The sequence below is a fragment of the Rhipicephalus sanguineus genome, chromosome 2 (assembly GCF_013339695.2).
Source record: "Rhipicephalus sanguineus isolate Rsan-2018 chromosome 2, BIME_Rsan_1.4, whole genome shotgun sequence".
NCBI lineage: Eukaryota > Metazoa > Arthropoda > Arachnida > Ixodida > Ixodidae > Rhipicephalus > Rhipicephalus sanguineus.
In genome coordinates this window covers 91,388,870-91,449,817 of record NC_051177.1, presented here as the reverse complement: position 1 = coordinate 91,449,817, position 60,948 = coordinate 91,388,870, and the positions used below count along the sequence as shown (strand labels likewise).

The 60,948-nt window shown below is 46.1% G+C and overlaps 3 protein-coding genes across 4 annotated transcripts; all 3 read left to right on the top strand.

Annotated features, from left to right (window-relative positions):
- The first annotated feature begins 10,847 nt into the window (after window positions 1-10,847).
- On the top strand, window positions 10,848-12,961 carry LOC119383375 (ras association domain-containing protein 10). The gene has a single exon (XM_037651476.2). The coding sequence runs from the start codon at window positions 10,910-10,912 to the stop codon at window positions 12,191-12,193; it is 1,284 nt and encodes a 427-aa protein (XP_037507404.1). The 5' UTR covers window positions 10,848-10,909; the 3' UTR covers window positions 12,194-12,961.
- Window positions 12,962-14,607: 1,646 nt separating this feature from the next.
- On the top strand, window positions 14,608-19,612 carry LOC119383374 (uncharacterized). The gene is made up of 4 exons (XM_037651475.2): window positions 14,608-14,931; window positions 16,834-17,080; window positions 18,026-18,186; window positions 19,059-19,612. Exons 1-4 carry the CDS (start codon window positions 14,862-14,864, stop codon window positions 19,337-19,339), a joined length of 759 nt encoding a protein of 252 aa, XP_037507403.1. The 5' UTR covers window positions 14,608-14,861; the 3' UTR covers window positions 19,340-19,612.
- Window positions 19,613-21,895: 2,283 nt separating this feature from the next.
- On the top strand, window positions 21,896-54,115 carry LOC119383373 (MFS-type transporter SLC18B1-like). 2 transcript variants are annotated; one of them, XM_037651472.2, is made up of 15 exons: window positions 21,896-21,919; window positions 23,671-23,916; window positions 30,959-31,074; window positions 32,734-32,829; window positions 34,489-34,562; window positions 37,481-37,628; window positions 45,368-45,436; window positions 45,960-46,047; window positions 47,988-48,133; window positions 49,073-49,171; window positions 49,728-49,819; window positions 50,938-51,033; window positions 51,723-51,797; window positions 52,550-52,643; window positions 53,898-54,115. In XM_037651472.2, exons 2-15 carry the CDS (start codon window positions 23,676-23,678, stop codon window positions 53,976-53,978), a joined length of 1,515 nt encoding a protein of 504 aa, XP_037507400.1. In that variant the 5' UTR covers window positions 21,896-21,919; window positions 23,671-23,675; the 3' UTR covers window positions 53,979-54,115. The 2 variants fall into 2 exon arrangements, with proteins under 2 accessions (XP_037507400.1, XP_037507402.1); XM_037651474.2 differs by lacking the exon at window positions 21,896-21,919 and having other exon boundaries at window positions 23,685-23,941.
- Window positions 54,116-60,948: the final 6,833 nt, after the last annotated feature.

Here is a 60,948-nt window from a genome sequence, read left to right as displayed (position 1 = left end):
AAATTAGAAAGTTCATGTACACTGTTATAAAGTGGTTCGCTTGCAGAGGCTTGCTGACAAACTTGATACACCGATACAGAGTAGCATGTAGGCACCTTTATAAACGCCGGCAGGATTCTCTGCAATGGAATACGCCGGGTTTTTCCAACGCGCGCCTGTATTCGATTGACCCAAATTTGCAACTTCGTTTGCCATCAGGGCTCTCAAGACGCGATGCAACTTTACTGTGCCGCATGTGGTTGGGCGTGGCATTTACGAATGCGTATTCGTGTCTCATTGGAATGGCCAGCAGTGCGGCATGCAACATATTTGCGCCTGCGAGGAGACGCTTGAACACATTCTATGCCATCATACCAAGCTCAACGACGTAGTATGGAAGTCAAGCTCCGTCTCCTGGACTCAAGACCGCTGACAGAAAAGAAGATCTTGGGACCTTGGCCTACGGCCTCGCATACGCGCAAAGCCACGAAAGCCCTCTTGTGCTTCTTGAGGACCACCAGACTTCACGAGCGCCTGTGAACTAACAGCGCGAGTTCGTGTTGTGTAGTTCATCCATCCCTTTCTTACTCTTCTTCTTTCTCCTTTACCCTTTCTTTTCTATTATACCCCCTTCCCCCACCCCAAGTGTAGGGTAGCCAACCGAGCCAAAGCTTGGTTAACCTCCCTGCCTTTCCTCTTCGTATCTCTCTCTCTCTCTGTTCTTCATTAGTGAGCTTTCTCTCTCTCTCTTTTGATGCACCAATGGGGAAAAAAAAACTTTCCGATAGAGTCAACGCACGGGGAAAACACGACATTACATTTATGACTCCTTGCAGTAGCGGTCAGATATGCGCATGCGCGAAACAAAGCATGATATGGGTATGTACGCACGCGTCATATGTACAAAGACATCCAATGCGCATAGGAATCTAGGAGGAGCTTCGAGAGGATGAGCGATGGACACTGCCGGGCAAGAAAGAGATTTTACTGCGCGCTGTGCCTTCTTAGCGTCCTCACCTTAACCACATTATGTGGCAATGTGAAAGTCACTCCCCTCCCTCAAGCCTTCGTAAACAATTAAGTAGTGTCAGGAGCTGTGCGAGGCTGCCATGCGCAGCTACAACTCCGCACTGCAGGAGGGTATCCTGAGGTGGGCTGAGGTGGTAGAGGAGGCCTTACCGCGAGTAGGATCCCTCGCCTTCATCTCGCAGCCCCTTTCCCTTAAGATGGGATAAATAAAGTTATTTCTCTCTCTCTTATATACAAGAGCCGGTCAATGAAAAGCGCTTCGAAGCAAACACATGGTCAGAGGAGCGGCGTGCCTGCGCGCAAAGCAGGAATTGGATGGCGAATGAAATGCTCTAAAAAACTTGCGTGTTGAATAGATGCCATTGACGATAACAATCAGAGCCGTGAAAAACACATTAGTCTATTATAGTAAGTGTGGATATCTTGGCAGAGAGAGATAGTTTAGAGAGGTTGTATATTTTCAGCCAAGTAAACGATTACGATCGTGGTTAGCCTTGATTTTCTTTCTCTCCCTTTTTCTCTTTCTCTCCCTCTCTCTCTGTCTGGCTCGCTCTCGTGTGAGCTGAAGATTCTCACGAATCTGGAGAAAGGGGAAAAATGTATCACTTAGGCCAGTTAGACATATCCGACAATCTTGGAATTCTTCGAGTTCCAAGATTGCTGTTCCAATCTTGGAACTCGAAGATTGGAGTTTGGAGAAGATTGAATGAAGATTGGAGTTCCAATCTTGGAGGTCCAAGATTGGTCTTAGAAGACCAATCTTGGAACTGTAAAGTTGCTGAACGATCGATCATTGGCGAAGTGTTTGGAGCCGCACGTCTGCTTGCGCACGTGCGTGCGTGCGTTACTGCTTGTTCGTTTATTGTTTGCATTCATCCGCCTTTTTCGCCACTATTCTAATAAGCCCAGACGCACTAATAAGAAAAAGTTGGAGACTAATTTAAAGTGTTTACGGACGCATGAGTACGCAGTGACGTCCAAAGCACTTCTACAACTGTCTTTGCCTTTCGAACGACGTCAGAAGTGTGTTTGAATACCTCATCCATCCTCATCAACAACTCGGGAACTAGCAGCAATTGATGTTGCCCTTAAGTACGTGCAAGAAGTATGAAAAGCATCGGAGGCCATCATCCTTGCAGACTCCCTGCCCATAGCTGACTCTTGAGAAAAAATGCCGACAGCCCGATTCTATGCAGCATCATAGAATCTGCCGATAACATCTCTCGTGGGGTGCCCCTCATTGCTCAGTGGATACCTTCGCACGTGTATATTGGTGAAAACGAAGAGGCTGATTGTCTCGTTCAACTTGTACCACAACGAGTATACTGCCCGGAAGTTTCGTGTGCGCTGGACAACTGTCGTCGGCTCATCCGCCGAGACCTCTTAAAGCAGACCAGCGTGTCACAACCGCACTTACCCCCCCCCCCCTCTTCTTTTTTGTGGTCGTGGGTTGCTTCGTCGTGCCAGAGTACACTTATACAAGCTAAGGGCTGGCTCTATGTTGGTGCGCGAACGCTTATACCGTCAAGGACGTGTGGACAGTGGACAGTCAGGGGTGTGCATCTCTTTGCTCCAGTGAGGCACTTGAACACCTTGTATCAAAGTGTCCCGCATTCAGTCACGCAGAGGGCGTTGCTAATTAGGGAATATAGACTCCCTATTTCTCTCTATTTCCTCGGTATCCTTGTGCTTTTGTGTATGCGTATCAAATAATAATAATTCATCCGTGCAAGAACACGCCGATGGTGGTGAGGATTTGGTGAATCCGGCTCGAGAACAAATGACCGGGGCGGCCCACTTGATGGCTTAGTCAGGAAAACGAAATTTACGTTCTTCACGAAAGCAATAATATATTCCGAAATTATTGCGTGGTATCTTAGCTGCATAAGCTATAGTATGCATAGTGGGAACAGCTTCATGACGGACATGTTGATACACTGTATTGAGGTTCAATGCTTCGCGCCACAAAAATTACCCTACATGAAAGCAGTTCTCACCTAACAGAAAAAAAATATAGGTCTGACATGACTGACCTTGTTTCGCGGCTCGCAGCATTTGAAGTCACTCGCAACATCATTCTTCCCGTGAATACACTTATACTTGGTGGACAGAAAAAAAGAAATAAGCTACGCGCAACTCATGCTAAGTTGCTGCAGTGTAAGTTGTTGAAAGACGCTTGGCTGGTGTGAAGCATTTTACCTCAGTTATGTAGGACCACTTGCATACCGACAACTTGCGCGAAACTTTTGGTGTATGGCAGAACCTACCGATGGGTAGACTGCTGCTATAAAAGTGGCCATTCAGAGTTACGTACTGATGATTTTGAAATTTACGGTTAATTATCTTTATGGGGAAGTTTTCTGCATTAGCATTTACGCATTCCACAGCGGCAGCAAATCCAGCTCGCGACATTGCTCGTTGAAGTGGAACACGCCGGCAAGCATAACGGCAGCTATGAAATTGTGGTTGGCCATATTGTTAACTGGCCGACAGACCGTTCGTTCGTTTACGGCCGCCTTCGAGCCACTCACTTTCGCTTACCCATAACTTAGCCTCGTTGAAAATATTACGTCGCTACACTAGGCAGTCGCAAAAGTAAGAAATGAAAAATAAAGATAAAATAAAAAGCCAGGGACGGGAAACAGAGAACGAACAAATCCGGCCACGCGCTCGTTACGCCTTAGCCCGCCTTGAAACAAAGTATCAGAAATTCACATCACCCGCTCCCCGCTCTGGCTTATTTCAATAAAGACAAAAGGTGGACAGGCGCGCTATAGGTGGTTGCTATTGCGCATACATGCATATCTGCGACGCGGACAAAAAACCGCAGGGTCCCCCACGAGGAGGTCGCGTACATCACATGGCCAGTGTACGCAGATACCGGTCTAAGCACCAACCACGCAAGCAGGCTGGTACACAAGCAAGCAAGCAGGCACGTCGCGACCGCGTGCAACACTCATGAGACGGCGACACTTCCTCGTGCCGCCGACCCCGTTCATTGTGCGCGCCGCCACCCCAAAGTGTGCTTTGTTTCCAGGGCGTCTCTTGCGGCGCGAGCGGCTCTGCAGGGATGCTCGGGTCATTGGGGGTTTTCTTTAGAGATCTACCTCCTCATCCTCTTTCACCTTCTTGGTTTCGTTCTTATTCGGTCGCTATCATTGTCTCGGACTTCGTGCCTCCGCTGCATACACACACACACACCCAGTCTCATCGTAAGCAGCCTTCTGAAGTTCAGCGGTGGTGCACTGCCACGGCCATTCTGAAGGGAACACAGCCTGTATACCGCATACACCCTTGTAAGTGCCGCATCTATGTACTGGCCGCCCATAGGTTGAAAAACGAAAATTCAATGCAGTGGAAAGTTGAGCGAGTTGGTTTTGACTCATGACGTGAAAAGGCAGGAACAAGACAACGATACAGAATTGAAGATGGATGACACTAACAGCAACTGACGTAATTTATTCAAGAAAACACTTATTTATAGAGAGAGTAATCTCGATAACCCACAAGTATCGACTAAAAGGAAACAGATAAAACCAAACACACCGCGTGATCACGTGTCGTCCAACGGAGACTCGTGAAGCAATCCAGCGGAGAAGAAGGCGTGCCCACTCCACTTATGGTGCGCGCGCGCACCGGCGACTTTTCGCGCGCTGCGTACATCTTCGTTCCTTATTTCCAACGCCGTGTGAAGATGACACCGTCTCCACGAATGTTGCCGCTAGCCGAGTTTTCAGAAGGAGTAGCGGGAACTAGCGTAAAAGAATGACCAAGTGCACATGGTGCAAACATGTGCGAATAAAGCTGTCATACTAAGGAAGGATAACATTCACTTTTGTGTTAGTGGGTGGACATGAGGGATCAAGCGGGATTTCATATACCTCAAAGTTGGCAAAAAACATGGCCGAAAGGTTCGGTCCCATGTAAGTCCCCGTCGAAGTCGTGAAACTTGTGCGGCGATTACACAAATGTATACGGTACACTCTATAGCTCTCTTTCGAATACCACCGCCAGGCGGCGTACGCAGAGTCGTAAAAGTAGTCGCTATGGCACCATTGTTCTCGTGATCTTTTCTGAGTCGTCGGCGATCGTAACTTGGGTATGCGGTTGTAAGAAAGAGCGGTACAGATGAAACGTTCACGCATATTTGCCCGTGATGCTTGCTGGCCGTGACGTAATAGGTTATGAATTATAACGGCTCCGGTTACGACCATACGACGAAGCGAGCGTGAACTTGCACCGCTTTGTAGTTGCATTCTCCCTGCTATTGTTCGGAAGCGCGTAAAAGTACAAGAACTCATACATGAGATGGCAGAGATGCTTCTTTCTGCATGTGCCCGAGGCATACAGCTGCCACTGGAACTGTCACCGACCGCACCTCCGCATACAGTCTCTGCACAGAAACTGGGAATCAAGTTTTCCACGAAAATGAACAGGGGTTGCTTTGCAAACTTATTCCATGGAAAGCGCGTTTCTGTCGTTTATAACTAGCTCACTGAAACGCTAACATACTTTTCGCGAAATCAATCGTATGGGCCTGTCGATTTCAAATCTAAGGAAAGGTCCTTCATTGAAGCAGACTGTGCAAGTTCTGACAAAATCTATAGTAAGCAATAAACGTTCGCAGTCGAATTCGCATTTCGTGATTCCTTATCTTACGCGAGCTTCAAGTCCGAACGTGCGTGCAAATTATTGTAGCATCCAGTGGCGTACGACATTTCTGAACTTCCAAAGCTGCTTTGTGGGAATGATATAAGGCGCCAGGCAATCTACAATATAATCATAAGGAACATATGACTGTCACGCTTTCTATCGCGATGTAGTATTTCTCATTACTCAAATGTCAGTGTTGCTTCTTTCGTCCATGCGTAATATGAGCAACGAATACATTATATACTGTCCTCCCTTGAATACACTGTTGGTCGATGCACGAAGAATGGTGGGAGTGTCTGATCTACAAGAATTTGTGCACATCTCAGCCTTGTAGGAGTGTCTTCAGGTATCATGCTTGCTCTTGAGGTTGTATTTAGGGTCGGCAGTTCTCAGCTGATATAATTAGGACGTCCTTTTTTCCCTCGCTTAAGGGTTTTGAGGCGATTATCAGGGATATGTTATAGCCTAGGTGATTTGATTTCTCTTCCATCCCTGCTAATATACATGGGTGTCGAAGATTCTTGGCTGTTCTAAAGGGGTTTAGAGCAAAGATAGCGCCTGTTGCGCTGTATCACCAGGCATTTCACTGGGGTGAACTTGTAGCAACGTACAAACGTCTTCGCTGCTTCCGCCAAAAGAACCTTGGGTGGCTTCATGCTGAAGCGGCTGTGTAAACGGTGTGAAGAGGAGGGTAACTGCGAGGTTCCCGTTCATTCGTGATTCGTCTTGAGAGCTTTCGCGAGGGTGTCTTTAGGTACAATTTCAGAGTATTCCTCTTTATGAGCGCCCACAGCAACGTAGCACTGTAGTGGGAGCAAGAATCAATATTATACGGCGCTTGAGATTGATCAGCCGACGCCATCACCCGGAGTGACGCTCAACGCTAGTCACGTGCATTCGCGTAATCACTTTGATGATTGGCGAATGCCAGTTGCATAACCTCCGCTACCGAGCCTCACTATTGTGAAAACAAACTATAGAGGCTTCGCTCCTACAGGGTAGCCGTGTGCGGCGCTGGTCATTCTGATCAAACTGCCACTGTTGCGAGTTGCGAAAGGGTCCGATGCACGCATGCCAGAGAAAGAGTGGCTGCTAAACGGATGCGTGCGCTCAGCCTGCATTTCGCGATGAGCCAGGAAGACCGAAGAACAAAAGCCGAGAACAAAGGCGGCCTTGCTTCCGAAGCAATGCGCGGTGCTGCGCAGACGGGACAACAGAGATTAACAAACGGAGGAGCAGGCTGTGCACGACCACAGAGCGACAACCGAAGGGCTTGCGACAGTTGGGAAAACCATCGAGAAGCCCGGGCAACGTATGCGTGGTGACGAAAGTACTTGTATAGCGGATCACATGCCTGCAGACGCACTCATTTCGCAAAACGTTCGCTTAAAGAAGGAAGTCACGGAGCGTGGCTTTTGTCGTAGGTGAAAAGTGTGACACGATGTGACGCATAGCCACGCTTCGGTGAAGACTCGGTGCTAACCTGTGTTAGAGCGATCGCTTTTAGCGTTTATAGTGAATAAGGTCCAAGTTATGTTGTGGTCATTGATCTGTGCCGGATAAGTGTACGGAAAAGCCATAGCTCCATTGCACTTTCTGCCCTTTCAGAGCACTGCTGAGGCGGCTAATATGTTTTTGGAAGAACGCATATATGTGTATAACTTGGAGCTGCGTTCTTTGTGAATAAAATCTATCTATCTATTATCTATCTATCTAATCTATCTATCTATTCTATCTATCTATCTATCTACTATCTATCTATCTATCACTCTATCTATCTATCTATCCTATCTATTATCTATCTATTAGAATAGCTAGATTATCTATCTATAACATTCTAGATATCTATAGGTATATCTCTATAGATAGATATCTACGATATATATGGATGATGGATATCTTCATCATTTACTTAACTCGCATATTTTTACTGGTAACTTCGGACGTGGATTGCATTCGTCAGAATATATATATAAATTAAGATATAATATCATATATAATATATATTAGATATAATTAGATATATATTATATATATATATATATATATTATATCACTTTCTGACGAAGGCCGTGCCACGGCCGAAACGATGATAAAAGGGTCTGCCTGTCTGTCTTTTCACCGACAGCTACCGGTTTAACGTAACTACCTAGTGCTAAAAGAAGTTAAGGCAAGACATTGCTATAGTCAGTGAAACGGGGTATGTAATTCCAAGCCAAGCTGCATTAACACTATCAGCAATAGCGCAATAACACTATCATCCGCCCATTGTTGGCCGCAAGCGGGAGGAGGAACTCAAGCTAATCCGGACACGCATGACGCCGCCATCGAGAGTATGGCAGAAGTCGCGTTATTTTCAAGGCGAAAGCCTTAGGTGCCTCATCAAATGCGCAGTTCGACCGTCGGCGTCGGCGTCACTCGTCGGCGTCCAACGGCGTTGGGGACGATTACTCCAACGCGGCGTCGAATACGAGCGATGCCGAAAATCATCACGTGATGACGTCACCGTATGACGTCACAATGAGATCATCTATCACCAGAATTTGTAACGTCATCCTGACGTCACTTTGACGTCACGTGACGTAATGTCACATGATGCGTCATCCCATCATCACAGCTTGGTCAAAGGGAGTCCGATCACGGAGGCAACATTAGTAAAAATAATCAAGCCATCCACTTTAAATTCGTCTAAAAGTCGCAAACCGGCACTTTGCTTATCACAGTTGTTGAATGCCTGGGCTGCAACTTGCGATACGGTGGTATGCAGGGATTCCTTTGACTCGATTCTACTACCTCCTTGACCTCCAGCACTCACGTCACGGCTGACCAACCGAGGGGATAACCAAGGTGGTAGGCGCCGCCCTTGACAAAGTTCGAAAGAGAGAGAGAAAATAGCTAAAATAAAACTGTTACATTATCTGGGAATTAATTTTACTACTTGCATCCTTGACACGCCGGTAGATATTTTCGATACCCTCTTAACAGGTCATGTTGAATTAAAAAAAAAAAAGCTAGCTTTCGAGCGTTCTGTTTTGCATTCCGTGAGGCACCTCATGAATCGTGAATTTCTCACGTACTAATCTCCGTTTATAAAGGAAGAAAGTAGCGAGATAGATGGGACGGCACGTGTATGCCCTGACATTGCGAGCGGAAAGATTTACGGCCTTCTATAGTCTAACAATCTTACCTTCCGCGTTAAGCATTCTGCTGCATCCGTGTGGATTCAACTTCCCCGCACGTGTGCACGAGGGGCGCGAGATTTCAAACCAGTTTAGCTCGTGTCGTGACACTGCCGAGATGTTTCGAAGTCACATGCACAGACGCGTACTATAACGAGTGTTCACCAGGAATCGGGAAGCAAATGGCTTGTTTTCTCGGCTATACCATATTTAACGGGCTTGTTTATCTGCTACCGTTTAAGTTTAACGCTTCGCCGTGTTGGTATCGGAAATGGTGCTGAAGAAAAAACAAAAAAACAAACAAACAAAAAAGCTCTCTGTATCACATACGGAAGTGGCTGCTCGCATGGAGTGCCTATTTGCTAGATTACTGACTTTTGAACGAAAGAAAGAGAACGAATCGCGAGATCCGTTTCTTTTTTTTTTTCTTTCTTTGTTAGACGCAGCCACGCGAAGCTGTCATAAAATGAAGCCGAGGAAAGCGTAGGGGTCGGTATTTATTACTTTCAATTGAGGCGCAGCAATAATGATGTAAAGCGTAATTGAAGTTCATTGAAAAACAACTAGTTGAAGCTGGGGGGTACATGTGGGGACCACTCATTTCAAATGTTGTAACTTTCGGTCGTCACCGACGGAAAGTTGATTCCTCATCCACATTAATTTCCCTTCAGTTCATAATTACTACGCTTCAATTTAATGCTACAAATAACGCCCCGTATTCTCCACTTCGCTACATTTTCTCTTGCCTTCATATTGGTGACTTGTTCTTTTTTCCCTCTCTCTCTAACTCTCTTTTTGTCGACCCACGGAGTGGAAAAATGTCACATAATTGCTAACCCACAGTGAAAACCCTAGGGTCTACTCTGATCTCCCCGTATGAATGCAATCCAAACGCAAAAATAAACAGCTTCATTACACGAAAATGATGATGAACGCATTGTAAGTACATTTATTGCATTTAACAGAAAGGGTAGGGAAGTCTCGGTTGCTCTCGGCAGTGAATTGTTTTCGTTTGAACCATAAGAAGTTTACAAGAATCCCTGAAAATTCATAAATAACTCAGATGCGGCTCACTTGGTTGCCAATTCCGCAGGAATCGCACCAGAAAGAGACACCAAGATCTTTTATTTCATGTTTATTTGGCTTTAGTTCATAACTGCAAATTAATTAGGCGATCACAAAGGCGTAATTACAAACTTCACGCTATTTTCTGAAATTTTATAATGTTTCTAAATCTTTTTCAGAAGAAAACGTGCGGTCTATGTGAAATATATGTTTCGAATGGTTGATAAACTTTTCCTTCGTTTCTGAATTGTTAATGCAATACATAAATCAGATTTAATTTAAAAATGTCCAAAGAGAGAGAGAGAACTCTTTATTGGAAAGCAGAGAATTTAGCCGGCATATGCAAGTCGCTGACTTGCTACTCTGCGTGGGGAAGGTGATTGGGGACCTGAAAAACAGGAAATGAACGTACGTAGCTACTACGGTTCACTACCACCTCCCTCGGCAGGGACGTAGCCAGAAATTTTTTTCGGGGGGGGGGGGGGGGGGTGTTCAACCATGCTTTATGTACGTTCGTGCGTGCGTTTCTATGTGTGCGTGTATATATACGCAAGAAACATTGAAAATTTTCGTGGGAGGCGGGAGGCGTAAAGCCCCCACCCCCCTGGCTACACCCCTGTCCCTCGGTAATAGTCACAGCGCTATTTTTCCACTGTTCACGCAGCTGGCTATACAGTAATCATTGCTTTAGACGCTCTTATGCACAAACCTCACTCTCTAACATGGGACGTGCTCCTGGAACGCTAAAAGGGCCATAATTGTACTATCCTGTTGTAAACAACCTGCCAACTATGCGAAGGATGAGAACGCTTGCGGCATGAGCACGATATGAAACGCAAGCTTTTTTTTTTTTACTGTTACATGTAAACCGGTGCACAAACCGGCCACGTTGCCGCGGTGACACGTGAGGGGCATAAGCTCATTCGTTTCCTTAAATGCTCTTTCCAGGACCCGGTGGCTGCGCGACGAAGCCGGAGGCGCCGGGAGCCCTATGCGCCGCCATCATGGGAGCCGAGATCCCTGTCTGGGTGGGTGGTGTCCAGAAGTGGGTCACCGGCGTCGGTCGCAGAACCACGTGCGAGGAAGTGGTGCGCGCCCTGCTCGCGTCGAGCCGATCGTCCCGAAAGTTCGCGGGAGTCTACCACGGCGCTGACCCTCAGCAGTACGCGCTGGTCGAGGTCTGCCCGAGGGGCATAGAGCGTCGACTCGAGGGCGACTCGCGCATCCTCAAGCTGTGGAACAGTGAGGACGACGTCAGGCTGAGCCTACGACGCGTCCGCTGCTGGTCTTCGACCACGTCTTCGCCCACGTCGGACTCGTGCGTCGCCGAGCCGCCGCGGCACCATCACAGGCGCCGCCACCATCACCACCACAGCCACCATAGGAGAGCCCAGGCTTCAGGAGGCTCGAGTTCCACAACCACGACGTCGTCGAGTGCGTCGCCGCGTCTCCTACGCACGGTGCACCCGCGGAAGCTCTCCGCGAGCGTCGGGGCCCTCTCCTCTTCTCAGAACCAGCAGGAGCACGCCGTCCTGCAGAACGAAGAGCTCGCCGAGCTGGTGAAGAGGGTGATCTGCCAGGGCGAGACCCTGGAGCGCCAGGCGGCACTGCTGGCGCGTCGCGACGCCGAGATCGAGCACCACGAGGCCAAGAAGCACGCCATGAGAGTGCGACAGATGGGGCCCGACTACATGCTGGACGGGTACCGACCGGAGGCCTCCGAAGAGGAATCCCTGCAGACGTACCAGGCCACGCTCGAGGCTTACGACCGAGTCCTCCAGTTGTGCCGCCGCATCACCGCCGAGGAGGAGAAGGTGCAGCGGCTGAGTGCCGAGCTGCGGCAGTGCACCTGGCAGCAGGAAGAGGAGAGGAGGCGCTCCCAGGAGCAACTGAACGCGGCGAGAGAGGAGCAGGAGAGGATGGAGGAACTGTCGCGATCGCAGGAGGAAGCGCTCGAACGAAACGAGCGCGCGCTCAGGGACTTGGACCACGTGCTGGAAGACAAGAAGAGGATGGCGGTGCAGCTGGAAGAACAGCTGAGGCTAGTGGAGCTGGAGGAGGGAGATATGCTTGTCAGAAGATGCCGACCCGTCGAACTCCCGGCGCCACCTAGGCCGGCAGTCATGACACCGTTGAACGTGCCGGCGCCTGTCGTGGCCGCGGCGCCGTCATTGGTGACGTCCTCTGCTCGGTGCTGTATAGATGCCCAGGACTCGAGCTCAGACACGGGCGTCAGCTCCATGTATAGTTTCGAGGAGGTCAGCCACGTCTTGGACACGCTTGTGTGACGACAGTGTGCAAGAACTGTGCTTATTAAGCCTCTTTTTTTTCCTGCGTTGCGACGGAAACAAAATTTTCACGTTATTCTCTAGGGTCATTCGTTTGTCCTTAACAGCAAGCTTGCAACTATTGCAACTATAGTAAGCACTTTCAACTATAGTAAAACACTTCAAGTATCACAATTGCTGTTAGGCATCTTTACTTACTCTTTCAACCAGCAGTCATTGGTCTAAACAGAACACCAGCATAGTTCGTTCACTCCGAGGTATTTATGCGTGTCCTTCCTAATATATCTCTTTGTATAGTATGTTTCCGTTTCTTGGTTCCTAATGATTAGAAACAGCAGGAGATGGCACTGCTAACAGTGCGCACGTATATTTCTAAAAACTGTCGTCTTCTTAAAAAGAAGTGCATAGTCTGTTTTAATCATTGAACAAATCAATGCTCAATGTCTGTACCTGTTGAGTGACCCCATAGAATAGCATGAAATTTGTTGAGTTGTTCAAATGACCTCTGTTGTTAGAGTTACCACTCACAACTCTTAACGTATGTTTCTTACGACTACTGCGAAAGTGTTCGAGAGCACAAACCGACGGAATATTTTGTACAGTTGGACAAAAAGCGAGGACACAAGCGCATGCAACATGAACAGTTAAGGTTCACAAGAGACCGGTGTAATACTATGCAACTATGGAAAGTGTATTTATGTCTATGAGAGCAATAGTATACCGACTGTAACTCTAATCAACATTTGTTTGTATTAAAATAAAGCGATATGTTGACATATTTAATGAGATGCCCGAAGATCTTGCCCTGTTTTCTTCTATTTGTCATTTATCGAGCCTTCGGCCCGCTTCTGCTTGCAAGCCCCCCAAAGTGCCAGAAGTCTCAAGTAAGTCGGTTCTCGGCAACTACGAGGACCACAGCGTGTTGCCTTGGTGCATACGTCGTTTTGTCACCAAGTAGGAATCTATAAGCTAGCCTAATGTTGATTACTCAACCAGTCTTCTACGAGCATTAACTGGTGCGATTGGCTGCCATCACAGCACAATGTCGCGGCTTTGACTCGTAGTCATGGCAATATCATTTAAATAAACATAGAATGTAAAAGCATTCACGTGGTGAGATTTCATTATGAATAAACTGAAAATTATATTTACATAAGTGGTAGTCAGCTAAGTGGAATAAAAATTAACCTTACGATTCAAATCGAGACCGCTGTACCGCCGACAGCTGTGCATCACACTCATTGCATCACATTCAGCTGTGCATCCCACTTTAGTCGCCTCGGAAAAAGCGTGTCTAAATCCATGCTTCAGTAACGGCCTCCCTCTTAGCAACAGATATCAATTTCGAGTGCGACGTTCTTGCTGAATTAAAGCTCCGGAGGCCACTGCAGAGCCGGAAGCACGTCATTAGATGCCATAGTTGGATACCACATAAAGAACCGCCTCAATATTACAAAGAGCACTCAGCGTCAAAATAGAAAACTCACTTGAGGTGCCGACATCCAAGTGTACACTTTATTCGGCTTGCGTAGAATCCCAAAACTTTATAGGTTAGTCCACTTAGAAGAGCTGCGCAGGGCTCAATGCCGTCTGCCGGCGTCATAGTGACCAACTCTCGCCAAGAAGTGTGTCTCGTGGGCCCTCATACGACTAGCACCTCTCATCACCTCTCTCCTTCGCCGTTAGCTCGAAAAAAAAGATAATATGAATCAGAAAAGCGGCTGGGCTGGATTGACTCCTAAGCTCCTTCAGATAACGACGCTATTGGACGCTCTCCTCTTTCCTTACAGTGACGTCACTTGGCGGCACAGCCCAATGAGAGGACGCGCATCTCTCGTCGCAGACGTTACAGATGTTCTGAAAGAGAACGCTGCAGCAGCCGTCGAGTCCGCGAAAAAATAGAACAAGCGACAAAGATAAACGTTAGAGAGCAGTAACACCACCAGCGGCAGCGCCTCCCTCGCACACCGCGAGGGGGTGTAGTAGTGCGCAAGCAACAAAGCGGGCCCACAGTTGATCCACTTTGGCGATGATCGCTGGCCAGGTCCAGCTAATCCCTTCCCACACGCTGCGAGCGTCTTGGCAGCCGCCGTAGTCTCCCCGCCGATGGTGAAGCCGGCGACACAATATCAGGAATGAAGCATAGATCCCATCCACGGACTGGGGTCCCCGTACGTCGCGCCGCTCTCTCGCAACCAGAAAATTGATTTTCATTTGGCTCCACGGGCCATCCGCGCATCAAGGCCCGGCTGCGTGATCTGCAGAGGCGCTGAGGCCTAAATGGGATCACACAAGTTGCCCGTCGCTGCTGCAGCGGGGGCAGGGGGGTGGCCTAACGGTTCGGGAGCAGACCACTCCTCCGGTCTTGACCGGCGCGTATATATAAACACGATGGTCGCCGGGGCAGGGCCTCGTACGCTGTCCGTTGTCTCGACCCCGAGAACGATAGCACAACCAGAAACGTTGTGTCGTTCCCGCTCTACGGTCACGTCTTCATAACGCTGTGGGTATATAGGATACGAAAGCAGTCGGAGGTCGACGGCAGCAGGGAGGGCTGTGGACACACCCCAAAACGACTAAGCGGGGTATAGGGCGCTAGGAAGAGCACCGGTTCGAAGAGAAACCACTGCTGCGTCACGGACTGCGTCACTTAGTTCTTTAGCCAAAGATGAGGCTTACGATAATCTGGGCATCCTGCATCCAGCTTGTACTGGCCTATGTCACCTTCGCTGCAGCCGGTAAGCGCTTGGTCCGTCTCTTTCACTGTCCCGTGTGTCGCGCTGTTTCTCGTATCGGTAAGAGACCATGCTCTTCTTGACATCGCATTGATGGAAGCTTCTTTATGGACCGCTGTGTTGCTGTCAAACGAAGTCATTAGTGAGTTCTTACGTACACATGCTCCTAAGGTATTGACATTGGCATTGTGTGTACCGCGACTTACGAACGAATGTGCGTAATTGTTGTGGGACTTTATAAAAAACGGGGTGACAAGTTGAGATCGCGGAGGTTTGACGCCATGAAAAATCATAAAGAGAGGTGTATATGTTACTATAGGCCTCAAAAGGCAAAACATTTGTTCGGTTCAACGTTGTTGAAGGTTGTCTAAAATAATAAATGCAGGGAGGTTAATCAGCACTGACCCATCCTGTTGAGAGAAAAGCGGTTGTTTGCCATGTCTGTTGCAAACTCGGCGTATGTCTACTTAAATGTACCAAGGGAAAAACAACATCAGTGCTGAGCAGCAACCTAAGTTTATCTATAGATTACGTATTTAGTTACAATTCATGACTTGCATTTGTCCGCTTCTAGAGGTACATTTTCTACAATTACGGTGCACCAACTAGACTACAAATATGTCCTCGTTGAAGTCGAGAAAATAATATCTACTAGCTTTGACCAGTATAGCTATACCGTATTCTGGAGCGGCCAAACAACGAATTTGCGACTGCGGCCGCTTGTACATGCAACTAGATGCAGGATTTATATGCATATATATAGTATACGACGGGATAAGATATGCGTGGCGTCGATTGCTCATTTCGTGGAACTGTGTATCTCTGTAAGAGCTCACGTCAATGCTGCTACCGCAAACTTAATTAACCCAGCTAGCCCAAGTGATTAGTAATAACCTAAAGTATTGCAACCTTACATAACGCTGGCGCAGTGATTAGGTGAACTTTACACCTGGCTAGCCTCGCTAACGATGCTGTTATGGACCAAGATAGCCTTGAGGTCCCTGTATTTAATTGACGCCAATTTAATTCCTACCGTATACGTTGTTCTTTTTGTAACCACTAATGTTTGACATCTGTTGCATACTTCTTTAAAGGGAGGTGGCATGAAGGGATGAACTTCCTCATAAGAGGAAATCACAGGAAAAAATGAGAATGAAAATCAGAATATTTCTTATTAGAAATCCTCCTCCAGCATCCGGAACCCCGCAGATATAGAAAAGAGCTCCTTGACCGCATAGACGTATAGTGTTCCCTCAAAGGCACAAAGCGACCAGAAGAAAAGTTTCACATTTGTGCTTACTCCTCCTTGCTAGACACCGGTTTCGTGTGTTACATAAATCATTCTAAAGCAGCAAGTTGTGGCCTTGGGTTTCCGAAGCAGGCAAAATGGTCATTTGACTTTTTACATTTTCGTACATACTACCAGGCCCGGCGAGAAGCGTTATAGATAGCTAAAACCCTAAGGAAGGCCGGCCACATGAAATGTGTTTGGACATTTCTTCGTAGCTGCAGCTCTGTCGACCATTCCATTCGCGAAAGGTTTAGGTTTCTACACGTCGTCTAAGGCTTGCCGGTGAAAAATTGCTGCATAACGTGATGCAGGCATCCTGCGATTACCATTGCCTCATGCTGCGGGATTGCATACATGGATGTGAAGACAAACCACACGGGTTCAGCACAAGAGTAAAACACTTTCTGGACTAAGACTAAGGCAGAAAAGTAAAGCACTTTCAGGCGTTCCTGAAAAATGCAGTTATTAAGACGTTAGTAAGTCATTCAAGTCACATATGCGTGCCTCGTAGGCGTATGCACCGGTTGCGCCGAAGCGTGTATAGCAATTTTTATTCATAGAAGTCAACATCCTCGATGAACCACATTGCGGCTGTGCTTGGTCTTGGTCCTCAGGTCACGATTCTTTCTACGACGAAGACTCGTGGTCCCTGGCCGGTGGCCGCTGGGGTGAAATGCAGAAGCGGCAGGGTCTCATTCCCTTCCCGAGGGTCGGAAGGTCGGCAGCGGCCCGCGATCTCAGTTCGGATGATCTGATTACTTTGGACACAGACTCTGCGGCATCGGGCGGATGGGCCTTCCTTCTGCTGCCCTACAAGCGCCGCAGCAACACCTTCACTCCTCGCATCGGCCGTAAGCGCAGGTAATGGCAAATGCCTCGATTGAACCAGGTCGCCTCAATTATAAAGCCCGTTTGAGCCTTCTTACAAGCCACTGGACTAGATGCGCTGTTTTAAAAGGTACCGCAAGCTTGTGTATTACGCATCGCTTTAACTTCGTCAGTATCACTCATTATTTTACTGTTTAGGTATCAGCATTGTTCTAGCGGGACTGTCACATTGGTTTCAGGCACGTCCATGCAGATACAATTAGCGGCTCACTGAACGCTTTCATATCTGTCTAGTAAAAAGCTACCGCATAGACCGTTCTCATTATGAAAGTAACTGCTTAGAAAGAATTACCTTTATCTTGGATACTTAAAGGCTGGAATGGCAAGTGCCACTAAGTACATTACAAGTACACCTGCGTAAGAATACTATATAGTGCCTATTCCTAGAACCATAAGAGCACGGGGCTCTTGCAGCGGTGTGGGTACTCGCTTCTCTAGAACTTTACAAATCAACGGCTAATTATTCGAACGAAAGTGCTTACCGGTCAGTTAAGCATTTGGTGGTAGAGGGCTTAACTCATGCAGGCGGGGTAAGCCTAGCATTCCTCCTGAGCATCTAGTAAGTTCTAGAGGTATGTCACCAGGCTTTAAAAAGCGCTGTATCACGAAGGAAAGGAATCCGCAATCGTTGAACACCGCTCCTGATAGCCGTACGCTTCGGTGCTTCAGTGGCTATACCGCTTAGCTGCTGATTAGAAGGTTAGGAGTATGAGATTTGTGACTGTGGCCGCAGCATTTCGATAATTATGATGGTAGTGCGCATCCTACATGTAATTTTGTGACATGTGTGAGCGGTGTGACCGGCTAGGAAATGAGGATAGGTATGGCTTTAATGTTTAGGAGGCAAATAGTTCAAAAACACTGCCACGGAAGCCCTAACAAAACACGGGTCTGTAACGGGCTCGATTGTCCTCGCAGGTCGGTGGGCCGACCCGATGACGGTGTGCACAAGGAGGACGGTGGATCGTCGCGTTCTCGTCAGGCTGCCTGGGCAGACCTCGATTGGTCCTACTCGCCTTTATCCCGGCAGCTTGTCCCCGTTATCCGCAACGGAAGGGGAACATTCGTGCCCAGGCTAGGTGAGCTATGCCGTCGAGTAGCATGCACGCCTGCAAAGCATCTTCCATAGAAACCGTGTCCCTCCAACGTATGGTAGGAGGCTGCAGATAATCGCCACTAAAAACTCCCAACCCTTACCACACCAACGAGTTTTGGGAGAGAGCCTTGGCCAACTCCAACCTCGGCGATCAGCTAAGGCTGGTCGCGATTGTCCAGGACGCTGCCCGAGCTCAAAGCATCCTGGACTAAGAGTCTCTCTTAAACTACCTTGTAAATGAAGATGTTTATTCTGTTTGACATCAGTCCTGTCATAGACGTTAATGCTTCGAACTTTGTACTTCAACAATGTAATGTTCATGCAGGTCTCTGTTGTAAAGGCAAAAAAAAAAAGAGAGAGAAATCAGATAAAATTACTCAGTCCGGCTCGGCAACACCGCTGTTCGCGCTCTGCAATTCTGGTGATGCGTTGCCTGAAGTTGAGTAATTGAGGAACAGAAGCACAAAGCCGTAAAACAATATGACCACTCCGAGGTATCTGCTGTTAGTTTGAGAGTTATTTGTAAAGAGAGACGCGGTACGGAACGCGCGTGAGCCTTCCTACTATCGCATTTTCTCCCCCAATTAGCTCATATTTCATCAGAGGTAGATGAAGCTAATCTGCGTCAATAAATTGAGGCAGAAAAACTTTCTGTGTAGCCTATTGTAAACTCTCAAACGTCACTGCGGTTGAAATGTCAGCTCATGCAAAGCAACGCAGTGCTAGTTAAGCCATCGTGATGACACCTTCTGCTGTCGAAAGGCGTGGCATTTCGACTTTCTTCAATAAACTGTGTATAAACCAAGCAGAATCAGGGTCGTATTACACAGAGCCACCCGCATTTTTTTTCCACAGGCAAGCGGAGATCGCTGGGCTCCGGTTACGGCGAAGAAATCGACTCCGGCTGGGACACCAGCCTCGAGGTGGCCTCCTTCATGGACGACCCGAAGCGCGGCTCTTTCACACCACGCATCGGAAGGGGGGCCTTCACTCCTAGGATCGGCAGGACGCCGTTCACACCACGCATAGGACGCTCCACTGGGAATCAGGAGAAGAACTCGGACGCTGTGGGCGAGGACAAGTCGGCGCTCCGTTCGTCCTCGTCATCCTCCGGCGTTCAGGGCAACGCTGTTTGAACGAAGAACCTTGCAGCGCGACCGTCCTCCTCTTGCTTCCGCCCTGCGATGGCCACGTCCATGAAGAGGAGCGCCGTCTCTAAAACGGTTACGACGCACATTTGCATAGAGCTGTTGGCGGGAACAAAAAAAAAATGCCGGAGGAAAAAGAGAAGCAGCAGCTGGAGGTGAACGAAAAAAAAAGAGCCTTCAAAAGGCGTAAACATCTGTTTTGTTGCTTGTCTACTAGAAGCGGCGAGCTCCGCTTCGAATCAACCTGAATAAAAAAAACAAAGTTACCTTTACTGCGATGCTGTGATGGCTTTGTTTTGGGGGAGGGGGAGGGGGTAGGGCTGTCTGCACTTTGGAAGGCACTCCGAGAGAAGAATGTACTCACTGCGAATGCATTGTATTCATCTCCATATCCTAAAAAGGCAGCAGTCCAAGTGAGGGTGGAAGCTTGAAGAGATGCTAAATTCTTGAACACGGGGTGTCGTTTGAGCCACCGTTTCGACTAGCGAATTTGCCGTTGCAGCCTTGAAGAAAAGTCCGTTTGTCGAAACGTTAACTCCAGCGACCCCACGTGTTCAAGACTTTTTCATCTGTCCATATCCTATATGATATATTTGTGCTATTTCAAGATGAACTCGTTCCCGTTGTCCCCATGTTTATCCCGCATATTCGTGCCACGCGTATGCTAAGACAGTCGCGCCGTTAACTGTGAACAAACAGCTGAATCAATCAGCAGACAGTGCGACATATGGAATCTTGATTCCAGAACCCTATAAGCGCTATAGTTTATTTAACTACCTGTTAAACTTTCCATACGCTCACTGGACGCCTGCAACGTGGAGATTTCGTGAAAAGTACTGCTCTCCTAATACCCGATGAACATCCACACCCAGTCTTATTGCGGCTTTTCGTTAACTATACACCAAATTCTCTCTATAGGAACAGTAACATCGGAGTTCAACCCAATAGTTTCGATGCCCTGCGGACACAATACATGGCCCAAGGTAAGCTAGAAATTGTTCCCCTGCCGGATCTATATGAAGCAGAGTTTCTCAGATTTATGTAGCAAGCCGTAAGACATCCGTCTCTCCTCGCTATTTCAAACGTCAGCCCATACGCGATCTCCATTGTCAAATAACGTTTCCGTAAAGTTTCCAGGCCATGGCACATCGCACTGAACTGCCAATGCTCACGCCACTAGTGGAAGGCAAGATTATAAGTTATACTACGTCATGATATTGAATCAGCGTCATTGCAGAGCCGATTGAGCGGAAGGGCACGGCGCTGGCGATGATTATGAGGATGATACTGCTGCTGCTGCTGCTGTTGTTGTTGTTATTCTTTTATTGCGTTAATCTTGCCTACGCCAACAGGACACGTCACACGTGGTTGTGCAGGTCAGTTTCTTGTGTGAAGTCTAGAACAAACCTATATGGTGCGTTCCTAGGTGAACTTCTGTACAGTTGTGGCGGCCTGGTGTGGGCAAGTTCGGCACACCGTAAGTGGCGTCGACGAGCCGTTTGTAGCCGAGGGCATGTATGTACGTATACATGTACTACGTATGGGATGACGCACGTCAGCTGCACGCACTGGCGCAGGACGGAATGGGCAGCTGGAAGCGATGTAGATGCAGCCGCACTTCTCGAACTTTTCGGAGCGATACCTTCTTTTGATATTGCAACATGGTACGTAATCACATTGGGAGATAAGCCAAGAAACGTCTAGATGAACTTTAGGTTAATATCGCGAAAATTGAGAGCACAACCACTTGCCTTGGTCATGTTTGTGTGTTTTGCACCTGGCAGTTGATTACTCGAATGAATTTGTCCATTGACTTCGTCAGTTCAACCAGAATAGTTACCTTGTCGTCAAGCGCATAGTTGCGAATTCTGATTGGTCATCAAGCGCAAAACACCGACTTTTGTCAAGAGGTTTCACAAACATCTCATTTATTGTGAAAAGCAGCCAGCCTTGAACACTGACAGTAAGAAGAAACACAAAGACTAGCGCTATTTTTTGCGACATGCTTTAATCAATATGCTCGACTTCCTGCTTCATTACAGTTAATAGTAACATGTTATATTTCGTTTATAAGGCTCAGATTTCAGACGCCTTCAGTCAGGGGCGTAGCCAGAAATTTTTTTCGAAATTTTTTTTCAAACATACTCTATGTACGTTCGTGCGTGCGTTTGTATGTGTGCGTGTATATATACGCATGCAAAAGTGAGAAATTTAAGGGGGGGGGAGGTGGTGTTGAATTCCCAAACACCCCTGGCTATGCCATTGCCTTCACCAGAATTGTCGCATATACGTAGAAAGGATAAACGCTGAGACAATGGCCAGTAACGGTCGCTGTGCGTAGCGAGCGATCACGCGCACCAAACGAGGCACAAGTTTGTTCATCGACGGTCAGTGAGGGCGATCTGATAGGCGCACGCTGATAAGGTTTGTTCGCCAGTTTACCCCTTAACTCGCTGTAGACTTCGCGGAAAGTTGAGACGTCTCGTCCGAGACAACGACAGTTGGGGGCAGTAAACAACTTTCCGCAGTTCACCATTGCTCGTGCCCATGCTTTCGCGATTGCGCAGGGTAAGTGCAATGGACGAATCGCTCACGGAACTTGCACACACTCGGAATGAACCTGTCAATGTTCCTAATATGTTTTCTTCGAGTTAATCGGCATATTTTATGCAAGTTAAACGAAATAGGGCGGTTTGCCTTTGGTACACCATGGAAACTTCCAGTGTTTGAACAGGAAAGCCTATTGAGCACGTCATGTAGCCTTTGCGTTAATTGTTTGAATCAACGCTGTTAAATAGATGACGCAATTTGCCACTCTGGTCGCGTGTGTCTTGTGCGACATTGTCAGTTTATCTTATGACAGCACAATTCGGGTACGTTTCTTATCGCTTTGTTGTTATGTAACTTATAACGAATGGCAACATCCGAGCTTCTTACCATATTCTGTCGCTTCTTCTAACGCATTTTCCAAAAGTTATGAGACTCGAAAAGCTATTTCACAAGATAACACCGATTTCAAGGAAGCAAGTCAGACATGTAAAACATGAAGACATAAAGAGGTGAAGATTAATGCATTTTCAGTGATTTTTTTTCGTTCGGATCCTGTAGGCCACCTTGGTGGACCGCGAACAAGTTTTGTCGCTGTTGAAATGATGATGCCAATGCTTCAAACAGGTCGCGCGAAACAGATCCCATCGACTCTGCAAGAGAAAAGGCATTATATATCTTCAGCATATGAGAGGAAAGTCTTGGAAATCGTTCAAAAGAGCATCGTTCCGACTCCTGAGCAGGCTGCATGTCCTGATGCATTGAATGCTCTCCACTTGGCTTGCCTATAAAAATATTCAGTTCTGCGTGGCCCGAAGCAACGCGTTCCTTAATACGTTAGGGCACCACTCACAGCACAACCAGGAAGGACGATCAACCACTGATTGACACTTGATTTGCCTGTATTTACTGTGCCTCGAGAAAAAAGAAATCAAGAAAAAGCCTTGGCCTACGGCATGCTACTTGTTGTTAGTTGTCTTGGAAATGTGCCATGTATCTGAGCGAAGCGCGTTGGTTTGGGCTAGTTCATGGATATGAACATGGCATCTGTAGCAATTTTCTGCATATAAGAATTTGTTGGAAGCTGCTTTACGTTATCTATAGCCGTAATACAGAATGCATTCATTTGTACTGAATATACGGGTACTAAATTGTACACTATTGCATCATGTAATGAATGCCTTGCTTTGAGATGCGTTGATAATAAAATCAGTGAATAAACCACATTTTTCTGACCACTCACGTTCTGCCTAAACGAAATCGCCGCGCGCCTTGGCATGTTGGCTAAATGTTTAAAAGATTAATTCAAACATATATTTCGCTCATGTGTTGGCAGTACAAGAAACTTAGACTCAGAAAGCTGTTGAGAACAAGAGGTGCAAGAGCAATGCAATCTGCAAGGAATAAATAAATGCGCGCAGTCTTCAGTTACGTTCGCATGCCCGCCAAGACAGTCGAGCGCATAGCAGACGTCAAGCTGGATTGCGATTTCCCATCACGCATCAATAAAAGTATTACCATGTCAGCATGACTGATCTCATATTTTTGTCCTTTGCCTCAGAAGTTTTGCCCACTAAGCACCAGGGGATAAATTGGCGCTCGGTACGCAATTCCCTCTCACCTGGGAGCTATGCGTTATATCAGCTGACATTGCCGCTGTGGCGCTGGCGGGCGGGAGCGTCTTTCTCATCCTTATCTCCGCTTGCATCGCAGATGCTGGGCGTGTAGCCATTCCGTCCAGCTACCGCTCCGCTAGCCGTTCACCCTTTCAGAGGCCATGGCGTCGCACGGACACAAGAACGGAAACACCCCGCGTAGCTGGAACGAGCGACTGTTGAACATCCAAGAACACATGAAGGGCCGTTCTAAAATCGACGGCTCCTACGAAATAATCAAGTCGACGCCCAAAAAGAAGGACTGGGAGTGTCGCTTGGACTTAAGCCATCGGAAAGAACTGAGCACTTCACAAAGCAACGCCAATGGAGTGATCGACGAATCGACACGACAGCGTTCTAAAGGTGACGACGCGAAACCTCTGAAGTAGTGAGTGACTTCCAAGTTCCATGTAGCCCCTTTCTGGCGCTGATTGGTGTTCGTTGACAACATTTTCTTTGGCCACAGTTCTGAAATCCTTAGAATCGTGAAGCGCGTACAGCTGTAGGGCGAACTAATTACGAACTTTCTATTGTTCAGTGAGTTGCGATCAATTTGAAAAGAATGCGGACTACATGCGGTAACTATGTGCAAGTATACACCAGATGCGAGAACCTCGATTATGTCTAGCGCGCATGAAGTGCCAGCCAGATGACAAAAATAAAAAGTTAGTCTGACATAAAGCATTGCCAGAAACAATGAAAGAAGTTCAACCGCCATACATCACGACACAGTGACTCCGACATTGAATACCCAGCATCCTACCTAGCACCTTACCTTTCTAGACACCCTACACACATTGTTCTAACTCGCAGGATAGATATAAGAAGCGTTACACCTTTTAAATATCATTACTTTAATAAGTGCTTCCGGTGCGCTATCTTGGCGACGATAAAAAACAATTTCGCGTGTCGTTGATTACATGCGCGCTTCGTCCTTAAGTGTAGATTACCAGAAGTGGTGGCTTAGCAGGTTAGGTGTCGCACTGTTAAGCCCTAGGACGCGGGTTTGATTCCCGGCCACGGCGACCGCATTTCAAAGGGGGCGAAATGCGATAGCATTCGAGTACTTTGGTTTACCTGTACGTTGGAAAAACTACAGGACCTGCCATGATGGTCTAGTGGTTATGGCGCTCGAATGCTGACCCGCAGGTCGCGGAATCGAATCCCGGCCGCGGCGGCCGCATTTTCGATGGAGGCGAAAATGCTTGAGGTCCGTTTACCTAGATTTGGGTGCACATTAAAGAACCCCAGGTGGTCGAAATTTCTGGAGTCCTCCACTATTCTCTCATAATCATATCGGGGTTTTGGGACGTTAACGCCCCCCCCCCAAAAAAAAAAAAATATATATATATATATAGATATAGCCTTGTGTGTAGTTACTCGAAAGCGGGTCCTAAAGGAATTAGCTGTAAGCCATACTTCGTATAACATTCCAATTTGTTACTATCACATTCATTACATCACCCTTGCGGCGAGAGTGTGACATTTTTTCGTGTACTACATTACTTGGTCGGCTTTTTAAGCATAACGAAGAACCGGTGAACACCTATGCACGTGTTAATTAATAATGCGGGAAAGGTCATGTCATTACAATTTAGACAGAGTAGCCATGCATACGAATGCTCAACGTTTGAAGGCTTGCGTCGGTGAACATGAATAACACTAAGTCAGTGCAATCACCGGCCTGCAATTGCCAAGAACACCGGTGCAATATACCTATGAATGAAAAAAAAAAAAAAACTCCTCGTGTCAGTGCATGAAGAGCGTGTGAACATATACTAAACTTAATTTCGTGTTACATGTCATGGCCACCTCATTCACTGCGACACTGTCCAGTCCTTAGGTATACATATACGTGACGTCAAGTACGCAGTATTGTACTCATATTCAATGCTTCGACTACGTTGCTGGTGATAAACGGATCTAGATAACGCGCAGCGTGTCATCGTGCTGGCGGGAATACAGTATGGAGACCTTGTAACCTTCAAAGCATACCCACTTCCCCCCCTTCCTCCCCCCTATGGTCTGAAAGTCCTACCGTATACGTAACAGTGCATCATTTTGCAAGTGCAGGAAATCAAACCAGAATGGCCTGAACGTTTCGTTGCATTCTACATATAGTGTTAGCATTCGCATTCAAATGCGCATCAGCATTAATATCATGTTGCGTCAGCCAGAAATTAAATTACCAAGTGCTCTTGGTTTGATGTATTGAAGCCATATGGTGTTCCGAGGGCTCGTTAGTGTTTCGTGCAAAAATAAAAAAAAAAGCCACTGACGGCATTGCGTGTCGATTGTTTCGTGCAGCGACGTCACTCCTGAGCTGCTCAAAAAATAATAATAATAATAATTATCGCGATACTTTCATTGCTTTCGTCACCTCAATGTTTGCAGCTCACTAGGATCGTTCCCTTATCAATATGTTTTGCTAGGCCTCGTCCCATGCAATCGTATCCTCTGTAAGAGGTCAAGAAAAAACTCTGAAGCACTGAATAAAAAAGAAAAAAAAACGAGTGTGTTGATCGTGCCGATGTTTTTTTTTTTTTGTTCTTGATCGTTGTTTCGTTTTCTTTGGATTAACATTTTCTTAAAATGCCTGTCAAACTTAATGCATAAACGGATTATTAAAATTAAATTGATCACTGCCCTTCATCGCTTGGAAATTTACGTACTCTGATGTCGGTGAGCACGAAGTCGATAGCCGTACTCGCGATGCGTCCGCATTTCGATTGTCGCGAAATGCGAAAGCGTTTTTAAAAGACATTTTGTGCACACCAAAGAACCTTAGGCGGGCCAAGCTAATCCTAGCACCTAATATCTTCTTTTATAACAATACTAATTTTGTGGCGTCAAACCGCACAATTTAATTTTGCGTTATCGTATTCTCGTGGAAACTAAGAAAGTGAATAGAGATGGGCAGCTAACGTAGGCGGTAGCATATTACTTTCCTGGACTCCGGAAGCTCATTTCTTGAGGCGAAGGTTCTTGGACCCTGGCTGCACCCGTCGATTTTATTTTAGTGACCGACTGCAGTATTGCTGCGTTTCCTTTGCAGTCATGGAGGAAGAAAAAATTCATCAGCCTGACTGCACCCACTGCAGGGCAAAGGCCTCTCCCATGTTCCGCCTATCAACCCGGTCCTGTGTTTGCTGCTGCCACGTTATACCCGCGAACTTCTTAATCTCATCTGCCCACCTAACTTCCTGTCTCCTCCTCGCATGTTTGCCATCTCTTGGAATTCAGTCAGTTACACTTATTGGCCAGCGGTTACCTTGCCTAGCGCTACATGCCCAGCCCATGTCCATTTCTTCTTGATTTCGACTAAGATGTCCTTAACACCAGTTTGTTCCCTGACCCACTCTGCTCTCTTCTTGTCCCTTAAAGTACCCCTGAACCACCTCCGATATTTTTTTAACATTTCAACTAAACGTGTGCCACGAGTTCAGTATGCCGTCACGATCAACAACACGAAACGCGGCAGCGCTTCGAGCTGCAGGCGCCCCACAAGTTCCAAGAAACAATCCCTTCACATCTCCGTGCCTTTCGGCATTCTTCATCCCCTCAACGTACTCTGTGACGTCAACATGTCTCCTGCTCGTCATCTACAACACCTGTTTGTCCGCTCGCAGGTACGCGCGCTTGCTGCTCTTCCTCCTCGCACAGTGAGGAGGAACACTCGGCCAGGAGGAGAGACAAGCCTACGAACGGAGCATAGCAAAGGAAAGAGCGAGACGAGCGAGGGCCTCTTTTGTGTCATCAAACGCGTGTAACTCCGCTATTACGGCACCGTTTTGAAAAATTCTCATGGCTACGTGCTCCTTGTAGACTCGTGCACAACTGCCACACCACAACTAAATTTCGACGTTTGTGTGGTTTAGGGGCCCTTAGGGTTGCACTTATCATTTTCCTTTACATTGCTATCTGCGTCATTAAATTGAACCCTCTTTGTAAGCCTCCGGGTTTCTGCTCTGTAGGTAAGTACCGGTAAGATGCAGCTGTTATATATGTTCCTCTTGAGTGATAGTGGTAAACTGCCTTTCATGACTATCCTCGGCCATCTTCCCATTTGGTCATACGGCAGCTTCCTCGCTAAAGTTCCCCCATTGCCGTCAATGGGGAACTTCAAAAATAATTTTCTTCCTTAAAACAAAAATTGTAATGATAAAACTTGGCACATAAGAATTTGACGTGGAAAGTTCATTTTAATTGGAGCACCACGTGGTGTAAGCTGCGTCTAAATGTGGACCAAAATGATTATTTTCTCAAATTTGGGATTTTTTCTCGTAAAATTTAGAAACATCAGTGATCTCAACATATATTGACGCAAAATATACATTCTGTAGAGTAAGTATCCATTAGTCAGATATTCGTACGTAGCACAGTATTATAAGAGAAAATATGCAAACATCGAACATTTTGGCGAAACTTCTGAAAGAGTATATGCCAGAAAAATTGCAGTAATATTATTGAGCTTTGAACACCTTAGACAAACGCCATTGCTTAATATCTAAGCCAAATTTGGTATAGAAACAAGAAACGATACTTTCAGAATAATTTTACAGCGAAAGCTGTTATGAGATCATTTCACCGGCCGTTTTTGGCGCCGTAGTTGTCCGCCGCCGCCGCCGCCGCCGGTGTCCGTAACCACTATCGCTCGAAATAAGAAAAAAAATTCCAGGATGGAACGAGGTTCGAATTTGGGCCCTCTGCGTGGGAGCCCAGTATTCAACCTCTGAGCCATGCCGGTGCTTGAAACTGCTTTGCAAAAAGGTCCTATACAGGCTTCATGTCGGGAAGGAACCACATTAACATATGCAATATAGCGTGGTAGAAGAGTAAAATAAACACCGAGCGTCGCACAACGCGAATTGTGTAATCAGGCGTCACACAATGCGAATTGCGCAACGAGAAGGTTGTTGAATGCTTACAACCCATTACAAAGGGCTCCGCCATAATTCTTCATCGTCATCAGGCAGAGCATCAACAAAGTGCGCATAATGCCTTACACGCGTTTAGCAGGTACCACGGCTCTCCATAGAATGACGAAAAATGGCATAATGCCTGCTCTCCTACTTCTCAAAAATTGCAATGATTTATAGCATAGTGGGTTCCTCGCGAGTGCACTTGTATTAGTTGCCAAGGAAGCCCATAAGCGCATGATCCATTTCCTCAGGGTCTCAGTAAAGTTCTTCGCCCCCGCCCTCTCTCCCACGTCAACGTATGTTATGCAGTATGGCGGGAGAGGGACATAGCGACCGGGCGTCACCTAATGCAAATTACATGACTGGTGGGCCGTTTAAAGCTTCCAACCCATTACAAAGGGTTGAGCCATAATTCTTCATCGTCTTCAGTCGTCGCGTCAACAAAGTGCACATAATGCTTACAAACGTGTAGCTGGTGCCTCGCTTCTCCGCAGAATGACGGATAATGGCTTAGTAGGTGCTTCCAAACTTCGCAAAAATTGTGATTTATGGCGTAGTGGGTACCTTGCTAGTGTACTTGTATTAGTAGCCTCAGGAGAGCTTACAACGGTGCTTCAGAAACGCCGCTCTTCCAGCTTTCGCTTTGACTGTGCTGCGGTTTCAGCGCAGGCCTGGGGGTTTTTTTCTGGCAAAGAACACTCAGACGATATTATGCGAAATCCGGAAGTCCATCCCGTGACCAAAATTTTTTCTTTCCGAAATATTCTAGCAATTCACTAATATCAATGCAAGAAATCAGCATTTTTTTTTAGTACATTTGAGATAGTCGCCAAAATGGCTGGGACGTTTGGCGTGGAATTACCCACTGTTAAGCCAGCGGTGTCCTCTTGCGTAAAAATCGTGCAATAAATTAGATTTGCCGAGACTTTAGGGTTTGGCGCACGGCAGCTTTTAATCGAAGCGCATTTGTTCGGTGCAGACCGGCCGGGTCACTGAGGAGGTTCATAAACAGAACTCAACCGGAACTACTAAAACCTACCGTGTGCTCTGACGTTTTGATCACGTGTTGGGTGGACGCAGTAGGCTTCAATCGCACTGCTCAATGCTCGGACCTCCTCTGTCTTTCTTCCATGGTTGCCGGGCTCAGTCCCTTCTCTTTCTCTTCGTACTCCACAACTTACTCCCTGTGTAGCAAACAAGGAAATCGCTTTGTCGACTTACCTCTCCTTCTCTCCAACTTTTACTGTTACGTCACCACAGCTGGCTCTCAAGACGGGGAGGAGGGGATTACCTAGCACTTACACAATGTACTGCCTTGCATTTATTTATTATTGATTATTAAAGGGCCCCTCACCAGGTTTGACAGTTTTGAGCTAACGAGCGCAATGCATACACTGCGCGTTCACGATCACGTCTGCCAAAATTTGCAACGCTACGCGCCGCGGAAATGGGTCAAATTTGAAGGTGAACGCTGCTTGCCCTTCCTCTCGCGGGCGCGCGCTTTAGAGAATGAGGGGATGACGTACATGAGAAAATGGCCCTACGTCGATGGTAGTGCTGTGACGTCGCTCCTCTACGTAGACGACTGTGCTGTGACGTCGCCAACAGTAGCACGTGACGCTGCGATAATTATTTGACACGACATGTGTAGTTTGTGTAATTTGTTGCTTGAATAGATTAATAAAACTTGAGAGAAATAATGAGACACACAAAGAGAATGTGTGCGTCTTTTTCCTTTTTTCGTGAATTGCAGCGACATGCGGGGCTAATGTGCCTCCCTTTCCCATGCGTTCGTGTCCCCGCGGTTAGCGCATCGAGCAGACGCCAGCCCTGGAAACGAAAGTAATGTTCTAGCGCGTTCGAGCACTCTTTATGCTCGTTTATTCTACTGCGTCCAGGGAAACTTAATGCGGCACTGGCTCATGATACCGCCACTCTCGTGCCCTTACAAATGTCTCAGCTTTCATGCCCGTCCCGCAGAGACAGGCAGTACACCACAGAGAACGCCGACAAAACGCCCACGGCCGCTACATAAAAACAAAGGTAGCGGCCGTGCAACGCCGCTCGCGTGCTCGGGCTGGCTCGGGCACGTCATGCGCACGTGACCATGCATGCGCATGACGTGTTCATGCGTATGTGTCAAGTGAAGAGGGCAGGGAAGGGATTTGGCTTGCGAAGCCTACACGGGGCGAGTGGCAAGGGTTTGAAACTCGCCTCCTCGCATCATGGTTTCGCGCCGCTACAAATTGTTTTTCTCAGCTCGTAATGACCCGATTTGAAAAATTCTTGCGGCATACTGCTCTTCATTCGGCACACAACAACTTCCAGCGTCTAACTAAAATTTGCTATGTGGCCTGGTGAGGGGCCCTTTAATGTGAAAGTGCAGCTATTAATAGGTGAACCTTGACATCGTTCATGTTGTTCTCTTGATATCTTAATTCTTCTTTCCTTCCTCGTCCTTATTTCAAACTTTTCCGCGCTAGATGCATCCGTCTTACCTGGCGTTGGTCGCGAACGGGCCGTGCTGGTGCTGCTGGCGATGGGCAACTTCTGCGTCGGCGCAAGCATTTCACTTCAAGCGCCCTTCTTCCCTAACGAGGTGAGTGAATTCGACACCGACATGGCCGCTTAGCCCGAGTACGAAGAGAAGGGTTATGTATTGTAATGAGATAGAGAGATAGAAAGAAGGCGTGAAAATCAGCAAGGTCGGCCGATGTAGCGTTGTGTCAGCAGTGTTACTCTGCGCCTAGGCGAAAGGCAGAAGGGGAATAAGAGGCAGAGAGATAGTGCGAATGGCGATAGCTGTGTACTGTGAACCACGTACACGTACTGTCGTTAGCAATATGTGCTGGAACACCGAATTCATGTTTATTCGTCGATTACTTGTAACGTATTGATATGAATATGACGTAAACGTACTATCCTGAGCAGTACGAGCTCGAACACCGAATTCACGTTTCTTCAACGATTACTTCTAATGCACTTACGGGACGTATTGAATATCCAGAGATACCTAATCGCTTGAGCATCTAGTGTCATGAACACTTTTGCACTTACCAACTGCCTTTAGCCGCTACGACCTTCAAATGGTAATTTCAGTGTCCCAGCTCATATTGCTCACGACTATGCCTTACGCATGCGTGTTCTTCGCATGCACCTCACTTGCGTCACAATGTGCGGGCGTTAGCGCTAGAGCGTGGAGATGATGCAGCTATCCGTTAAATTTCAAGAGCGTTTTGATTTGTTGCTGGCACGGTCACTTCGATCGCTGTTTCGTGGCCTTCGGCTCCCAAATGCGTATCTCGTCCAATGCAGGGAATATGGTGTTGAGTGTCTGGCTCTTGCGCGAGAGCAAGGTTCGACTAGCTGGTTGGTCGGCATCAACACTGATACTCATTTTGTACCGCGGACTGCCAGAGCAATCAGTGTACAATAGCAGTATTCAGCGCATACGCCCGTTGGGACCACTGCACTGGCATCGTTTTCTCTGACAGTCTGCGACTGCTGATGGTACATATATACTTCTGCGGAGAAAGCGCTTTAGGACTGTACTAGAAGAAACGACAGACACGAGAGCTGTACATATTATAACCACTATTGTGGCTACTACAAAAAGGTTCTGACGTAGACATATTCATTGCTTTTCACATTGCGGCTAAGCCTGTGTCCCTGACACAGTTATGCGCAACACTTACGAAACATTCGCATGCTGTACGCAATTCTTGCTTTAATATTTACGCTTACCACTTCCAGCCGCTAATTGTCTCGCGTGCTACACCAGCTAAATAAATAAGTCGTTCAATTAAGAAATTTGCGAGTCCTTGTTACTTCCCTGGCAAACGATGGCATAGTTTCCGTTCTTAACTATGGTGGACGGCACCCGTGTAGATTTTTCCGCGCACTTTTCGAGGTTCAAAATACACAAAATTTGTATGCGTTAGATGTACACGTAAACCGAGTAAAAGGAACCATAATGTGAAGGTGTAGAAATAAATACAAGGCTTTAAAAATGCTTAATATTACTAAAGATTACAGAGACACCGCAAGAATATGCGCGTTGTGGACAAATACGGCAGTTTATACTGCGCTATTGACCTCATCTCTTTCCTTGTTTCGTGCTTCCAGGTTTCAGCAGCGTATAGCCGCTAGTTTAATTTCGAACAGTTCCGCAGTAACAAGATAAGTCGTACCATGTCGTGTCATGCCTGTATAATTTGTTGCCCCAAGAAGCAGCTTCTCCTCATGTTTCATTTCGCAGGCGGAGAGGAAAGGATCAAACTCCACCGAATATGGATTCGTGTTCAGCGTTTTCGAGCTCACCATATTTTTCTTTGGTCCAATTTTCGCTAAGATTGTAAGTATTGCAGCGTGATGGTTGCATGTGTATGCTAGCAGGCAATCAAATTGTGTGTGGTAGTAGGATTATGTGAGTCGTCAACACTTGTATCTTTAATCAAGTCAATCAAGAAGATTGGCTCAATCTCGGACGCTACGGTATAGACCTGAATGAATTAATAACCTTTTTGGGCGACTTTGTCGCTGCATACAAAACAAGCAACAAGCCGCTCTCCCTTGGAAGTTAAGCCGGCATTGTCTCGTGTAGTAAAAGACCACAAGGCACGCGTGACCTACGGTACTCTTCTAATCTATTTAAGGTGAGTTTAATGAATTCAGTGTATTACAAATATGTTCCGCCTACCTAATGGAACTTATGATTTACAGGAAAAAGAGCGTAAGGCCTTTTCTGTGACGTATTACTTGCACGAGAAACTTAATGGAGCAAAATGAGGGAGAAGGCAGAGCGCTATAGGACTCACGCGATTTCGCATAATGTTTGTGTGGATGATGCCATGACATGTTCTGAAATGTTTACGGGAACCAACCGATTGCCAAGCGCGGTTACATTCTTGACTGATCATTTCTGAATACGCTACCCTTAATGCCCGTTGATGAAATGGCTGAGTCAGCTTACGTGATTAGGAAGAAATGTTTAGCAGACTTCCCGTAGAAGTTCTTTTCGTGTCGCGTACTTGTCAACATGGGATGTGGCTTGATCCTGTTACGCGGTACGCTGGGGGTTATTGCGCAATATTGAAAGTGTCATTGAAGAACGGTTTCTCGATAACTCGATCGTGTTTTGTCCGGAACCTCCGAAGCCTCTATAAACTGTAAAAAAAAACATACGTATAATATGCGTAGCAGTGTGATAAATTAGTAGCTCGCAATCCTTAAGCACCCAAGCCTGCAACGGGGCATCCCTCCCTACGAGACCCTTGTATACACAAGAACAAATACTGCGGATTTTTTGCACAATAACAGAACGCTGAACAAAGAGCTCAGCTGTGTTGACCTCAGCAAAAGGAGGTCAGTAACGGTCAGTAACTGTTGATGAAGCATGGATCGAAACGGGTCACGTAATGGAGGCGAGGTGCGTAATGACTGCCTTTGAAAGCGCAGTTAGTACATTCAGCCGTACGTAAGTATATTGAATACTACGAGATATTAAACGAACGCAGCATCTTTTTACGCAATCTGTGACGAAGACAAAAGATTTGGTTACAATTGTGAAAGCGATATAGTGGTTACTACTGCAACATAACTTTTCCCGAGTTTCTTGAAGACAACACGCTCGCGCAAGCGGTTGTAGACCAATAGTGATGTTGTGAATGCTGGGGACTGTCACTTTGCGTGTGTGCTCCGTTTCGCTCTTTATCTCGCTCTCATATTGTGTAGTTCTCACTTTCAGCCTTCCCCAACCCCTTCCCCAGTTGGGGTAGCATGCCAGTTATTCCAGACTGGTTAACGTCCCTGCCTTTTTTCTCTCTCCTGTTCCTTCCTTCCTTCCTTCTTTCCGAGTGTCAATGAGGGGCGTGGCCAAACATTCCAACAAACCAGTAACACCTAGATGTGTTGCAGAAGGCACCATCCTTGCATCAATTGCTTAATAACTATATCAGAAAATATGGAAAGTATAAGTGACCTTCGTCGGCATTGACATTGTCATTTGCTGCAGGTGCCGATTGTGAAGCCGAGATTCATGTTAATCTCCGGTCTATTCTACGTGGGCGTGGCGTCTGTGCTTTTTGGGTAAGTTAAATTCTATAGTTGCCTTTTAACAGCCTCTTCTCTGTCGCTATGGACCTTCTGCCGCTAAACATTAGGTCTTAAGTTCGAATCCCGCGGCGGCCGTCGCATTTCAATGAGGGTGCTATTGAGAATACTGGTGCATAGTGCTGAAGTGTCAGCACTACGCGGCTCCTCTGTGACGTCTGTAATAGTCGTATCATTTGAAATGACTGTAGTCTGGCTACCCCCAAACCTCGTCAGAAGGTTCTGTATTATCATTTAAGACGCACTTTAAATCCCATAAGAAATGATTGCAGGAACACGAACTATTATGCAAAAGAAGAGGCCGGCGCCACACATAGGCACCAACCTCTCCTTAAATATATTTAAATAAATATAAAGGGCACAAGGTCGAATAATAAACAAAGTAATATCATAGCTGAAAGAAGAAAAAAAGTTATACAAGGCGTAAATAAAAACTTGGAGGACGCTTGAGCTTCGCCTTCAAGAGTAGGACGCGATAGCGTAATCGGGCCCCGTGCGCATCGCCTTCTCAATTGCTAGACGCTAGACTGACATCGGATCTCGGTGAATGCCTCAACCATGCCGCAAGGAAACCAACGTCTGTGCGCTTAACAGTGGCCGGTTCAAACTATCCTGGAATGCCTACTGCAAGTACGGTTGCTCAGTGCCCGCTACGCCATATTTCTTCCACTTGCGAATCAGAGAAGGGCCCACTACGCGTCCGTAAGGCAATACGAACCTACGCAGCGGCTCACTTTGTTGATGCTTTTGCGGCTGATGATGATTCGATATGTCTGAGCGCTTTATAATGTCTGGGCCTTTAAAACAACCACTCGTAGCGCAATTCACATGTTTTGACACCTGGCGTGATTCTACGCTTCTGCCACGCAATATTACATGCGTTAAGGAGACTCCTTCCACTACATAACATTCATAGTGTTTTTTTCCCCGAAGCATTTACAAGCGATAGCGTGGCTCTGTGGTAGAACACCTGCTTGCCACGCAGATTTTATTTTATTTTTATTTTTTATTTCACAATACTGCAGGCCCTTCACGGCCTGAGTTCGATTTCGTTTTATTTTGTTTTGTTTGTTTTGTTGTTGTATTTCGTCGCGTGCTGTCGTCACAAACTTTTCTTCTTCTCTTTCATTCTTTTACATCCCCTTTCCCCTTCCCACGTGCAGGGTAGCAAACCGGAGACTGCTTCTGGTTAACCTCCCTGTCTTTCCTGTCTCCCTCTTCTCTCTCTCTGAGTTCTCATTCTCACTTCAAACCGAAAAACATTATTTGTTTTATTTGCATCTTTATCAATTTTAACACGAAAGTGTTTTATGTGGGGTCCACCAAGACTTCAATGACGTATTTCCGTCACGGAAATGACGTCGAAAAAATTTACACGATCAGATGGCAAAGAAAAAAAGTTCCGTCAACGGGCATCGAACCAACGACCGCTCGGTCCGCAACAACAGTTGCCGGGCACGCTAACCACTGCGCCACGGTCACATACTCTAGAGGCTTTACAAACGCGCCTTTTATATCTACCACTGTCCCGGTCGGCGGGGTGGTGTTGCCCTCTGGGAGCGGTAAAGTAAAGGAATTCGTCATTACTGTGGCCTCCGCAAGTAGCACCTGTAACACGTTACACGTCCGTCCCATTCGGCGCGTTTTCAATAGAAGTTCAATTTTGTCAATGCCTTAACACACCGCGAGGTGGCGATCTTAGCCCAAGCGTCGTAAAAGCGTCGGCCTCGCCAGCGCCCTCTAGAATATCTAGGTGGCATTGGCCTCGCTCATACCATCACGCTAATCCAAACCAAAAATAGCTCTGCGACGCGCGCCTGCCTCACCTGGCTGTAACACCGCGTTCCCCGCTCACGCACTCGCCCCGAGAAAAATCGCGGCCGGGCTACCGGGGCGGCACGACGCGCTTTGCGTTTGCCTCTAGTCCGGCCGTGGTGTTCAATCACATTTTAACATGCCGCAGGATGGCGACCAAGTTCTACGTCCAATATGCGACGCTCTTCTGGCTATCACACCTCGTTCTCTGATTACGTTTTCACCGTTAACTACTACAGCTACCACAAGGGTTTGTTTAATCATTTAACATGGACTTGAGTAGTCGAAATGGAGATGTACCACCAATCATAAAAGTGGGTGCATCCACGTTAAACGGTGCTATAGCTGCCAGACATCAATATACATTGTGCAAACTCTTATATCAACGTAGAGTAAACATTCAGTTACTTCTGTAAGGGCACGCTTTACTTTCGTGGTATTCCGATTCCTATGACGGAGGGATCAACCATCTTTTTTCGGTCAAGGACAAGATTATTTTTCGCTCACAACTCACGACGCCGACGCCGGAGTTTCTGCGAAACGAGCTCTTAAACGCTATTGCGTTAAAACTTTCTGAATATTAAACATAGCAATATCAAAATGAGAAATATAATTATTCTTGAAATTTGCTGCTCAAGAATTACTCAAAATTATAAGCTAAGCCGAAATTTTTCGTTGTATATGCCTTTTATGAATTAAAAGCGCATCGGCTGCATTGTATAATTGACATTAACCCACATTCTACATTCAGTTCTGACGCTCTTTCGTCATATGTTTGGGTTTGAATGAACGAACGAAAATATTAAGGGCTCGTTTTTTTTCTTTGTTAGACACAACCTTATGAGATCCAATAGATAATCTAGCCAAGAAAACCATAGGGAACGCTATTCGTAGTAATTGTGACATAAATGTGGACGAAAAGACAACTTTCCGCAGGCAGGGATGCTCTAACAATTGGTGCTCTAACAATTGAGCTACTGCGGTGGTCGCTGACGTATAAATATGATTCAATAAGTCACATTTCCACGTTGTAATTATGGCTCTTGGGTGCACGTGTCTTTTTTCCCCGTTTCCACAAGGTTTCTGAACAAGTCCCCTCCGGGCGCCACATTTCTCAGCCTGGCCATCGCCACCAGAATCGCTGAGGGCATCGGTACAGCCGCATTCCAGACTGCCGTCTTCTCCATAGTAGCCGCCGAGTTTCCCAGTTCGCTGGCAACGTCTTACGTAAGCGAGGCCTTAAATATCGGTGAAATCACTAGCATCAGACCGATTCCGAGGGTATAACGGAAGCAAGGGTCTTTTAAATAATTTGTTTCATTGATTCGCCAACGCACCATATTGATTGCCCAGTGAATGAGTTTGTGAGCGTCTCGCACTTCATTTTTTGCTGAAACGTCAACTCATGGGAGGTGTGTGTGTGTGTGTGTGTGTGTGTGTGTGTGTGTGTGTGTGTGTGTGTGTGTGTGTGTGTGTGTGTGTGTGTGTGTGTGTGTGTGTGTGTGTTCGCGCGTCGATAGAGGTAATGTCTTTAATGTTCTCGGCAACTGACTAGTGCAAACGCTTTCGGGTGTGTGTGTCATGTCTGTAATATAATACTGGGGGTTTTACTTAACTAAACCACGACATGATTATGAGACACGCTGTAGTGGAGGGCTCCAGAAATTTGGACCATCTGGTGTTCTTTAGCGTGCACTGACATCGCGCAGAACACGGGTTTTTCGCCTCCATCGAAATCCGTCCGCCGCGGCCGGGATCAGACCCTCGACCCTGGGGTCAACAGTCGAGCACCGATGTTGCGTCTGTCTTATATTTTTGCGTGCCTGTCTCCCTCCCCAACCCTGTCGTAGCAATTTGAATATATCGTTCCAGACCTTTTCCTGCGATTTCCATTTCTTTCATCTCCCTTCCTCGTCCCTGCTCTTGTGTACTTACGTTTTACTTCTCGCAAGAACATGAAAAGTCTTACGAACCACTGCTGTAGGAATATTTGATAAAAATTTGGCCCTTCCTGCACGGCAGACGTAAGTAACAAGCGTTTAAGACTCTTATATGACCTCGACAAGTCGTGGGAATTAGACGCCTCGGTGGTTCGCTTCTCCCGCTCTCGCACAATTGCAGTTCGTAATGCTCAATTTTATTTTCCTTAACCAGGCACAGCTCGCTAACCAACCCACCTGATGTGCCACTTTGTATATTCTCTCGGGAAGTTATGGCCTCAGATTTGGAGACGCGCTCGTCGATTTCTCGACGCGTCCTTCGACCGAGTAAGATGTCCCTGGGGTAGGATTTAGGTGGATTACATGCGTTTGGCCGGCAAGCTTAGTATGCTTTCGTGCAGCGGAATACGAGCCGCGGGCGTATATTTCCCAGGGACGAGAGTTTCTGAACTGATTGAGCGGGGAAATCAGAAGACGCCAGCATGTCGTTAACACTTGGCCGGCGTGCGCGGTGCAGCGCAGGCTTCTTCCTCTCTGGCGAGCTTGGCTGTTCACAACGATTGCTGCCTCTCGTCTTACTGTATATAAGAGATTTTGGCCCCGTAAGGAAGCGTGGAACAGGCAAGCAATATTTTATCAAGAGCGTGACCACGATATCGCTACGTTTGTCATTACGCCGTACTCAGCGTCGCCAGGACGCAATCTGAAATAACCTTGCAGCAATGAAACATCATTATTCGAAGTATTAAAGAAATCCCTTATTTAGCCTTATCTTCACACAATCGAAAGAATGTGAGCATGGTCACACAGGAAGGGGCTAGCTTGTGCGCCTCGTTTAAATTACTACGCATGCACCTTTTTCAGGCTAGAGAAGTCCCATTTCCTTTGTTCATTTTTTGCATCGAATAGGTATCTTAAAAGCAAGCTCCTCTAAGAGCGAGTGCAGCAAAGCTTAAGTGCCCTGTCGGCTCTTAGAATGTATATTCGAAAGCCGAGATGAGAGATGGAAATCACATCACGTACATGCTGCAGCAATGCGGGGCTCTACTAACAACTTCCAACTAGTATGGCAAATCATGGTGCCGTAGTATCCAAGTTATCGCACCATGCCGAGCGAAGAGATGGAACAGCAAAGGAAACGCAGTGCAGTGTATATACCGGCACGTTCAGTTTACTAAAAACTGAACTTTCCCTACCATGTTTGAGTATAAAAAATGTCCCAACTGTGTTTTGCTGTTCGGGCATGGATTCCGCACAGGATAGGGGCCGAATCCCTACCTTGTTTTGAGCAAGCACTCTTGTGCGAGAAGCCAAACAGCTTGCGCAGAAATGGTCCACGTTGGTTAAATGGTCTACGCTGGATCACCGAGGTCGGTCGACGTCGAGAACTGCGGAGTAATCAACGTATCGCTTTCTGGACATGCGAGGCATGTGGCGACGGTCATAATATTTTTGTCACCACGAAATATTTTGAGTCAAGAGGATTGATGCGAAGTTTTTTTGGTGCGAAGGATTGATGCACAGCGGAGACGTATTCAGAAGAGGCTTTCAATAGCTTCTTCTCGCACCTATGCCCAGCGAAAAAGAGAAAAAAAGTAAATTACGTCTCTCCTCAGATGCACCTCACTGTACGCTATCATGCTTTTTAAATGCGAAGCATTTCTTAGCGAACTTCTGCGAGTTTGAGCGTATATATCTATCTATCTAGCCGCCTACGACTTTGTGCTCTCCTGGCCGTTTCGTTAATCGGATGTATACCAAAATTGGTATGGAATAACATGACCGCATTACGAACATAAATGACAGGTCATAACATGAAAATCATGACATGCATGTCATGAACAGCATGATTTACATTCCACGGCCTTGGGGCTCTTGCGGCCATTTCCTTAATTTCATATATACCAAAACTGGTATGACGTGACAAGAGTTCATGGCGAACATAATGACAGGTCCTAACGTGCAAATCATGACACGTATGTCATGTGCGGCATGATTTACATGACATGGTCTCGGGGCGCTCGCGGCCGTTTAAATGAATGGATATATACTAAAACTGGTATGACGAGACATTTCGACATGACGAACATAACTGACACGTGGTAACATGAAAATCATGACACGCGTGTCATGCACAACATGATTTACATGCCACGCTCATGACGCACTCGCGGCCGTTTCGCTAGGTTGATATACACCAAAATTAGTATTTCGCGATGTGACTGTATGAAGAACATGAATAACAGGTGGTAACATGAAAACCATGACATGCATGTCATGTATGCCATGATTTACATGCCACGCTCATGGCGCATTCTCGGCCGTTTCGCTGGCTTGATATACACCAAAATTGGTATTGCGCGACGCGACTGTATGACGAACGTAAATTAGAGGTGGTAACATCAAAATCATGACATGCGTGTCATGTACGACATGATTTACATGGCAGCTCATGGTGCGCTCGCGGCTGTTTCGCTCGCTTGATATGCGCCAAAATTGGTATTGCGCGATGTGACTGTATCAAGAACATGAATAACAGCTGGTAACATGAAAACCATGACATGCATGTCATGATTTACATGCCACGCTCATGGTGCATTCGCGGACGTTTCACTAGCTTGATATACGCCAAAATTGGTATTGCGCGACGCGCCTGTATGACGAACGTAAATGAGAGGTGGTAACATGAAAATCGTGACAGGCAAGTCATGTGCGACATGATTTACATGCCACGCTCATGATGCGCTCGCGGCCGTTTCGCTCGCTTGATATACACCAGAATAGGTATTGCGCAACGTGACTGTATGACAAACATATATGACAGGTGGTAACTTGAAAATTATGATATGCATATCATGTACGGCATGATTTACATGCCACGCTCATTGTCCGATCGCGGCCGTTTCGCTTGCTTGATATACATCAAAATTGGCATTTCGTGACTCGAATGTATGACGAACATAAATGACAGGTGGTAACATGAAAACCATGACATGCATGTCATGTATGGCATGATTTACATGCCACGCTCATGGTGGACTCGCGGCCATTTCGCTCGTTTGATATACACCAATATTTGTATTGTGGGATGGGACTGTATGACGAACCTAAATAACAGGTCCTAACATGCGAATTATGTTATGCATGCCATGTACGGTATTATTTACATGACACTGTTATGGTGCGCTTCCGGCCGTATATACCAAAATTGGTATGGCACGACAGGAGTGCGTGATGAACATAAATGACCGGTCATGCAGTGTATATACCAGAATATACGTTTCATTGGCATGGTGTGGTATGCTCGCGTGCATGGCAAACATGCGATATATGGTGAACTAGATGCCATGGCATGAATGATTTCATTTGGCTCAAAAATAAACAAAGCGTTGTATGCAGCTCTTTGCTGGCTGCTTTGCATTACATCGATTCCTACAGTGCGTGGGATCTGCCGGATTTTTTGTGCTTGATTTCTCAATCTTGTCGTTTTGTATGATTCACCGAATCTGAAATTGGCTTTATCGGCACCCATCGATGCAGGTATAGCTTGCGTTTATACGACGCGCCTGTTTACGGAGACCGTTCGTCGCTCGCGTCGGGAGTCTAACCTGCTTACGCGTTCCAACAATCAAACTTTCAAAGGTGACTCGTAAAACTCGGGCAACTCTCGCGTCGCCGGAGGCCATTGTGGGCCCATTCCGAATCTTTCAACGACGGCCGCTGCTCCAGTCGCCAAGGCACGCAGTCACACCCGCTGTTGCTGCTGGAAGAATAGCCCGAAAATCTGGGACTCCGCTGCTGACGGCGACTCGCTGACAGCTTGAATATTCAATTTTCCCATCGTCTCCGTAGCCGTGGAGCGCAACCAGGTCAGCGTCGTGAATGAAAAAGCTCACGCCTTCTCTTCGCTCTGAAGAGATTTATCTGCACGTCGCTCTTCACGCATGATATAGCCTTTCTCTTTGCCGGCGTCATTCGACTCGACAAGCGCGCGCGCGCACTAACAAAAGGCAGCACCGAAGGAACCTTTCTCTCCGTCACTCCGCCTCCTGTAATCCCACTTCTCTGCATGTTTTGTCATTTGTATGCCTTATTCTATTCCTTATTTTTTCGAGGGAGACGCTTGTTGTGTTCAAGAGGATATAGAAAGACGCTTCTTATGAAACGGTAGCCTTTTTTAAATTTTTTATTTCGACTTGCAGCGTCTCGAGTTGTGTACCCTCCTTTTCCCTGCGCGTCTTTCTGAAGCACTCAGTTGGTGACTGTTGACGGCAAGAAAGGATATTTGACAGGCTTTTCTAAAACCTGTTTTTTTTTCTTTTGTCCATTCAGACAGTGGGAAAAACATCGAAGCTTCTGAAGTACGCATTGTCACCTAACAAGAGCACGATCTTCGCAGGCCTGCTAAATGACAACTTGCATTGTCGTTTTCGCAAACTGTACGCGATATTGTTCCTGACGTGCAGCCCAAAATCCGTTGCTTCTCGTACACGCTCCAGTTTTCATATTCCTCCTCATCTACGCCCATTCTCTCCTTACCTCGTCAGTCTATGTTGGCCTGTTGTTTACAGGCAAGAAGCTGAGGCCCGCAAGCGGTCTAGCTTGCTGCTTTTTTTTGCGTTTTCGTTTTACGATTTGGACGGGTCTTAAGTGTATAGAAAAGTCACGATGCGTGGGATGCTCGTACTCGAATGCATAGTTTCAATACAGTGGCACATTTCTAAGTTAAGCCCAACGGGGTGACCTGGTGGTTATGGTGCTTGCCTGCTGAGCCGAAGATCGCGGCACTGAATCCAGGAAGCGGCGACCGCATTTCGATGGAGTCAAAATGCTAGAGGAGGCCTGTGCGTTTAGATTTAGGTGCACGTTTAGGACCACAGGTGGTCGAAATTTCCGCAGCCCTCCACTACGGCATTTCTCATGATCATCATATCGTGGTTTTGGGTCGTAAAACGCCAAAATGATTATTTCCAAGTCAACACTTTGCAATTCGAACAATCGCTCTTGGGTGATTCCACGAGAGATCCAACATGCCTGTCCGGTCGCAATTTTTGTTTTGCCTGGGTTTTTTATATGTTATGTGAGCACATTCAAAGTGCACGGAACCGAAAATTTTATTTCCAAGAAACGCTCCAAGCGCGCCAAAAGAATATTTGAAGGTGGCGGCACGGGCCTCTTGTTTTTGCTCACTGCAATGTTTTCGGATTTCACGGCCAAATTTAGCGTGAACTATAAATGATGTGTCCAAATTTTTTTTGCTGGTTTTAATACGCATTGCTGTGAATTACATACATGCTTTTTTTTATGTTGTCCTTAAAAAGAAGAAAATGTGAAAAAATGGCAAACACGGCCGAAATCAAGAAAGGGTCCTAAGTTATTACAAAAAGAAACTTGAAAACAATGTCAAATATAGAAAAGAGCCTTTGCAACATTTATACGGAAAGTCATTTCCCTACAGGCAGCGCAAAAAAAAAAGAAAGAAATAGTTAAAGAAGCGAGTTTTTTCAAAAAAGTACATTTTCAAAAAATAAAATAAAAGAAACTCCGGTCTCAATTTTAACGACAATTTTTTATCAAAGAGCGCTTATGTCAGTGAACACACGGTTTTAATATCATATGTCCTCATTTGCTTTGTTTACGAGATATAACTGGCCAAAATGACCCTTGCTGTGTGTGCTCACTTCAGTGCGACTGATGGTTATTAGCTTGCATTGTGCGTAAATCGCAGTTTTGATTATTCTGCTGCAGCAAAATCTTGCTCTGGTGGCTTTTCGTCAAGAAAAATCATTTTGCGGCCATCGAAATTCAACCGCCGCCGCCGGGATCGAACTCGCGACCTTCGGGTCAGCAGCCGAGCACCGTAACCGCTACACCACCGCGGCGGACGTAAGGAAAGTTAGGCAGCTGAAGACACAGCACCGCTGGAAGACGCTGGGCTACCATCCACTCGTCCACGTGGTCCGTAACGTCGACCACGTGGATTACGCAAAAACTGGGGTTAATGCTTCCTCCAATAACGTTGCCGAGAGGGCCATGTCCCTAATGACTGCCGGTGACTTCAGCATTGATTTATCAAAACCCAATAACGCCTGGTTCTTAGACGGCATGAAAGACTGCTTGGATGTGGAAAGGGTATCAGAAGACCTCGGTGCCACGTCCAGGACAGGAGGTATATCATAGATCATTTCTTCGTAAAAGCCATCCGCGCTTTCCACCAGCTCTACTATACCTCGCACATCACTACACATAACCGTTCGTAGCCGCGATCACGAACGGATCCTATAACATGTCCTATACAGCTGCTGGGGCTCATTGATCACGGTGATGATGACCTTATTCAAGAACTGCCAAGAACCCCTTTCACGCGTACACACGGGTTCGTGAAACGTGCGTGCGTTCTCCATCATAACGGATAAGTTAAGCATAACAACTGTAACGCAACTCTAACAACTGCAACGGTGACTGTAACGTACGTGCAGTGCGCCTGCGCGTGCCACTCGGCTGTGCATATATCTAGGGACACTTTTCTGAATAAAGTTTAGTTGCGACTAGCGCCTGTCCGGTGCATCTGTGTTCCTTCGTTGTCCTATTCGAATTCGCGCTATCCAGTATTGAAGAATATAAGCACTACATATCAGCTTACCGCGTCTGGTGTTGGTAATACCCATGTTGCTGTTGACATCGTTACGAAATTGTAAACAACTGGTTATACAATACATATACGACTCTTCAACATATGAGTGTGCGTATACCACTTCCACATTTCTCTATATAGCGTCATGTAACGTTTCGCTCAACGTGAAAATTACGCCACAGTCCCCATCCCGCGCATGCTGCGCATAGCATCGATTCCCACGGTACGTGGGATCTGCCGAATTTTTTTTTTACATGAATTGAAAACCCGTACGAATCGAGCTCGCCAAGTTCACTATTTACAGTGTTGTATTAGAGCTACATTTTCTGACAACTGCTGAAAAATACGAACGTTATACTCTTTGCGCCATTCGCGCATATTTGTTTTAACAGTCAATCCAGCAAACGGTGTTCGGCGCTGGTCTCGTGGCTGGCCCAACGGTTGGTGGTTGCCTTTATCAGGTTAGTATTTATTCATATGCATGTTTACTTGTTTATTTCCTTTATTAGTTACAAATCTGGATGCCACCCTAATCTTTGACTTGGGTGTCTGGTGGAGGCATTCACACGTTGGGATTCGTGTTCCCTATAGAGTACGTATTCCTTGTGTTAAGAGTGTTTCGTGCGCTGCCGAAGCAGATCTCAGAGGCCACGTAGAGAGATGCGCGTCGTTGAGACCTGCTCCGCTAGATGGCGCGGCGATCTCAGCTGCTCGCAAGAAAAGCGGTAATCTCCGGATAATTGATATTCATTGATTATCCTGGGAGTTAATTGGCTGTTATCTTAAGTAAACTTATGCACCGATATCATATATATTCAATATAACTGTTAGCTGAAACCAGAATTGTAGATTTCGTAACAGCTCTATTTTTTAAAACAAGATTTCGCGTTAGGAACACCGAAAGTGCGTGCTCGAGCGGGAGTGCTTGGGATTTATTGCTGCAGTCTCAGACCGGATAAATGATGCTTCTTTTCCTGCTTCCAGATTGGAGGCTTCATGGCGCCGTTCGTGAGCATAGGCGTCCTCCTGCTCGTATGCGACCTTCTCGTCTACTTCCTCATGCCAGCCACTGGTAAGGGTTTATTCGTTTTCTCACACCTAGCATCAAAATTACACACAGACGCAACAAAAGTGGTTGTAACTCAATTGCTTGTTTCTCTTTCTTTGTTTCATTAAATGCGGAGAAAAAAAGCGATGTTTGGCCAAAAGTGTAAATGGCTCTCCGAAATCTATACATCTCAGAAATAACCACCACGACAACATCAAACTTTTTAATGAGCTACGAAACAACAATAACGTACAAGAAGCGATGAAACGCCGCAAAACGTCTTTAACCGATATAGTCAAACACTAGCAAAGGAAGTCCGTAGATTGCATACACCATGAAATGTAATCAGAACACAAGAAGAGCACAAAAAGTGTGTACTGGTTATGGGAACGTAGAGAAACTTCAGAATTCGTGTTCACAGATTTTTTCGGGGAGTTCACCCATTCATTGTCTATAAGACAATCTATTAAAGCCTTCAGAGCTAACCTCTATATGTTAGAGCATAATTAGCTCCTTGCTTCGCTGCGCGAACTGCTCATGAGGGATCCCCTTTCATTGTTCATTGTTAAGCAAAGAGTATGGTTGAACTGTGTGCTCTAAAGGAAGTTCGAATAATCATGACACGCACACGTAAAAAAAAAATGCCACACGTGGCCTGTGAAGATGGCATGCAGCTGCACGGGTGAATCTTCTCTGCACTGGCGCGGAGAGGTTGGCCGCTACCGGCCGCTATACGTTGCACACGCGTGGGCGTATTGTCTTGAACGAAATAATAATGCATCGATAATCCATCAGCTAGCAATTGGTTAGCCACGCGTAGCTATTATAATCTATCGTTCTTTAGGCAATTTGTTACTTTGTGATTTTTTGGCTACTCCCAAAACGTTTCATGCGCGGTAAAACTTTTAGTGACAACTTTGCAATGTGTAAACATATAGACACATGTTAACAATTATATCTGAATGGTAAGAACTTCGTTCAACGCCGACAGTACTGTATGGAGTTGAGTATATCGCTATTGTACTGGCAGCCTCAATTGATGTAAGAGCTGGTGCTTGCTCTTAGCATATCTTCTTTTTTTTTTAAGTGCGGGGCACTTTAGGAAGCCGGGCTGTCGTAGGCTGTCATCTTATGCTGTCGTAGCTTGGCCTAACGCAGACAAAACCACAAATAGCATAGCCGTCTGTAGCATATTGAGCGCGCGCTCGCGCCAAAGAGTCTTCTTCCTCTTGTTCTTCGAGCGCCTTGATGATAAGTGCAGAGCACTTTAGGGGCCCGGCAAAACCACGAATAAGAATAGAAAAAAAAGAGGAAGCAAGCGAGAAATATAGAAAGAAAGGGAAAAATAGGAATAAAAATAGAAAGAGCAAAAAATAGAAAGGAATAGATAGAGAGAGGAATGAATAAATAGAAATAAAGAGAGAAAAAAACTGAAAGAAAAAAGAGGAGGAGGAAAGAAAGAAAGCGAAACAAAGAAGGCCGCCCAGTTTCGCACTTCCTTCAGGCTTGGCACCCCTAGTGCGAAGCTCCCTTGATTTTTTTTTTTTAGGGGGGGGGGGGTGGAGTGGGTGAATTGTATTACGTTAGCACTGTTATCTTCACCGTTAATTATTGCAGTCAAGAATTTCATTACTCATTAAGCCCCTGCAAAATAAATAAATATCATTATTTACGAAATTTGGAATGATGCCATGAAACTTTCCATGTGTCATGAAAAGAAAATTGCTGCTCTGTACTTGACAGCTTGAAGTATTCGTGATTCTCGAAAATTTAGCGCCCTTACGACTATGGAGACCTTATGGCTGGTAATGCTACCTCCTCTCTGGTGTCGATTTAACAGAGGCGCTACCGTGTTTTAGACGAGCCGTATAGGAAGAGGCGAAGAGCCGGTTACCCCCCGTGATTAGTGCCTCGAGTGCACATAGTTACGTCAACCAATCCTTCGCTTATCCTGTGCAATGTAGAGGGACCTAACGATCTGGACCAGAAGACAGGAGACATGCTCAAGTTCTGGGGCAACACCGGCATTCTTCTAGACGCATACTGCGTCTTCTGCACGTTCGTCATCATCGGTTACAATGCGGCCGTCTTGGAGCCTCACCTCAGACAGGTACGTTTAATCTTCGCAGTGATTTTCCCAATATTCGTCACTATGTTCACTCACTAAAGCGTAAGGGTCAGAGCATGCACGACCTGCAGCTACCCCCCTGGGCCCTGTTGTTCAGTATAGTTCATTCGTCACATCATGCGCTGCAAGAAAAAAAAACATAAATAAAACAACTGTTGTCTCCCTGATAGGTTCATTGGAGCATCAGGGCAGCACCGGCCGTGCCACTAGATCAAGTCTGTGGCCAAAGTATTTACAATAACTTTCCGCGAGCCCATGGAGTCTGCACACCCAAGGATAACAATGGCAGATCAGGTCATGACATAAGGAGAATTTCGTTTGTAATCTGGAACCTCAGATTAGGTCAGCATCATCATTTATAGCTCGGTTTGTTTTTGTAGCTAAAATAGTTGCGGTGGAAGAAAATCAATGGTGCTTAACTGGGATCCAGCCTTTCCTGTACGTTCAATGTAACAACAGACAATGAAAACTTTAAGCACGTGTGTCGGGACGTTACCGTTACGAACACCTTTCATCACTCAATTCGTGTAAATAACCGTTAGAATTACTTTAAAAAACGCTAAGCTCGAAAATCATTCATACGTGGCTTTCGTTATGAGTAGCGTAAGAGCGAACAAGGAAAATACTTTCGGCAACGACAACTTTGCTGTACGCGTGGCAAATGTGCAATTTTTGTCGCTTTTTTTTTGCATTTTATAAGCTTGCGCTATAAAATCTCAAGCATGCTTTGCTTAATAGTATGAAACTCTTAAAATAGGCTGACGGGTGTAGCGCGCCGCAGGCGTGTGTGCTAGTGGGGGAAAAGAATCTGCAGCACACAGGGAAGGAATTCACTTGTCTTCGAGCAAAGTAGTCCCACTATGTGCTCTAATGCGCCTGCGATGATGACTGTTTAAGTGTTACGCTTGACGACCATTACAGTTCCATTTGGAGCCGTACATGGTTGGCTTGGTGTTCGTGCTGAATGGCACTGTTTACGCCTGCACTGCCTGGATTTGGGGAAAGGTAGCCGACAAAACGGTGAGTTTTCTTTCATCTTTATTACGGTCACTATGAAGTCGGAGGAAGGGGTCCCAGAAATGTGTATTTTAAGTTCCTTAAAGATTGGTTATCTTTCCCAGAAAGCTCGTCTTGTCAGCATACCACCGGACTTGTAATGTCGTTGCGACCCTTTGATGAGCCAGCGAAAAAGATTTTTGCTATATTTTTTGCTTGATTATACATTCGCTTTCTAGCTTTACAATTCTGGAATAGTAGGCTTTGTGTATTAGTCAGATTTTCGGTCTTTGTAGACGGAAATAAGCAATAACTAAGTTTCGTACTTCACCGCTGATGCTTAGCACCACCACAGACTACGACGCGGAAACATTCATTCGCAAATCGACGTTTTCGACGTACTCTGAGGCTCTGTCGTAGAACAAAGTTGTGCGAATGGATGACACACAACCGTGGGGTGTAATCTTGTTCCATTCATTCTAGGTGTCTGCGCTACACCTCTGGCGTCTTGAGAGCTGCTTGTGTCATGCGTTTCTACAAAGTGAAATTCGCTTATAGATGTTGCGTTTCAAACTTGCAGGTTCGCACCAAAGAGCTCTGCATTTTGGCCTGTCTCCTTCTGTGTGCGAGCTTGCTATTGGTCGGACCTGCCCCGTTTCTGCAGCTTCCGACGTACGTATTTATTATAAGGATGACTGTGGCACTAAGCTTCACAGCCCCCGATTTTTTTTTTTTTTTTGACATTTTCCTTGGGAATTTCAAGTTGAGAAGTGATAACTTGAAGACGATGAACGATGGTTAATGGACGATACATTTTACAAGCTAGTTTTATTGTGCATTCCTCCAAGTGACCTTATTTTTAATTAAACGCCTGTATGGATGTTATGGGTACACCGTTGCCCCCACGCGCAGTATGAGGAGGAACACTCTTGGAAAAACAAAGCATTGAACAAAGCCTTAAAATATTTAAGAGTTCCTTCAAATAGTTCGGGGTTTGCGACACAAGTTCGAAGGGCACAATCCGAATTCACAGGTCAGAAAACCCAAGCCCGGGACGGATAACAAAAAAAAAAAGAAAAAAAAAACTAAAATATTGTCGCAATATGCAACGGACAATAATAAAGGAACATACAGTGAACGTACACGAACACATCTCATAAATATGCGGGATCATATACTTGGGAAAAGAATTGTTCGACGTACGCTGATGTTCGTCTTTATAAGTGCTTGTGAGGCGCATAATAATCGACTATTCCCGCAATTAACACAAGATCTCTAACAATCTTCTACAATATTTGCTTCTACAGTGAAGTCATTTACACGCTTACATTTAGTTTCTGACGTTGTACCACACGGCAACACAAGCGGTGCGTAAAGAAGTCTGTAGCATTCTTCAATGCTATTGTAATCCAACTGAAAAGATGCAGTAGCCAAGCATTTTTGACAGAGCGAGAGAGAGAGAGAGAATTTTATTTGAAGGCAGAGAGGTCGGCCTGAGCTAGTGCGCTCTAGCCTGCTACTCTGCACAGGGGAAAAGGGAAAGGGGAAAAAAGAAGTGATGAGGGGTGATGATGGGGAGAGGAAAGAGATATGCGCATATACCATAACCACGTGACATAGTGGTTTCGCTGTAGTCTTGTGTCCAGTTCTATGCTCTTAAGAAAATCTATCACAGCGAAACAGAAATAAAGTATTGATACAGCGCATCAATATTTTTTCTCGAGGTTCTCGGGGTCATCTAGAGACCTTGCAATGTTTTCCGTGTGTCTTACAACTGCCATTTTTTTCAGAGCCGTTTGGACCGTGATGCTGGCCCTCGGGTTGTTCGGCCTTGGCTCTGGCGGAACCATCGTTCCCTCATTTGTCGGATCGTTCCGGGACACTTTGTGAGTATGCGGCGCAAGAAATTCACTGCGTGGCTGTACATTTACACTACTTCAAAAACGATTGCTTATTTTATGCCTTTGGCGACCGTATCGTTGTTAGGTTTCATTTGCCAAATCTCCTGTTTTCGGTCCCAAAAGAAATTTAAACAAATATGTTAGTCAAACCAAATTGACATTACACTTCAGATGGAATGGATAAATTTTAATTATAGATCCTTCGGGGTGTGAACTAGCACGTAGCAGGCTGCTCCCACGTCGGGGCAGATATGCCTAGCCTCTCCGCCACGTCGACTCGCCACGGTGGTCTAGTGGTTAGGGTGCTCAACTACTGACCCGAAGTTCGCGGAATCGAATCCCGGCCGCGGCGGCCGCATTTTCGATGGAGGCGATAATGTTTCAGGTCCGTGTACTTAGATTTGGGTGCACGTTAAAGAACACCAGGGGGTCGAAATTTCCGGAGCCCTCCTCTACAGCGCCCCTCATAATGATATCGTGGTTTTGTGATGTTAAACACCAGCAATTATTATTAACTCCGCCATGTCGCGGGCCCGTTGGACTGCATGCCCGCAGTTGTGCTTCTAAATCCGGGCCGTGATAAGAATGAATAATTGCGCATGAACGTTCATTGTTCTCAGTTACGTTGAAAATGATTTGTTAAATTCCTTTTTCTACTTCTCGCTTGCTTTCAGAAAACGTGGATTTGCGGATGACTTGTCTACGTATGGCTTGGTGTCTTCTGTCTTCACTGTGTCTCATTCAATGGGGTACGTAAGAGGACTACGTCATTCACTGCAACTTCCGTTCGGATCACCAGTCGGCTCGACTTTCCGGCTGGCCGATCGATGACGGACATATTCTCAAAGATTTATCGTGAATTTGTTTTGTCAGGTTTAAGAATCTGTTTTCTTTTTGAAAAATTAATCCATCTGGATGCCTTCCTAAACAATAAATTTCGCATCTATAACAAAATTCTGAGGTGGTGTGCGCACCTACGAGCGGTTAACTGCGGAGAAACGCACATGTGGTAAAAAATTGCGTGTGTTCCATTCAGTTCACGCATGGCTACTAAAATGCAACAAATGCCCAATATAAAGCATAATGCTGAGAACGTCATCAGTGACGTAAACAAGACAATTCTGCTTGCCTGAGCTCGTTGGTTGCACATAGCGCCAACTACTTGGACGAGGAGAAAGAGGCACACGACACACCACTGGACTAGCAGCTGAGGTTAAGTTGCTAGTCCAGTGGTGTGTCGTATGTCTCTGTCCTCGCCCAAGCAGTTTGCTTGAAACTCTCCTCGCTACGTAGACTAGATTTGTTACCGATAAATTATGTTTTAAGAAGAAAACACTCAATACACTGCCAATGCACTGTGGTTATCTGTACTTCATAGTTCTTCACGGTATTTGTCGTTAAGTGAATCTTGGCTGTCAATAGCCTAAACCAACGAAAAGCCCGGAAGTTGCAGTCATGCGTTGTATGCAATCGGTGTCTTGGCTCATATTGTAATATGCAGAGCATTCGTTGGGCCCACGCTGGGAGGATACCTTCTAGACTCCGTGGGATACCGGATGGGCACCATGGTCCTCCTGGGAAACGAAGTCCTGCTCGTAAGCATGAAAGAAATATCGACGTTTCGATTAACGTACCTTCGATACTTGCTATTTCTCGCTGCTTCGAGTTGTGCTGTAATAGCCTGCTAAAAGGGTGATTACATTACATTCTGGATTTTGCACAGGTGTCGTATTAAACGAAGTTCTTATAGCCCCACAAAAAATGTTGATTAGCCAGGGTGCATCTTAAATGTTTTACAATAATAGGTTTTTACTGGCCAGTTATACTTCGTTTCACAGAATGTGTGTTGGTCGTGACGTCATGACGTAGATGGTGATGACGTAGGAAAATGGCACTGCGTTGTTTGGAGCTCGCTTTGTCTTGCCTCGTGTTCTACGATGCTGTTACGGCATCCCTCATCATATCGTGGCTTTGGGACGTTAAACCCCAGATATTATTATTATTATTATTATTATTATTATTATTATTATTATTATTATTATTATTATTATTATTATTATTATTATTATTATTATTATTATTATTATTATTATTATTGAGATGGTGTTACATGTGGTCGCGGATTAGGTAGCAGCACAATATGCGAACGAGTGAGCCATAGTGAGTGCCAAAACATCACGACGTTCTGCTTTCACGAGATCAACAGTCTGTGTCACGATCTTTTAATACACTTTCCGGGAAACAAAACCGAGACTTATTCGTAGGAACACTATTATCACACATTCTAAACATGTTGTTTAGAATGTGTGACACCTCTCAGTATGTTCCGTATGGTTTTGTAGTCTTGTACCTTCTTATGAAGCAAGAAAAACGAGAAGTATAAAATGTTACACAAGTACTCCTTTGTAATGACGCTTTTTATGTTGCCTATTTTATTTTTATTTGTTTGTTTGACAATACTTGATTGTCATGATGCAGGAAAAAAAGAAAGACGTCATGGGTCACCAGATATAGGCTTCTAGCACCGCAATTCGCATTCCTCGCACAGCAGAATTAAAAAATAACGATTGAGTACCGTTACCTTGGTTCCATCTAAACTTTTAGAGAAACTGCAAAATCAATCCAACATGAAACTGCGCACTTTCACGTCCTCGTGTGTGCAATATCCAAGATTAACTTGCACACATGCGAGTGATAAAACGAGTACATGCTGCACGGGTACATGGCTTCCTATTCGATTGTTTGCTGTTACCATACGTATCGGCATCACCTATATATATAAAGGAAGTGAAACTACGGGCATATTTCTGAATATAAATGTTTTTTTTTCTGCGCATTCGACGTTGCAGATACTCGCGCTGTGCATCTACGTTGTGGTCCATCGCAAGCCTTCCAAGGACCAGGAACCCCTTCTCAAGGAAGTCACGTGACTTAACCGCTAACCGAGCTTTCTTACTAGATGAAACACGTGTTGAAAGTTGTTAAGCGGGCGCGGTTTTCTCGTTTTTAGAAGCTTGTAATCTTTACCGTTTTACAGTGTACATTAAACAAACATAATGCGGGACCATGTTTGGAGTGGCGCTTATTTCTTCACACTATCCAACATGTCGCAAGTTGTTACTGGCCTCGATGCACGCAGAGCTTTCCCAATTTGTTACCAGTTAAAAACTGGTAACCTTTTTTTTTATTGCGATATAGACTTGTCCTTAAAGGGACACTAAAGAGAAACAATGAATTGGTTTAGATCGATAAATTGTGCTCTGAGAACTCTAACGTCGTTAATTTCGCCATCATAGGTTTATTAATAAAGGAGAAAATCAACTTCAAAGTGTCATTTTTAAATTTCGCGGCAAAACCTCCATGCGTGACGTCAGAGATTTCAAAGTGCTTTTATCGTATTTTGGAGCCATTGGCTCAACAAAATTACCCCAAACTTGGTACGTTAAGTCTATGGGCCCCTCAGAGGACTATGTACTTCTTTTTTACTGATTAGGAACTACGCAATCCCTAGTAGACTCCGTCAAAACATGTGACGTCACGGCGAATGGTGCGGAAACTTCAAGGTGGCGTCGCCACCCACATTTTGTTTTTGCGCGTTTTCTCGCTTACTAAGCGTCTTCTCGCAGCAAGCGTGGTGTTTTTGGTATCATGAAAGAGTACTTTACTAATATGAGAAAAATCGTTTTGCTCTTTAGTATCCTTTTAAGACATAACACTTTGTGTGCATATGAATATTAGACTAGACGTGTGCCGTAAGACCGGTGTATGAAGTGAAGCAGTCTCTTGTGGAATCAGTAGGCATGTATACAGCCGTGATAGCTGGACGTGACACTGTAGAAAAGCCTGCAGTATTAGACGGGAGCGTTGCGTTTGTAACCCTGGAATTGTCCATATAAGATGGTATGCATCTGCTTGTTACTTATCCGCATTTTCGATGAAGGCGAAAATGCTTGAGACCCGTGCACTTAGATTTAGATGCACGTTAAAGAACTCCAGGTGGTCGAAATTTCCGGAGCCCTCCGCTACGTCGTCTCTCATATTCATATCGTGGTTTTGGAACGTTAAACCCCAGCAATTATTTATTACGTTTGTTAGAAATGGCACATTCCCCTGGCAATTAGAAGACGCTCTGACAGCTTCACATAAGCTGTGTAAAACAGCAGATAAGTTTTAGTGAGAACGTAACCAGGCTCGAAAGTGAAACCGAAGCATAATTATTGCTTATATATAAGTCGCTTATTCTAGTAATGTGGTTTTAAGGCTCTAACGATTCTTTCAGCATTGTCATACCAGGGCGCTCTGAAGAGATTAGTTGAATTCGCCAGTGTAATGCTTTGTCACGAAGCTACAGTATCCATTTTCTGTCTACCCATATACTTCTGGGGCACACGTAGCTGGCTCGAGGGATAACAAACCTCTCATTAACAAATGTACGTTCTCAGTTCAATGAATCATCTCCATCGCAAGAGACGCCCTAGTGAAAGAATCATCTGGAATCTCGCTAGTGAAAAGCGTCTATGCACTAAACAGGCTGTGCTTTAATAGCAGCTGTGGCAGACCAATGCGAAATTACAGAAACCAGCGATATTCATGCTACAGCCCACAAATATTATTGCCAAGAAGCCACAATCGTCAGTAATTTCGCCACCGCGCTTAATACATCACTGCGCTGTGTTCACAAGGCAAGTTTGCTAATCCCTTATAGTGGAATGCATTATACCAACTCGAAAACACCGGAACCAGCTCCATCACTGCCAACTGCGCACGTAAGATTCATTGCAAACACGTTACTGAAGCGTTTACAATTACTACTGTCTGAACGCCTCCCACCGTTTTGCGAAACGCGTCACCATGTGACAGTGTGTGTTATAAAAGCAACTTGTCTTTATGGCGATTAACGTGCTCCGTGCCACAGGAGCCCTAAAGCGTCGCTAAGCATTTTTTCGTCGGTAAAAACAATAGATTACGGCACAATTCACGGTGAATTGACGCTGTCAAACTGTGCATCTTTGACGCACGGCATTCTCTTTTACACTCGCGGTCGAAATGCACTCGTGTTGCGCCGACGACCGTGACGACTCGACGTGGACCACAATACGTGCAGCTTCGCGCCTGGAGGTTGGAAGTTTGTTTACTTTGATTGCATGACATTGCCGATAATCTAGCCCTTGCGTGTTGCTATGCCGTGGCTGCTCGGCTCACTTGAGTATGCTATTGTATAAAGCTTGTCTAGCTTTATATATATTTCAAGAACATTAACGAGGTAAGTACAATGTCCCTCGGAGATTTGCTGGAAACGTTACACCGAGAAAAGTCTCCCGATGTCGGTAAGAGCCGTACACATGCGCGCGCGACTGTTTCTCGTAAAATGCTGCGCAGCAACACGCCACAAAACGATACAAGGTGACATTTCAAACTCAACGGAGCACTTTGCCTGCAGTCAAATTCTCGTCTACATGGTTTTGTTCCAAGCGTACGGACACACTCTTCCAAGTACCATTGCCCATTCTTCATCTATGTTTCGGTAACAAGGACAGGGGGTTTGAGGTACTTATCCTTAGGTCAGCCGCAAGAGGTGGTCGCTAATCAAGTCGTACGTCTTCATTATTGTCTTCCCGCGTGGCACATGGCGTTTTGTTTCCGGCTCCCTTCTTACAGCACTAAAACAAAACGGTTTTGTAGCTGACCCGTCCACTGGCCCCCCGACCTCACGCCCACGTACGAGGCGAGACCAGCCGGCCTTCCCAAGATTTTAAAACCGTTGCTCGCAGGACCTGGTGAACCGTTTGATCACCGCCATTAAGTCTTTCTTTTTCATGTCTTCATGTACAGTTTAGACACTGTGACCCCCTAGACAAGGAAAGAATGCGAAGCGCAACTTACCTGGAGTTTGTGACCCCGACGAGCTGAGTGGTGATGGATGAGACGTGCGTCTTGATGCCATGCCTAACGCTGCGAGCCCAGTAGTAATTGACCGAGCGGCTGTCCGGCTTTCTTGCACGCGTCCTACCTTGTACCTTGCACCGTTGGAATCGTCGCGTGTTGATGAAAAATTGTCGGCGTTAGCGTTTACTGGGGGATCGATGGCGGCGCTGTTTTGAGAATTAGTGCAGTTCGGCTTACGCTGCAGCTGCTTTTGATTGTGCGCCAAGTTTGTAATGAGCCTGAAAGTTAAGTGAAATGAATCGACACAATGCCTTGTTATACACATTTGTAAACATGTAGGACATAAACCGCTTCGATTCGTGTTGTGTGCCTTGCATGAAAGCATACGAGCTTGCGTATTGTGCACCACGTCACGTGTCGAACAAAAGGCTGTCGCCCCTCCCCCCTTTCCCCTTAAAATAAAAGTTTGCGAAAGGGGATGACGTTGAATATGGTCTCACACCACAAGATGACCTGTTATGCAGTGAAAGCTTTATATTTTAACCGAATTCTATATCACAAGCTTTAAAGTTGCTTTAAACAAGCTTTAAAGTTACTTTAAAGCTTGTCTTTCCTTTGCTTTGTTCAGCGATTCCGCATTCCTGCTCTCTGCGCTCGTATTCAAAGGAAAAAACTAGCTAACCATTTAAGAGAGAGAGAATAAACGTTTATTTTGAGCAAGCGCACTGTGTGCCCAAGGTGGGCGGCCTCCTTATTCCAGGTAGCCGCAGGCGTTCGCCATCTCTCTTGCCCGTTGAGCCCTAGGCTTCGCTGATTCTTCAGGTCTGGGTCCGATAGCTTGGCCTCCCACTGCTCTTCGGTTAGTGTAGCTCTCCTAGGGTTTTGTATGCATCCCCGTACCATATGGCGTAGAGTGTCCGGGACATCACAGTACTTGCAGGTGTACGAGTGCTCAGTCGGTGAGATACGGTGAAGTAATGTACCGTGAACATAAGTGTTTGGTTGCAATATCGTGAGGGTTACTGCCTCTTCCTATAGTTAGGCTGGGGTCAGCTGGTGGATAAGTTCTTCGGCCTAGTCTGTAGTGGTGCAAGATGTCGCTGTACTTTTGGAGTACATCTTCCATCCTCCTTAGTGCGTCCAGTGAGAAGGCCCGGTGAACAAGAGCTCGGACGGAAGCCTAGGCTGCCTCATTTCCCATCAGGTACTCGTGACCCGGAGTCCAAGCGATGTACGTTTCTGGTAGGTTCTTCTTGCTAGTAGCTGTGAGAACTTCTAAGGCTTGCTTGGAAATTCTTCCTTTCTGAAAATTTCTACAAGCTGCTTGAGAATCGGTAAGTATTGTTGGTTCCTCAGCACAGGTTGAGATGGCCAGGGAGAAAGCTATTTAAGAAAACATAGATAATTTGTTCCGCAAGGTGTTCTTTGCTGCTACATGACTCCGTGGCTGCTATTGAGCCTGGCGTTCGTTCTTGTCTGTGGTGAGGGCCGTAAGCGAAACGAAGCAATGAGCAGGAAACTTCTCACTTCAGTTCATCTGTACAGCGCAAGAGAGGACGGGACAAAAAGAGAGGAGGTACAAGACAAGCACTGAAGCTTCTCTCCTTTCGTGCCGTCCCTTTTAGTGCTATAAAAATGAACGTATGTGAACCAACCCGCATCTCGACGTTCATAGTTCAGTATACTGTGAAATACCAACAGCCTTTAATGATCCAATACGACGAGGAAATGCCCAGCGCATGCAGGGGTGGAAATCAAGAAGTGCTCACAACAATTTCTGGAGTTTTACGTGCCAAACCACGGTATGATTACGAGGCACGCCGTAGTGAGGGGACTTCCGATCGCTTTTGAGCACCTCGGTTTCTTCAACGTGCACCTAAATCTAAGCACACCTGGGATCTCGTGTTTCGCCTCCATGGAAATGCAGCAGCAGTAGCCGGAAATAGAACTGGCGACCTCGAGCTTAGCAGCCTGCTAAGGTATACCACGGCACGTTCACACCGCTAGTGTATGACATGCGTACGTAGTCCGCCCGTTCTCGACATGCCTCTGTGAAGCACCAGTGTTCTCCACATGCGAATTTCTACTGCAGCAGCGGCAAGGAAAACAGGTATTATACATGGCAACAACTTTATTTTTAAGATCTTCGTGGGACGTTTGCAGCGAGTAACGCGCATGATACGAAGCTGAAAAGGAACAAAAGGGAATTTTAGGGCTCGTTTTCCTCATAGAGTTTCCTAAAATTAACTAGAGGGGACCCTGGCACTGCGATCGTTCAGCTACCATGGGAATGATGGGTAGTACACAAATTTGCCTAGTCTTCGTGCTTGCGGCTTCAAACGTACTTGTGGCTTTGTTTATTGCTGTGTTTTGGCGTCCGTTTTCGCATAAAAGAATAGGCCGTTGTGAACTTCCTGACCAGGTTTGATTTGGTGAGCCTAAAAAAAAAAGTGGTGAAGTGGAACTGATGACTTTTGCTGAATTTAGTTTTGCGACAAAGCGGATGCAGCCGACGCGGAGCCAAACGGAGCCGAAAGAACGAAGTTTAGACAAATTTGTGTACTACCCATCATTCCCATGCTGGCTGAAGCGTCATGCGTTGCAGCTCCCATAGACACTAGCGCCAGAGTTCCCTCTAGTAAGTATTGTAGGAAACTCTATGGTTTTCCTTTGCTATACGCAACATTAATTAGAACTAGAGAGAGAGAGAGATAATAAAACGAGAGAAAGGCAGGGAGGTCAACCAGAATTGTAGCATCCGGTTTGCTACCCTACACTAAAGGACAAGAAAGCCAAGGAAAGTTATGAAGCGTGGAAACTTGGACAAATTGTAGGAAGGTAACAACACACAGCGCTGACTTTCAACAATGATTTAATAGCGGAGCGAAGTACATATACAGTGAAAAAAATGGGCATGCGTAGAAGGGTGCAGTTAACAGCCACTGCGATACAGTGCCAACAGAACTCTTGTCACTTATTGATTGAGCTGGAAACCCGTACACATCTTAAAAATGATCGAGATACGCAATCTCTTTTTGCAATAGCGCAACTGATGGGGAACTTACACTTACTTAGGTGATACTTACTTGTGTGATAGGCCTCAATTATCTCACGCGTGGTTTGTGTCTTTTCCGCCCCGGAAAAGCTATCGAAGCTTTGTAAGTTGGTGAATCAACCAGCTGCAAATAGAGTAAGATGCTCTGTGAAACACAGAACGCGCTTTATTCCTTGTGCTACTGGTGTCGTGTATCTTCTTCCACTTTCCTGCGGTAAGAAATACATAGGGCTTAAAGGGGTCATGAACCACTTTTCCAAGTAATGATCTAATGACCTCAGTATCGGAGTGTACTGCCTCCCGAATCGATTGCCGCAAAAATTTATCGAATCCGTCAAGAATCAGCGGAGGTACGGGGGTTTGGCGCACGCTCTCAGCGCTTTCTCTCTTTTCTCGTGCCGACGAGCGCACTGGAAGCTAGACAGGGAGGGATGGCATGGGGGAAAGAAGTTACGTCAGCGCGCGTCATGAAACGCGATCGCTCTCCCGCTGTGATTCGCTTGCGCGAGTGCGGCTACCGTGTACTGAGGAGTGCGGCGCCGGCAAGTGGCGGCACCCCGCGGCAAGAAGCGCATCTGATCCGAACGCCGCTCTCGATTTACGTCGGCTATCGGCCAATAAGCATGCTATGTCTCTTGCGACGTAAACTGACAGATCCGCGACGTAAACGGACAGACGCCCCGCCCACCGACGAGAGTGAGAACCGGCCTCTGTTTGAAAAGAGGGTGCCTGGGGAAACGACAACTTCGCGCTCCGCTTGTGGCCATTACGCGGCGCGCACGACTGTAATATTTGGCAGAGCAGTTCATAGCCGTGTCAGCTTTCCCCAGGATGTGTTTTTTCAACAAGCCCAAGGGGTGCTTCATGACCCCTTTAAGAGAGCATAATAATAATGCGCACAATGCGGTTCAAGGACACCTCGGAATCCACTGCCGCGACTGCGGCTGCGTGCCCCTCTT

Coding starts and splice junctions, on each gene's coding strand:
- LOC119383375 (XM_037651476.2), top strand. CDS start 10,910: ATGGGAGCCGAGATCCCTGTCTGGGTGGGTGGTGTCCAGAAGTGGGTC.
- LOC119383374 (XM_037651475.2), top strand. CDS start 14,862: ATGAGGCTTACGATAATCTGGGCATCCTGCATCCAGCTTGTACTGGCC. Junction 17,081..18,025: donor CGCATCGGCCGTAAGCGCAG/GTAATGGCAAAT, acceptor TTGTCCTCGCAG/GTCGGTGGGCCGACCCGATG. Junction 18,187..19,058: donor AACATTCGTGCCCAGGCTAG/GTGAGCTATGCC, acceptor TTTTTTCCACAG/GCAAGCGGAGATCGCTGGGC.
- LOC119383373 (XM_037651472.2), top strand. CDS start 23,676: ATGGCGTCGCACGGACACAAGAACGGAAACACCCCGCGTAGCTGGAAC. Junction 45,437..45,959: donor TTGGTGGTTGCCTTTATCAG/GTTAGTATTTAT, acceptor TCCTGCTTCCAG/ATTGGAGGCTTCATGGCGCC. Junction 51,034..51,722: donor GGATCGTTCCGGGACACTTT/GTGAGTATGCGG, acceptor GCTTGCTTTCAG/AAAACGTGGATTTGCGGATG.